Source organism: Nicotiana tabacum, chromosome 17, assembly GCF_000715075.1.
Source record: "Nicotiana tabacum cultivar K326 chromosome 17, ASM71507v2, whole genome shotgun sequence".
Taxonomy (NCBI): domain Eukaryota; kingdom Viridiplantae; phylum Streptophyta; class Magnoliopsida; order Solanales; family Solanaceae; genus Nicotiana; species Nicotiana tabacum.
In genome coordinates, this window is record NC_134096.1 from 150850390 (window position 1) to 150922478 (window position 72089).

At 38.5% G+C, this 72089-nt stretch overlaps 3 protein-coding genes and 1 long non-coding RNA gene across 4 annotated transcripts; all 4 read right to left on the bottom strand.

Moving 5' to 3' along the window:
* Positions 1 to 5677: 5677 nt before the first annotated feature.
* On the bottom strand, positions 5678 to 8652 carry LOC107771312 (protein DETOXIFICATION 9-like). Its single transcript, XM_016590662.2, has 7 exons — positions 8314 to 8652; positions 7672 to 8216; positions 7462 to 7548; positions 7017 to 7073; positions 6663 to 6901; positions 6086 to 6291; positions 5678 to 5990 (listed from the first exon to the last, which is right to left on the bottom strand). The coding sequence occupies exons 1-7, from the start codon at positions 8542 to 8544 to the stop codon at positions 5937 to 5939; spliced, it is 1419 nt and encodes a 472-aa protein (XP_016446148.1). The 5' UTR covers positions 8545 to 8652; the 3' UTR covers positions 5678 to 5936.
* Positions 8653 to 47536: 38884 nt separating this feature from the next.
* Positions 47537 to 49596, bottom strand: LOC142172171 (uncharacterized). Its single transcript, XM_075235955.1, has 5 exons — positions 49456 to 49596; positions 49125 to 49386; positions 48748 to 48830; positions 48550 to 48705; positions 47537 to 48034 (listed from the first exon to the last, which is right to left on the bottom strand). The coding sequence occupies exons 1-5, from the start codon at positions 49594 to 49596 to the stop codon at positions 47537 to 47539; spliced, it is 1140 nt and encodes a 379-aa protein (XP_075092056.1).
* A 2094-nt stretch (positions 49597 to 51690) lies between these two features.
* Positions 51691 to 52908, bottom strand: LOC107827309 (uncharacterized). Its single transcript, XR_012701015.1, has 4 exons — positions 52836 to 52908; positions 52519 to 52747; positions 52109 to 52314; positions 51691 to 52013 (listed from the first exon to the last, which is right to left on the bottom strand). It is a non-coding gene; the product is annotated as an uncharacterized LOC107827309 (long non-coding RNA).
* Positions 52909 to 53170: 262 nt separating this feature from the next.
* Positions 53171 to 53713, bottom strand: LOC107827307 (protein DETOXIFICATION 14-like). Its single transcript, XM_016654403.2, has one exon. The coding sequence runs from the start codon at positions 53711 to 53713 to the stop codon at positions 53171 to 53173; it is 543 nt and encodes a 180-aa protein (XP_016509889.2).
* Between the last annotated feature and the right edge of the window lie 18376 nt (positions 53714 to 72089).

Here is a 72089-nt window from a genome sequence, read left to right on the forward strand (position 1 = left end):
ATAGTACAAGGACAAATCCGGACCTTTTTCCTTTTAAAATTCTCGAGAACCCTGAGATAATGAGTTCAAATTTGTTTGGACTAAATGACGAAAAGATAATTTAAGTTACAACTATTATGTTTAGCCGCCTTCGTCATATCAATGAAATGGTATTTATTTTTAAATATTATTTAAATATTGGCGATCTTTTATAATGAATTTGATGTCTCTAGATATATATATTTTCTATTTTTGAGATAAAATATTTGGGTGAAGTTATATTATTCGCTTGTTATTTATAAAGTAGAACTCTTTATGAGTTGTGAAAAATTTATCTCCTTAATCTGATATTTTTGAAAATGTGGGGGTCCGTAGTGTCCAGAGTTATATAGCTTGATCCGAAGAAGGACAAAGTTAGTAAAATTATTTATTAAAATTATAATAAAGCTTTACAAAATTGAGATTCTTTGTGGAAAAAATTTATATTGGAAGATCAAAAATATATGTTGTATTTCTGGATCTGAAAATTTATTTTGCTTGGGGTTTTTTAATTGTTTGGATGAAAAAATTATTGAATTATGACTTGTTTCCTACTAATTTGAGATATTCTTGTAGAAGTGAAAGTTGCTTCTATATCTAGAAAATTTTACTTTGGTATTATTGTATAGAAGATACCAAAAGAAAAACAAAATTTGTATGTGTTGAAAGATGTTTCAAATGACGCTTGTATGGAAGTCAAGTTTATTTTCATTTGAGATAATTTTATGCCTTACTTGTAAAGTACTATGAGTTAGTATGATGTATGTGAATTTTCCACTGTATGAGAAGATATAGTGATGACATTGAATCTCTGATTCAGATGAGAAAAACTCACTACTAATTGTGAGATTACCTTTTGATGGATGTTATGATATTCGAATTGCCTGGCAATGAGGTTGATTAAGCAACCTCTTGGCGAGAATTCCACTGGGAATTAAACCGACCATATTTGTGTCGATGAATTGTGATTGCCAAGATGCAATAGCCATTGTAAGAAAATAAATCTTTCAATGGGAAGAGTAGATATATTCTCTTGAGACATAATGTGATAAAGCAATTGTTTAGAGATAAGAATTATTTTTCATACATATAATGTGAAGTCAAAAGGGGATTTAGCCTATCCTTTGACTTATAAGTGAAACATCGAGGGGTTGAGATTTTTGCTAATTTGAGATGTATCGACAATGATGGTAACCCAATCTATGTGATTGAAAATCCCATGAAGTAGGTTCATATGGGTAATAACAAGTTATTAGTTGATCAAATATGCACTATTAAATTATGTCTCTTCCTATGGTGTGTGTGTATATAGTGCAAGACTTCAAGGAATGTGAGGTTGAGTTATTATACTCTTAATCCAATAATCCATAGTCTTTTGTAGGTGGTATATTGCGCTGCAGAATACACTTGATGGATGGACCTATATGAGTGTGGAGTGGGGTCGCTCCTATGAAATTTGTGACGAAATTTCTAGAGCACTCATGAAAATCAGGCACGCGCATGGCCTATTAGCGCAAAACCGCGATAACAACAGAAATTGTGGGGGTGTAATATGATGAATAAGGTCCCTAGCTTACAACAAGAATTTTTGGTTCAAAGAAGTTATCAACTTCACCAATTATTCAGTAAGTTAAATTTTATTTTATCTATATCTGGTTCATAGTCTATAAGACACCAGGTGAATTTTATTATGCCCGAAACCCATCAAATTATACTCTTTTTTTTTTGTTTACTATTTATTTTTATATCCCTTTTGAGATATATGTGGGATTCTTGTAAAATTAGTGATATCTCAAAAGGTAATGTCCATCTTGGTTTGAAAAATCTTTTCTCTTTGAAATATTATTTACATCTACTTATTATTTAGTAAATTATTTTACATTTAATAGAGTCAAACTAGTCGTTACTAGCCGTTATCTAGCCGTTGGAGCAACACCTATATAATCATGGTCTTTGGAGAGCTAAAGACACACTTCCTAACATAACTTTCTAATACAACTTTCTGAATCATCTTTTCCTCTTATATGCTGGTTCTCTTTCTTAAATTTTTTGTTAGTTTTGTTCCCAATTTAATAACTGGAAGAGCTTGTTGAATCCTGGGGGATACGCCTATTTTTATATATCACTGTGTGGACGAAATATCTTTAAGGACAATGTCCTTGACACGCCTCAAGTTAACTCCTATTCTCCATAACAATTTTTCCAACACTTCCATGAATAGCTAGCTCTACTTGATGTCACTTCCAACGTAACAGATGAAGACCCAATGCACAATTAGTACTAACTCTATATATGTTGTTCCTAATACGTGGTTTATTATCTGTGAGCTTCAAATATTTTAAGACTAGTTAAGTTGTCCGCGCCTCGCGCGATCAAAAATAAATTAAATGTGCCATATGATCTTGTTATAAATTTAGTGTACAATTTTTATGCATTAATATACACAATATAAATATCCTCTCGTTAGCTCCAACACTCATAATATCACCAATTTTAAAATTTATTCACGCACTTTACTAACTCCGAAATAGGAGACGTTCAAAGTTAAAAACTATTTAACAAAATAAAGTTTAAAAAGGAATTAAAACTACTCCATTTACTTAAAACCATTAAAATAGAGTTTATCGTCGTCTAACTAGTCATCTAACTTACAGCTCATTGAAAAATGCTAAAAGCATGTCGGAAGACTTAAGACATGTCGTGAATCGACCGACTAAAGTTAACCTCCATTTCTTTAATATGAGAGCTCCAAAAGGCATGACAATGGTAATACATCGCTTTTTAAACTCGGTTGTTGCTTTCAAATTCTATTGCCCCTCCTCCACATCTTTCATGGCAATATAATAATACTCATAAACACTCAACACTCTCTCTCTTTTTTTTTTTAATTGTTGTCGTAATTTTTTGTCATTTTTACTAAACTTAAATTTTTAAATGAACTGAGAGCATATAATTCAACAAATATAAGAGTTACCTTGCGCGATGGGTTAAATCTTTTATAGAATACGCAATTGTTCGAAATGAAACAAACTCATATATAATGACAAATACGATATTGCTTTGGAGAAACAAAAAGTGGACAAAAAATACTATTCCGATCCAAATCTCAAATAAAAAAATATATTCAAAACGTATGAATCTTTCTGCACCTACATAATCACTTAATATAGCAGATATTTTTTCCATAGAAGGAACGTATTCTACCATGTATTCTCATCATTATAAAATGCAATTTACACCAAAGGGCTAATAAACTAAGACACTTGATCATCAATGAGTGTATAACGTTATACTTTTCCTCAAAAAGATATCTACTTTCTTTCATTCCATAAAACTCTTGCGATGTAGACTTGGCAGGCTTCCAAATTCTCTTCAGTTCCTTCGTAAACTTGCATCACTCGTAACAGAAAAAAAGGTCGTTGGAGAGTCGGGCATCACCCAAGTCGATCTGAAAATCTATGTAACAGTTCTCACAACTACTTGCAATTTACAAGGGAGAAAAAGACTGCATGTAATTACCTTACATGTCTATTCCACAAATATAAGAACTTGATGCACAATACAGTGCCCCTTTTCTAAAGATTCATGTGAGCATTATCTATATACAATTGGAAGCATGCAAAATGCTGAAAAAAGGAAAAGGAAAAGGAAAGCAAAAATAAATACTATATCAGCAAGGTTCATCGGCACAACATCACAAGTCAAAGAAGAGGTCAAAGATACTTAGACCACAACAAATGATTAATCTCTACCTAAAGTGGGCAATGCTCACACTCCCATATCGAGATGAAACAACATTAGTTCTATTCCAATGAAGTACCTCCATTTTATCTTCCATTAGCCTCTATCAAACAAACAACATGAGATTTTCCCTACAAATGAGACCATAGAGTTTTGCTCATTAATCCTAATTAGTTATTACTAAATGGTTGTTAAGTTAAGAAAAATTTTAAAAATTGAATATGAATTAAGAAAGCTGAGAAACATAAAAAATTAAAATATCTCAGAAAAATCATTAAATTCTAAATAATAAGCAAACCAAAGAGTAATAATTTTAAGCCAAGTTAGAATCTAGAATATAGACAAAAAAAAATTATAAACAGATTTTTCTAAGGCATTGTATCGATTTCTCTTACCTTAAATACCAAAATGAAAGATACCAAAGCCAAACAAATCTATGTACTATTCGTAGGGGTGAGATCATATTAAATTCAATATAAAGTTGGTGTCTCATTGCTTCCATAATCGCATTATCAGGTTTGGAATTTGATGTGCTCTCTTACCCCATTTTGAATCTATTCAAATCTCTATAAAAAGGAAATTACGGGAGTAACAAAAGATTATCTTTTTGGGTCCATTTTCTTAAAATATATAAAGCAAATAGTTTTTGAAGATTTTCCCCTTTTAATCACCAAACCCACTGTATTTCAGAAGTGTGTTTATTTCTCAAAGTACTATCCAAAAGTATTTCTCAAGGTATTTTTTAATTTAGCTAATAAATTGTGAAGAGAAGATAATAAGTTGTCAACTGTTTGGTATTTATAGACTATAGTATAGGGCAATATTGTTGGTCATTTGGGTCATTGTACAAGTCAAATTTCTTCATTTTATATCCGTTTAAAATACTATATCGTTTTCATATAACCGTTCATTTTGTATTTATAATTTGATTACAATCTTTGCAGGCATTTTTGAAAGATTATCTAAGAATTATTTTCAAATGATAAATTCATCTGATTTTACTCTAAAATTGGTCAAATTAATTCTCAAAGAATCCAAAGGAAAAAATCAATGTAGGCTAATAGTGCACCGGACACAGCGTCAAGCAAAGGCATTATCTCAAAAGTCCACATAACTGTATAATGATTTTTATGTATATTCGATGGAAATTAATTGAATATCACAAAAAGAAAAAGAAAATATGCCAAAAGATGCAAACTTCAGTGCTACAGCAAACTTAAAATCAGGAAGAAATAAAGAATACTGGATACACATATAGTTAAAATACTCACCAAATATTTAGTCGAACAAACAAATCTCAAACCTGAAAAGAGGAGATATATCTTTGGCGAGTAAGAAGAACCAAGAATTCCGATATAGAAATAAATAAAAGGCCAACGAAACATGAGAGATAAGCAAATCACTTACCTCTGAGAAAGAAGCTGAGTGAGAAACGAAAGAAGAAAAAATAATCGAAGATGAAAGGAAGAGTTTTACTGCTGGCCAGTGGGAGGAAGAAGAGTAAAAGGAAATACGTTATGAAATGATGAGATTGATGTTAGAAAGGAAGAAGAGGAAGACAATAAAGCCCTAATTAAGAGGAGGAATTATGTAGAAGCAACGTTACAATTAAAACATGACGGTTCTAAAGGATTAGAAACTGTTTTTTATTATTTAAAATAGGATGAAAAATAAGGCTAAAAGTCAAAAATTGGAGGAAAAAACAAAATGTACATCAACTTGTTAGGCCCCTCTTTTATATATTTATATAGATATAGATATAGATTGTGAAAGATGCTTGCTTACTTTGTCGGATACTTGTTATAGAAAATGGTTGCAATTCTAAGACTGTAGTAAAAAATTTATCATATTGAAAGGACTGGAGTCTCAAGTTGGGGTTTCTGCAAGAAGTATATCACTATCTCAGCATGACGATGCACTTTTGATTAAAGTAGTGAATAAAGGCATTAAACCATATGAATTATTCTAAACGGAAGAATTCCTTTGAGTATGGATTTACTTTCTTGAAGTTAAAGCGTCTTGTGCTACCTTGGTGATTTGAGTAGAAGGCGCTTCAAATACTCAGATATCTTAAGAGCAAAATGTTCGTAATGTCACTGCTCAAGTAGAGACATATGCTAGGAAAAACATCTACCCAAATTAAGCTGTGCTAGCTTTTAGATCATCATTCATTTGAGTCATTTATTCCCGCAAATCTTCCTATCAAACAATCTTTCTCTTGCTTCCTTGGCCTGTAAAGTTGAAATTAAACCAGAAATAATCAGAGTTTTTAATGCTTCAAAGTAAAAATAGAAAAAACACTATTTTCATCTTTTGTGTTAGCTACCAGTTTTTCCCAATCTGTGAGACCAGTAATAATACAGAGCAGAATAGCTTGCACTGTTGACCCCATCAATAATCCACACCAAAGGCCCTTTGCTTTCCAATTCCAAACAAATCCCATGAGTAAAGAAGCAGGAATTCCAACCAAGTAATATGATCCTAAATTCACATAGGCCCCTAATTTTTGCCATCCACTTCCTCTTGCTACTCCTGATGCAGGAAAAAGAAAGCATGTTAATAAACTACTACTAGTAATTAACTGCATTTCAACTATCTATACAACAACAATAACAATCCTAGTGTAATCTCACAAGTGGGATCTGGGGAGGGTAGTGTGTACACAAACCTTACTCCTACCTTATGAAAGTAGAGATGTTGTTTCCGAGAGACCTCCGGCTCAGAAAAAACAGTCACAACATAATTGAAAAGAAAAACATCAACGAAAAAACCATAAAAAAAGAAGCAGTAACCAAAGCAAAAGAGACAACCGGTAGCAATAGAGTATAAGAAAATACGAGATGTAACCATTTTGAATATTGTTTATTAAACTAGACGAAAAGAGTAGTGATGGAAAAAATGACCTGATAATACAGTAACTGTACTATAAACGATGATGGAGAGGCAGAGAAGAGGAGTAATTTCTGTGATAAGATCGACGACTTCTTGGTCATGTGTGAAAGCATATCCCCATACATTACGCAAGGAAAACAGAATTCCACTTGCTAGAAGAAACTCTGCAGCTGCTAGAGTGAAGACTGCATATATAGAAACTCTTGCTGCTTTTGGATTCCCAGCTCCTAACTCATTTGAAATTCGAATGCTACAAAATAGTTATGAAGTAATTTAAGAATGTCATTTAATTTGAACCATACTACGATTCTTTCTTTACACCAAACATAATCAGTGTAAGGAAATATGTTGAAGAGAAAATTAACCTTGCAGCAGCACCGAAAGAAAAGGGTAAGTTGAAGTGTATTGAAGATGTTGTAAGGCTGCATATCCAAAGAAATTCAAACAATGTACTTTGTGTGTTAGAAATTTATAAGGAAAAACATAATCAGACTGTAAGATGTAATATTAACATTGCCTAAACAGACTTTGGCGCTGCAGAAAATGCTTTCCTGGGACACAACAATCATGTTTGGAGATGTTATGAAGCGACTGATTTTGAAGTGAAACAACAATCTTATATGCAGAACGTTAACAGATAATTTCAGAATTTCAGTTGGGTTTGTAACGTTTCAGAACAGGGCTTCAACCTTATTAGAACAGACACATCATTTTGAAATTTAACTGTTAAAAAATAGGAAAAGGATGAATTAAGTATTTAAAGAATTGAAGGCATGAAATGGAATATGAAAAGGTTGTAGAGTTGCATACCAAATAGATAGAACAGAAGTCTCTAGTTGTGGATTTGGCAACAATCCACCGAGTAATGTAATTATCTCGACTGCCCACCATCTCAAACTACGAAGAAGATATAAAATTAATAATGAAGCCTTCGATAATAAGATATCAGAAGCAAGACTAAGGGAATATCAAAATTCTGGAAATACTAAACTTATATAAAGTTGACAATAAAATATGTACCCAACCATTCCAGCAGATGGAAAAGCAAATTGGAAGAACTCTGGCATAACATGGAAAACATCCTTTGAGAAAAAAGGACGTGTCTTTTTACAGGTTGACGAATACTTCAAATAAATCACAAGCAAGATGACGTTCAACCAATATGATAAACCAATTGCTATAGCTGCACCAATGGTCCCAAAATTAAATTTGAATATGAAAGCCCAACTGAGAGGTATGTTAAAACATAGAGAAACGATTGAGCTCCATAAGATTGGAAGGATCAAGCTTTGAGCCTGGAAATAGCAAAACAATGACTGAAGAATAGCATAGGGAAAGAGAGTTGGGATGAGCCAAATTGAATATTTTCCAGCTTCAACAGAGATTGATGGGTCTTGGCCAATCCATAAAAGCAAATTTTCAGTGTAGATCCATAGAAGAGATATTGGCAAACAAAAGAATAAAAGAAATATGAGTGCAGCATAAGTAATAGTGCCAACTTTCTGATACTGCCTTGCTCCATAGGCCTGTCCACATAAAGTTTCTAGTCCACTTGCCATTCCAAACTGCAGTACCCAGATTCAGATTCAACCAGCTTTAATCAGTCAACAAAAATCAGAAAATTTAAAAGAGAAAAAGGAGGTAGGTAGCTAGCTAGCTTACAAGAATAGCAAAGCCAGTAACAGTGCAATAAGATGTGGCGATAGAGGCACTAGAGAGGGAGAGTTCACTTAAGTGACCCAACATAACCATTGGTGCATAGCGTAAGAGGTATTGGCACATCGTCCCAACTATCATAGGAATTGCTAAGCGACTCACTTCTTTCACCTCTTCTTTAAACACCACCCTTTTGCTGATTATCACATCATTCAATGGCAGCAGAGCCTCTTCCATTTCAGAAAGGCACTCCTTCTCTTTCACACTGCCAATGAATTGTTCAGGCTTAAGGCACCGATTGATATTTATTGGAGTAGTTCATAATCTACCAGAATTCAGGGGCGGAATTATAGGCAAAAATCATTTATGTATATATTTTTTTAAATTCATATAATATTAACCGATGACACTCGTGTTCTAAGAATGTTGAATGATGCACGTGTTTAAAGGTACTAGAAATCTTAGATTCGCGAGACAACCTTAGATAAGATTTAAAATTTGCCAAAAAAAGATTCAGTCATAAATTTATAATTTTCTCACCGTTCGCGTGGAACATTTATTAAACTCATATATATGTGCAGGTTGACCAACTTGAAATTTAATGTGATATCGTGGAATGAGTAACGGAATACATTTTTTTATTCGATCGTATATACTAGTACTATGAAGGTCCTAAAGTTGAATGAAACATGAGATATATTATATATAGACTAGTGGTAAAAAAGATCCAGTGATAGTTTTATAATTTTCTTGTCTTTCTCATATAAATTCTTGTGGTCCGGCCATTCTCCGATCCCGCGCATAGCGGGAGTTCAGTGTACCGGGTTGCCCTTGTCGTTTTCATGGAACATTTTTTAAAACCCATATATATTTATGGGTCATTGGGTTGAGCAATTCAAAATCTTACGTGATCTAGATCGTGGAATGAATCAGGGAATACCTTTCTTTTTATCTGATCATTATTCGAAACTAGGTCCTTGTACTGTTGGATGAAACGTGACATACACGACCTATATATCCGGATATTATTTGAAGGAAATAGAGACCTCTCGATCTCTACATTTATCTTTGTAAAACTAATTTCTTCTATTTGAGAAATTAATGTACGTACTACGTACATACATTATTTTGATTTCTTTTTCTGCAATGACACTTTTTTAAATAACAAATCTTTGCTAATATTCACCCCTTTTGTGGGTTTGGTTAATGAAGAAACCATTAGAGGAAGGACCATTTCCAAAATTAAACATCAAATTAGGATCTAACATTATAATATTCTAAGGTAATTAGGCAACCCACCAGCCACATTCCCGTGTTTAAAGTCAACCCACCTTTCAATTGGATTAATCTGATGTTTGCACCATTTTTCATTTAGACACCTAAACTTAAGGGTATTCCAATTGAACACTTATAGTACCCTAAATTTTTCCAATTAGACACTTTTTTGACAATTAGCCAAACTTACAAAGTGTGTGCGATGCACTCGCTGCTGACATGGCGAATGACAAATAAAAAAATCATATATCATTTTTAGTTTAAAAAAAAAACTATTTAAAAATCTATTTAATAAACAAAATAAAATAACATTCTCAAAAAGAAAAAAAAAACTTTAATTTACACCCAATCAGAAAATGACACATTATTAACAAAAGAAAAGACAAAAGAAGGACATATTGTTGTTCTTGAAATCATTATTCTTGGTGTTCTTCACTATCTTCATGCGTATTCTTGTTCCAACCACGATTTTAATCCAAAATTTCAAGAGAAACTCCTCCAAATTTGTTATAACTTCAGCTAAAGTTTCCCCACGAAGACTCGAAGACAACCCCAATATTAATTTCTCAAATTTTCATCAAATCAAGTAACCCATTTTAAACCTTCAAGCTTTCTTAAAGATTCCATTAATGGTGTTTTGACTTCAAATGAAAAATACGGTCTCACTTCGGTTTCAATCAACTTAGACGATTGCTGGTTCAAACTTTCGGGCTAAATTAATGGTAGAGGCACAACAATGGTGAAAGTGGGGGAGACAATGGTGGAAGTGATGGTGGAGAGAAAAGAAGAAGAAGAAGAAGAAAGAAATAAGAAGAAGAAATCTGTTTTTTGGGTTTTTCACGCGCCTATTTTAGGTGAAGTTCACTCTATGTGCCAACTTAGCAAAATGTGTCTAATTGGAAAAGTTTAAGGTAAAATAATTGCTCAATTGGAACACCCTTAAGTTTAGGTGTCAAAATGAAAAGTGGTGTCAACTTTAAATGTCTCTAGATGTATTCAGCCTAATTCACATGCTTAATTTGATGATTAAAGCTCTACAGGCATGTATGGATGATGATAGCTAATTATATAGAGCTAGTTCTAAGCTTGTTGCCAATTTAAGTAAGCCTCACTTTCTTTCTTTTTCAAAGATTTTCAAGATTAGTGTGTATTTACCCTGCTTGTTGATTAAAGCTTGTTGTTATATATATATATATATATATATATATATATATATATATATATATATATATATATATATATATATATATATATATGTGTGTGTGTGTGTGTGTGTGTGTGTGTGTGTGTGTGTGTGTGTGTGTGTGTGTGTGTGTGTGTGTGTGTGTGTGTGTGTGTGTGTGTGTGTGTGTGTGTATTTGAAATGCTAGGGCATACTAGGGGTGTCAATGGGTATTCGAAAACCGACTGAACCGTACCGCGTCGAATCAATTTTTAGGTTTCTTTTAAAGAAACCGTAGATTTTATATAAATCTATAACCACACCAATATTTAGGGTAGGTTTTTTATTTTATAAAAATAAACCGAAAAAATACCGAACCGTACTGAATAAATTTTACATGTGAAAAATATTTTTATATAATAAGTTTAAAAATAATAAAGCATTAAATTTTTCTTTGGGCCTTGTAATTATGAAAACTCTTACAAGCCAACAAGTAATTAAACTCAAAATACTAATTTCTAAAAGGGATTTTTACCTTCCTATACACTATTTGAACCTTATTACCCTCCCTACTCATATTTTAATTTAATTACATGGTCATATATAATTTACCAATTATATACAAATATGTTTTAAATGAATATCTCTTTATATTAGGAATTGAATAAGGAATATTATTTATTTCCTTATCCATTTATACTTTGCCTCTCTCTCTCTCTCTCTCTCTCTCTCTCTCTCTCTCTCTCTCTCTCTCTCTCTCTCTCTCTCTCTCTCTCTTTTGCAAAGCCTGAAGATTCACTTCGCTTTAGTTGGTCATATGTCTCTTTCTCTCTCTCTCTCTCTCTCTCTCTCTCTCTCTCTCTCTCTCTCTCTCTCTCTCTCTCTTGCAAAGCCTGAAAACTCAAAGGCATATCAGTTTATGATTTGAAAAGACGAATGCTCAAGGAAGTTAAAATTGCAAATCCTGAAGATTTACTTCGCTTTAGTTGGGAGGATATAAGGACCCGTAAAATATTTTAATAAAAAACTCGGGGTTTCGTGGTGCCAAGTTAGATTCCTGCGTTATTATAGCAGAAATTCTTCGCGAAGAGCTTGCGAGCCGCGGTTCGAACTTTTTAGATTGAACAATACCCTACGGACTGAGAGAAAAATATTTCACAGAAGAACGCATTTCTGCGGCCCATTATGCGGCCGCATAATCACTCTGCGGACCGCATAATGGCCACAGAGTGAAGTAGTACGTTGGCCAGTTTGAGGTCAGCTTTGCGGTCGATTATGCGGCCGCATAACTACTATGCAGACTGCATATCGATCGCATAATCCCTCTTGGATTTTCGTGGAGGGAGTTCTGCGATGCATTATGCGACCGCAGAACGAGTATGCGGATCGCATACTGGTCGCATACCTGAGCCGTATGTTCAGACCCCCGAGGGCCATTTCTGCGGTCACTTTGCGGACCGCATAACCGTTTGTGATGACCCAAAATGTCATCTTTAAATTTAATAATTAATTATATGATCTAAGCACTATTTACCATTACTCGACTTGCATGTACAGTCCGTAAAAATTTTCCGAAAAGTTTTCACGTGAAAAATGAATTAAAATGTGAATTAAATATTTAAAACACAACTGAGTTGACTTTGGTCAATATTTTGAGCAAACGGACTCATATCAGTATTTTGACAGCTCCGGTAGGTCCGTATCGTGAATTGGGACTTGGGCGTATGCCCGAAATCAAATTCCGAGGTCCCTAGCCCGAGATATGAAATTTTGATGAAAAATTTAAAGTTTGAGTTCAAATAGTGACCGGATGTCGAATTATGTGCAAATGACTTCGGAATAGAATTTTGATGATTCCAACAGCTCCGTATGGTAATTTTGGACTTAGGAGCGTAATCGGAATTTTATTTGGAAGTGTGTAGTGAAATTAGGTTTGAAATGGCTAAAATAGGAATTTAAAGTTTGAAAGTTTGACCGGGGAGTTGACTTTTTGATATCGGGGTCGGAATCTAGTTCTGAAAATTTTTACAACTCCGTTATGTCATTTATAAATTGGATGCAAAATTTGAGGTCAATCGGACTTGATTTGATAGGTTTCGACATTGAATGTAGAAGTTGAAAATTCTAAGTTTCATTAAGCTTGAATTGGAGCATGATTCATGATTTTAGCGTTGTTTGATGTGATTTGAGGTTTCAAATAAGTTTGTGTGATGTTTTAGGGCTTGTTGGTGTTTTGGGTTGAGGTCCCGAGGGCCTCGGGTGAGTTTCGGATGGTTAACGGATCAAAAGTGGGACTTAGCTGCTCCAATTTTTCTGCTGGAAATGCTGTCAAAAATCGGGTTGGCTGCCAAAATCAGGCTGCCTGACAAAATCGAGCTCCCTGTCAAAATCGAGCTCCCTGACAAAATCGAGCTCCCTGATAAAATCGAGGTCCCTTACAATCGAGGTCCCTGACAAATCGAGGTTCCTGACAAATCGACAAATCGAGGTCCAACTGGAACAGATCGATCTCCCAAGATCGAACTGGACAGATCGAGCTCCCAAGATCGAACTGGACAGATCTGTAAGTTATAAAAAATAGTGGCATTCAACATTTGCCATTTTTGACAAACTTGAGCTTGAACAGAGGCGACTTTTGACAGATTTTCAAGGAAAGACATTTGGGGTAATTGATTCCAACTCGGATTTGGTCTATATACACAAATATATCATTATTTTCACCATTTAATTAGTGTTTTGAGATTGAAATTTGAAATTTTTTAGAAATCTCATAGAAATGAATTTTTGAGATTTCGGTGTCGATCCGGAGTCCGATTGGAGTAAAACTGGTATGGTTGGACTCGTAATTGAATGGGTTATCGGATTTTATAAGTTTCGCCGGATTCCGAGATGTGGGCCCCACGGACAAATTTTGAGCTAATTTCGGATTTTATTAAAAAAATATAGTATTTACTATGAAATTGATTCCTATAATTTTTGTTGACTGTATCGAATTACTTATGACTAGATACGAGTCGATCGGAGTCAAAAAATCGAGGAAAAAGCATAATACTTGGTTAAATTGGAGCAAGTCGAAGTAAGTGACTTGTCTAACTTTGTGTGAGAGAAATTTTCCTAGGATTGGTATTAATTATAATGTGATGAAAGTCGTGTACACGAGGTGATGAGTGTGTACACGGACTAAATGTGAAGGATTATGTGTTTAAATTATGAAGATCACTGTTACATATTAATTAAATTATTAAATTTTGTTATATTCTCCATTAATGATTTGATTTGTATACCTTAAATTTGCTTGATATTTTCCTGCTAATTGTGTTACCTGTTTGATTGAAACTTGATTTCTTTTATACTGTGCATTATTTGAAGGTTGATTTTTCTTTAAATTAAGTATTATTAATATGAAATATTTTTTTCCTGAATTATTTTATTCTTGATTATTTTCGCAAGATTTTTGGTACTCATTGTGATAGAGCCGTGAGCTCTTTATTGTGGAAAAATATTATTTTTGAATTATTTTGGCATGAGCCATGAGCTCTTTATTATTGAAAAATATTATTGTTGATTTATTTTTGGAAAATTGAAATATTGGGTACTTGAGGTGCAAATTGTGATATATTGTGATATTGATACGCATGCGGTGGTATAAGGTCTGGGGATTGAAACGCATGCTGTGAGATAAGGGTGGCTTGATACGCGTGACTAGTAGGGGTGACTACTAGAAGTCATGCGGTGTGATAAGGGAGGCTAAAATACGGGATATTATTTCGGAAAAAATATTTTTTTAAAATTAATTGTGAAGGCTCCCGCGGTGATATAAGAAAATGAGATATTGTGAAATTATTTATAATTTGGGACTACGAGGCGGTACCTCGGTAGTGCCCTTGTTGATATTGATTTATGGCCGCAGTTGCCTTTGATTAATTGTTGTGATTTTCATAAAGTTGAAGGAAATTCTGTTTTGATTCCACGAGATATTATTTGTAATTATTTAGTGTCATTAAATGTGACATACTATTTGATTCATTTCCAATGTCATTTTATTTTACTACATTGATAAATATTTTACCATGCCATTATTATATTCCAGTAGGGCCTCACCTGACCTCGTCACTACTCTACCGAGGTTAGGCTTGGCACTTACTGGGTACCGCTGTGGTGTACTCATACTACGCTTTTGCATATCTTTTTATGCAGATCCAGGTACATTTTACCAGCCTAAACGTCAGTGAGTTACCTGCGCACGGAGACTTCGAGGTATATCTGCCAGCGTCCGCAGACTCCGGAGTCCCCTTCTATCATTTTATGTTGCTTCCTTTTATTTTATTTAGACCTTGATATATAGAGACATTGAGAATAAATTCTTAGAAGCTTGTGACTTATTTCTACCGGGTTTTGGGAGTTATAATTATTTGAATTATAATTTATTTATTTCAGATATTTATGATTATTCCGCATTGATAGGCTTACCTAGTCTTAGAGACTAGGTGCCATCACGACCTCCTACAGAGGGAATTTGGGGTCGTGACAGGTTGGTATCAGAGCACTAGGTTCATAGGTGTTATGAGTCACAAGCAGGTTTAGTAGAGTCTTGCGGATCGATACGGAGACGTATGTACTTATCTTCGAGAGGCTATGGAACTGTTAGTAATTATTCACTTCTTTGATTCCTTATCGTGCGCCTTTGTTGATTTCAAGGTTCTTAACAATTGTCTTTCTATTCTCTCATAGATGGTGAGGACACGCACAACTGGATCTGATGATCAGACACTCGTGCCCCATGTTGGAGCCGCAAGAGGTCAAGGTCGGGGCAGAGGCCGAGGAAGACCACATGGTGCAGCCAGAGCATCTGCACGAACTTCTGTACCAGAGCCACCAGTAGCTCCAGTTGGAGAGCAGGCACCTGAGACGCATGTTACTACTCCTGCACTTCAAGAGACTCTTGCCCAGTTTTTGAGCATGTTTGGCACTTTAGCTCAGGCAAGATTAATTCCACTTGCTCCTGCCACATGTTAGGCTGGGGGAGGAGCACAGACTCCCGCCGCCCATACTCTAGAGCCACGTGCCCAAGTTGACCATGCCCCAGAGGTTATACCAGTGCAGCCAGTTATCCCGGTTCGGCCTGAGATTAGGACAGCAGTTTCAGAGGGAGAGCAGCTCAGGCTCGAGAGGTATAAGAAGTACCACACTCCCACTTTCAGCGGTCTAAATTCAGAGGATGCTCAGGGTTTTCTAGAGGAATGTCACCATATCCTTCGTACTATGGGTATTGTGGATTCCAGTGGAGTTTCTTTCACGGCATTCCAGTTTAGAGGAGAAGCCTACCAGTGGTGGCGGGCATATGAGTTGGATAGTCCGGCTGAGGCAACTTCACTTACTTGGACTCAATTTTTAGATATGTTCTTGAGGGAGTATGTTCCTCAGAGTCTTAGGGATGCTTGGCACATAGAGTTTGAGCAGCTGCGCCAGGGTTCTATGACCGTGTCAGAATATGCGGTCCGATTCAGTGATTTGGCTAGGCATGCACCAACCTTAGTTGCTACTATTTGAGAGCGGGTTCATAGATTTAATGAGGGTCTTCACCCTAGTATCAGATACAGTATGGCCCGAGAGCTAGAGATGGACATCACATACCAATAGGTGGTGTCAATTGCTAGAATATTGGAAGGTATGCGAACTCGGGAGAGGGAAGAGAGGGAAGCTAAGAGACCCCGATATTCTGGCACATATAATAATTCTCGTGCCCCAGCTGCAGCCCGACATGGTAGAGGTTATGTCAGCCATCCTATTCATTCAGCACTTCCAGTGGTATTCTGACTACTCCCAGACCTCAGGTTCCATATTATGCACCACCAGTGTCTTCTGTACCTCTTGTACGGAGTGCTTTCAACGGACAGTCTAGTCGATCAGGCCGAGCCAGTCCCAGCAACCACGTCCTTCGAGGGCTTGTTTTGAGTGTGGTGACACTCGCCATATTATGAGAGATTGCCCCAGATTTAGGAGGGGTGTACCTCCACAGATATCTCAGGCCATGATTTCTGCACCAGTTGCCACTCCACCTGCACAACCAGCTAGAGGTAGAGGTCGGGCAGGTAGAGGTCGCCCTAGAAGGGGGAGGCCAGACCATATATTATACCCTTCCTGCTAGGACAGATGTTGCATCCGATTCTGTTATCACAGGTATTATTCCGGTCTGTCATAGAGATGCGTCATTCTTATTTGATCCAGGCTCCACTTATTCTTATGTGTCATCTTATTTTGCCCCGTATTTGGGCATATCACGTGATTCCTTGAGTTCTTCTGTTTATGTATCTACACCCGTGGGTGAATCTATTATTGTGAATCGTATGTATCGGTTGTGTTTAATTATTATCAGTGGTTTTGAGACCAGAGCTGATTTATTATTGCTCAGTATGGTGGATTTCGATATTATTTTGGGCATGTACTAGTTGTCGCCCTATCACGCTATTCTTGATTGTTACGCCAAGACGGTGACATTGGCTATGCCAGGTCTACCGCGGCTAGAGTGGAGAGGTACCTCAGATCATGTTCCTAGCAGGGTTATTTCATTTCTTAAAGCTCAACGAATGGTTGAGAAGGGGTGTGATGCGTATCTGGCCTATGTGAGAGATGTTAGTATTGATACTCCTAATGTGGAGTCAGTTCCTGTAGTAATGGATTTTCCTGATGTATTTCCAGCGGATCTTCCGGGTATGCCACCCGACAGGGATGTTGACTTTGGCATTGATTTGTTACCGGAAACTCAGGCCATTTCTATTCCACCATATCGTATGGCCCCAGCAGAGTTGAAATAACTAAAAGAACAGTTACAAGAGTTGCTTGATAAAGGTTTCATTCGGCCCAGTGTATCACCTTGGGGTGCTCCTGTCTTATTTGTAAAGAAGAAGGATGGTTCTATGCGGATATATATTGATTACCGCCAGTTGAACAAGATTACAGTGAAGAACAGATATCCATTACCACGTATTGATGACCTATTTGATCAGCTTCAGGGTGCCAGGGTATTCTCAAAAATTGACTTGTGTTCAGGCTATCATCAGTTGAAGATTCGAGATCCAGATATCCCAAAGACTGCTTTCAGGACTCGGTACGGTCATTACGAGTTCCTTGTGATGTCTTTTGGGCTGACCAATGCCCCAACATCATTTATGCACTTAATGAATAGTGTATTTCAGCCCTATCTTGATTCCTTCGTCATTGTGTTTATTGACGACATTCTGGTGTATTCCCGGAGTTAGGAAGATCATGAACAACACCTGAGGACTGTGCTTCAAATTTTGAGAGAAAAGAAGTTATATGCAAAATTTTCAAAGTGTGAATTCTGGCTTGATTTAGTGGGATTTTTGGGTCATATAGTTTCGTGCGAGGGGATCAAGGTAGATCTAAAGAAGATTGAAGCAGTGCAGAGTTGGTCCAGACCCACTTACGGAAATTCGGAGTTTCCTTGGTTTGGCTGGGTATTATCGCCGATTTGTAAAGGGTTTCTCTTCTATTGCTACATCTATGACCAAATTAACCCAGAATGGTCCTCCATTCAGGTGGACCGAGGAATGTGAGGAAAGCTTCCAAAAGCTCAAGACAGTTTTGACTACAGCCCTAGTATTGGTATTACCTACAGGTACAGGATCTTATACTATGTATTGTGATGCATCGCGTATTGGTCTCCGTGCAGTGTTGATGCAAGACGATAGGGTGATTGCTTATGCGTCCAGACAGTTAAAGGTGCATGAGAAGAATTATCTTGTACATGACCTGGAGTTAGAAGCTATTGTTCATGCCTTAAAAATTTGGCGGCATTATTTGTACGGTGTCCATTGTGAAGTCTACACCGATCACCGAAGTCTACAACATTTATTTAAACAGAAAGATCTTAATTTGCGGCAGCGGAGATGGTTGGAGTTGCTTAAGGATTATGATATCACCATTCTCTATCATCCGGGGAAGGCTAATGTGGTGGCCGATGCCTTGAGTCGTAAGGCATAGAGTTTGGGCAGCTTAGCATATTTACCGGTAGCAGAGAGGCCTTTAGCCATGGATGTTCAGGCCTTGGCCAACCAGTTTGTTAGATTGGATGTTTCCGAGTCGAGTCGGATTTTGGCTTGCGTGGTTTCTCAGTCTTCACTTTATGATCGTATCAGGGAACGTCAGTATGATGACCCCCATCTGCTTGTCCTTAAGGATACAGTTCAACACGGTGATGCCAAGGAAGTCACTATTGGAGATGACGATGTATTACGGATGCAAGGCAGGCTATGTGTGCCTAATATGGATGACTTGCGTGAGTTGATTCTCTAGGAGGCTCACAGTTCACGGTACTCCATTCATCCGGGTGCTACAAAGATGTATCAGGACTTGAGACAACACTATTGGTGGAGGCGGATGAAGAAAGACATAGTGGGGTATGTATCTCAGTGTCTAAATTGTCAACAGGTGAAATATGAGCATCAGCGACCGGGTGGATTACTTCAGAAGTTAGAGATTCCAGAATGAAAATGGGAGCGGATCACTATGGATTTCGTTGTTGGGCTCCCACGGACTCAGCGGAAGTTTGATGCAATTTGGGTGATTGTGGATAGGCTGACCAAATCGGCTCATTTCATTCCTGTGATTCTACTCTTCAGAGCTGTTAGCTCAGGTATATATTCGCGAGATTGTCAGACTTCACGGTGTACCAGTATCTATCATCTCTTACCGGGGTACACAGTTTACCTCACAATTTTGGAGGGCAGTACAGCGTGAGTTGGGTAACTGGGTAGAGTTGAGTACATCATTTCACCCTCATACGGACGGGCAGTCCGAACGCACTATTCAGATACTGGAGGATATGCTTCGTGCGTATGTAATAGATTTTTGGGGGGTGCTTGGGATCAGTTCTTACTACTTACGGAGTTTGCTTACAACAACAGTTACCAGTCAAGCATTTAGATGGCTCCGTATGAGGCCTTGTATGGTAGGCGGTGCCGGTCTCCAGTGGGTTGGTTCGAACCAGGCGAGGCTAGACTTTTGGGTATAGACTTGGTTCAGGATGTCCTGGAAAAGGTTAAGTTGATTCAGGATCGACTTCGTACAGCCCAATCTAGACAGAAGAGTTATGCGGATCAGAAGGTTCGTGATGTTGCATTCATGGTTGGTGAGCGGGTATTGCTCCGGGTTTCGCCTATGAAGGGTGTGATGATGTTCGGGAAGAAGGGCAAGTTGAGCCCTAGGTATATTGGGCCTTTTGAGATTCTTGAGAGAGTTGGAGAGGTGGCTTACAGACTTGCACTACCACATAGTCTTTCTGCGGTTCATCCGGTATTCCATGTTTCTATGCTTCAGAAATATCACGGCGATCCGTCTCATGTGTTAGACTTCAGTTCGGTTCAGTTGGACAAGGATCTATCTTATGTTGAGGAACCAATGGCTATTTTAGATAGGCAGGTTCAAAAGCTGAGGTCAAAGAACATTGCTTCCGTAAAGGTTTAGTGGAGGGGTCATCCGGTCGAGGAGGCGACTTGGGAGGTTGAGAATGATTTACGTAGCTGTTATCCACACTTATTCACCAGCTCAGGTACTTTTTCTAACTCCGTTCGAGGACGAACGTTTGTTTTAGAGGTGGAGAATGTGATGACCCAAAATGTCATCTTTAAATTTAATGATTAATTATGTGATCTAAGCACTATTTACCATTACTCGACTTGCGTGTGCAGTCCGTAAAAATTTTCTGGAAAGTTTTCAGGTAAAAAATGGATTAAAATGTGAATTAGATGTTTAAAACACAACTAAGTTGTCTTTGGTCAATATTTTGAGCAAACAGACTCGGATCGGTGTTTTGATAGTTCCGATAGGTCCGTATCGTGTATTGGGACTTGGGCGTATGCCCGGAATCAAATTCCGAGGTCCCTAGCCCGAGATATGGAATTTTGATGAAAATCTTAAAGTTTGAGTTCAAATAGTGACCGGATGTCGAATTATGTGCAAATGACCCCGGAATAGAATTTTAATGATTCCAACAGCTCCGTATGATGATTTTGGACTTAGGAGCGTGATCAGAATTTTATTTGTAAGTCTGTAGTGAAATTAGGCTTGAAATGGCTAAAATAGGAATTTAAAGTTGGAAATTTGACCGGGGAGTTGACTTTTTGATATCGGGGTCGGAATCCAGTTCTAAAAATTTTTACAGCTCTGTTATGTCATTTATGACTTGGATGCAAAATTTGAGGTCAATCGGACTTGATTTGATAGGTTTCGACATCGAATGTAGAAGTTGAAAATTTTAAGTTTCATTAAGCTTTAATTGGAGCATGATTCGTGATTTTAGCGTTGTTTGATGTGATTTGAGGTTTCAAATAAGTTTGTGTGATGTTTTAGGACTTGTTGGTGTTTTAGGTTGAGGTCCCGAGGGCCTCGGGTGAGTTTCAGATGGTTAGCGGATCAAAAGTGGGACTTAGCTGCTGCAATTTTTCTGCTGGAAATGCTGTCAAAATCGGGCTGCCTGTCAAAATCGAGCTCCCTGGCAAAATCGAACTCCCTGACAAAATCGAGCTCCCTGTCAAAATCGAGCTTCCTGACAAAATCGAGCTCCCTGACAAAATCGAGCTCCCTCATAAAATCGAGGTCCCATACAATCGAGGTCCCTGACAAAATCGAGGTCCCTGACAAATCGAGGTCCCTCACAAAATCGAGGTCCCAAGATCGAACTGGACAGATCGAGTTCCCAAGATCGAACTGAACAGATCTGTAAGTTATAAAAAACAGTGGCATTCAACATTTGCCATTTTTGACAAACTTGAGCTTGAACAGAGGCGACTTTTGACAAATTTTCAAGGAAAGACATTTGGGGTAAGTGATTCCAACTCGGATTTGGTCTATATACACAAATATATCATTGTTTTCACCATTTAATTAGTGTTTTTAGATTGAAATTTGGAAAATTTTAGAAATCTCATAGAAATGAATTTTTGAGATTTCGGTGTCGATCCGGAGTCCGATTGGGGTGAAACTGGTATGGTTGGATTCGTAATTGAATGGGTTATCGGATTTTATAAGTTTCGCCGGATTCCGAGATGTGGGCCCCACGGGCAAATTTTGAGCTAATTTCGGATTTTATTGAAAAATATAGTATTTTCTTATGAAATTGATTCCTATAATTTTTGTTGACTGTATCGAATTACTTATGACTAGATACGAGTCGATCGGAGTCGAAAAATCGAGAAAAAAGCATAATACTTGGTTAAATTGGAGCAAGTCGTGGTAAGTGACTTGTCTAACCTTGTGTGAGAGAAATTTTTCTAGGATTGGTATTAATTATAATGTGATGAAAGTCGTGTACACGAGGTGATGAGTGTGTACACGGACTAAATGTGAAGGATTATGTGTTTAAATTATGAAGATCACTGTTACATATTAATTAAATTATTAAATTTTGTTATATTCTCCATTAATGATTTGATTTGTATACCTTAAATTTGCTTGACATTTTCCTGCTAATTGTGTTACCGGTTTGATTGAAACTTGGTTTCTTTTATACTGTGCATTATTTGAAGGTTGATTTTTCTTTAAATTAAGTATTATTAATATGATATATTTTTTTCCTGAATTATTTTATTCTTGATTATTTTTGCAAGATTTTTGGTACTCATTGTGATAGAGCCGTGAGCTCTTTATTGTGGAAAAATATTATTTTTGAATTATTTTGGCATGAGCCATGAGCTCTTTATTATTGAAAAATATTGTTGTTGATTTATTTTTGGAAAATTGAAATATTGGGTACTTGAGGTGCAAATTGTGATATATTGTGATATTGATACGCATGCGGTGGTATAAGGTCTGGGGATTGAAACGCATGCTGTGAGATAAGGGTGGCTTGATACGCGTGACTAGTAGGGGTGACTACTAGAAGTCATGCGGTGTGATAAGGGAGGCTAAAATACGGGATATTATTTCGGAAAAAATATTTTTTTAAAATTAATTGTGAAGGCTCCCGCGGTGATATAAGAAAATGAGATATTGTGAAATTATTTATAATTTGGGACTACGAGGCGGTACCTCGGTAGTGCCCTTGTTGATATTGATTTATGGCCGCAGTTGCCTTTGATTAATTGTTGTGATTTTCATAAAGTTGAAGGAAATTCTGTTTTGATTCCACGAGATATTATTTGTAATTATTTAGTGTCATTAAATGTGACATACTATTTGATTCATTTCCAATGTCATTTTATTTTACTACATTGATAAATATTTTACCATGCCATTATTATATTCCAGTAGGGCCTCACCTGACCTCGTCACTACTCTACCGAGGTTAGGCTTGGCACTTACTGGGTACCGCTGTGGTGTACTCATACTACGCTTTTGCATATCTTTTTATGCAGATCCAGGTACATTTTACCAGCCTAAACGTCAGTGAGTTACCTGCGCACGGAGACTTCGAGGTATATCTGCCAGCGTCCGCAGACTCCGGAGTCCCCTTCTATCATTTTATGTTGCTTCCTTATATTTTATTTAGACCTTGATATATAGAGACATTGAGAATAAATTCTTAGAAGCTTGTGACTTATTTCTACCAGGTTTTGGGAGTTATAATTATTTGAATTATAGTTTATTTATTTCAGATATTTATGATTATTCTGCATTGATAGGCTGACCTAGTCTTAGAGACTAGGTGCCATCACGACCTCTTACGGAGGGAATTTGGGGCCGTGACACCGTTATGCGGTCACATATGTGACCGCAGACCTGTGTCGGGTACCCATTTTCTTAATTTAAAACCCGACCCTATTCCGTTAAAACACCCCCTTTAGTCTATTTTGAGCTCATTTTCTGATATTATAGAGTGAGAGAGGGAGCCTTAGAGTGAGAAAGTAATCCCCATCAATTATTCTTCAATTCTTGCTTGAAACTTTGAAGATTATCAAGTAAAGCAATCTAGGCCTCCATCCTAGAGGTAAGAATCTATACCATAGCCCTAAGTTTTTGAAACTTATACTGAAAATGAGTAACTAATAAGATGGTCCATGGGTATGAGGGTTGTTTATCTTGCATGCATGTGTGGTAAAAAGAGTGTGGAAAAGGAAACTAGAACCATGAATGCTTTCCTAATTTTGGATTCAATTTGTATATTGCTAAAATAGATTGAGGTTGCTAAGGGTTCCGGATAATTGTAGAGTCTAAAGAAGCGCAATTGAGGTATGTATGGCTAACTCTATTCTTCCTAGAATCAAACTCCTGGTGCCCGAATATTTGGTGTAAGTTCCGACTTGATCATACTAGAATTGTTTGCCTTAGTGTGTTGGGTTGGAAGATTCATGTTCCCTAATTGTTTTAGATGTTTACCATGTCATCATGCTATTTGAGAACGTGACTATAATTTTCCAAGCTCCTTCTCTTATGTGTGAAATGCCTTATGTGATAGTACTTATCGACATGAATGATGACGTTACTTGAACGAATAAAAAGGGAAAGACTTGAATTGTAAAATGTGCCAAAGTGCCAAGAACTATTTAATAAATGAGGCTATTTGTGCCATGTAATGAAATATGGGAAAGAGATGCTAATTGAGTGAATACTTGAAAGAGGTTATGTCTCAAGTGAGATGGCTTAGCAGATCGGGCCGAGATCGGACGCCATGCCGTACACATGGTGGCATTTGTGTTGGAATTATTGATTTATATTGTGGATATAAATATGTCTCACTTGAGATGGCTTAGCCGTTCGGGCCGAGACCGGACTCCGTGTAAAAATACGGTGGCATTGTGAGTTGTAGCTTTGGCACTAAAGATTATTAATCTAAGAAGATGGAAATATTGAATTGGAAACTCTGTAATCCTTACTCGGTGTTTTCTTTGTATTTCTATGAAGTACTTATTGATTATTATGACTGCCTTCTCTTTGTTTCACTGTTCATTCTACTAAGATTGGTGTTTGCCTTACATACTAGTACTATTCGACAGTACTAACGTCCCTTTTGCTGGGGGCGCTACATCTTTGAATGAATGTAGGTGGTTTCATCGCAGATAGTGCTGATCGCAGATAATGGTGCTCTCTTTCTCTCCTCACAGCAGTCTTGGTGTGCCCCCTTTCTCCCAGGGGTCATGTAGTCCTTCTTTTGTATAAGTTTTCACATTTTGAGGTATAGCCGGGGCCTTGTTGCCGGCATTGCCATGTTGCTCTTTTATATCCTTAGAGGCTCCGTAGACGTTTTTGTGGGTCATGTATGTATGTTGGGGTGGTCATTGGACCGAGTTGTATTTTGGAAACTCAACTATGGCATAATGTATATAAGGAAAATGAACTAGCAACGTTTATATATTTATATAACTGATCTCTCCCCGGTTTTACAAATGGTGATGCAATCCCTTTTTGGGTTATGAATAAGTCGGGTAGGAAAGGTTTAATAGGCTTGCTCGACCGGGTTCACTCGGTTGAGCGCCGGTCGCTCTCCCCAAGGTTGGGGCGTGACAAACTTGGTATCAAAGCCTAAGGTTTTAAAGTGTTCTAGGATGTCTCGGAGCCGTGTCTAGTAGAGCCCTTCTTATCGGTGTGTTGTCGACCACTTCTATAATTAGGGGGCTACTTGGACATTTAAGAATGATACCCTTCATTGTTGTTCTATATCGTGCTATAGAGCGGAACATGAGGTTGTTTTCTCCTAACTCGTGCATTGTTCTAACTTTCAGTATGTGGCACCTAAGAAGAGAGCGAGAATTGGCCAAGAAGCCAATGCCACACTAGGAGTGGATGTTTATCCCTTACTTGATAATGCGGGTGAGGATAATCCCCCTACTATCACACTGCCTGATTCGTCTACTCTAGAACAGACTACCCCAGTTACTACACCCGCAGAGGGTGCCATAATCCCTCCCGCCGATATACCTGTTCCACCCCTAGCCCCAGCTCCAGGTCCCGGTATTTCTGATGGGGATCTTAGGGGAGCTATTCAGATGCTGACTTAGTTAGTAGCTTCTCAGGCCCAGAGGTTAAATGTTGCACCCACCTTATTTAGCTCGCAAGAGGATTCTTCTAGTTCCAGGGTAAACAGGTTCCTTCAGTTAGACCCTCCAGTGTTCACAGGTACTGATCCCGGGGAAGACCCTCTGGATTTCATTGATGAGATGCATAAGACTCTCCGAGTTATGCGTGCTACTGAAGTAGAGGGAGTAGAGTTGGCCTCTTATCATCTGAAAGGGGTGGCATATTCCTGGTTTGAAATGTGGGAAGATTCCCGTGAGGAGGGGAGCCCTCCAGCGAGATGGAGTGAGTTCGCGGATGCCTTCATAGACCATTTATTGCTTGCCGAGACTAAGGCAAACCGTGCTGTGGAGTTTGAGACCCTTAAACAGGGTAGTAGGAATGTGTGGGAGTATCACATGGAGTTCGTGCGCCTGTCGAAGTATGTTGTTCATATGATGCCGACTATGGAGGCAAGAGTGTGTCGATTTGTGCAGGGCCTTAGCCCTTTGGTTATTAATGAGGCTGCCACAGCTGCTCTAAATTTTGACATGAACTATGGAAGGATGGTGGCATTTGCCCAAGCTACGGAGGCTCGAATGTTAAAGCTCAGGATGGAACAAGAAAGTAGTAGTAGGGCCCGATCAGCGGGCAACCTTGGGGACTCATTCGGAGGTGGGAGATCGGCTTTTTGGGGAGGATCATCAGGGCCATCCCAGTATTATGCTCAGTCTTCAGCTAGTGCCCTGCCATCAGGGCACGGTCAGTAGCAGGGGAGTCGCTTTAGGCCCGATCAGGGCAGCAAGGGGTCCCACCATCAGGGCCGATCAAGAGGGAGATTCCAGCAGCAGCAGAGGGCCCCATGCCCTAAGTATGGGAGGATACATTCGGGAGTCTGCTACCTGTACATGCCAGTATGTTACGGATGCGGAATAAGAGGCCATATTCAGAGGGAGTGTCGTGCATCCCGTCAGGGTGCAGGCAGGGGCACAGCTCAGTCATCCAGTCCTACAACTGCCACATATTCAGCACACCCTCCAGCTCGAGACTCTTCAGCACCCGCAGGGCATGGTACAGCTAGGGTTGGTGCACATAGTTCAGGAGGACCAAGCCGATTCTATGCTATGAGTGGTCAACAGAGTACGGAGGCTTCCCCCGATGTCGTCACAGGTATATTGACTGTTTAATCTCATGATGTGCATGCCCTTATTGATCCCGCATCTTCTTTGTCCTATGTTACTCCTTATGTTGCTACGAGCTTCAGGATAGAACTGGAATAGCTTCATGAGCCATTCTCTGTATCCACTCCGGTTGGCGAGTCTATTATGGCCGCACGGGTTTATAGGGATTGTGTTGTCACGGTGCGTGGTCGGGATACCATGGTCGATCTTATTGAACTAAGGATGATTGGTTTTGACGTAATAATGGGAATGGATTGGCTTTATTCATGTTTTGCCAAACTCAATTGCCGAGCCAGAATCATGAGGCTTGAGTTTTCTAACGAGCCAGCTGTTGAGTGGGAGGGGAATAACGTTATGCCAAAAGGTAGGTTTATTTCTTACCTTAAGGCCACAAAGATGATCAGGAAGGGGTATATTTACCATTTGATCCGAGTTACGGACACCACTGCTGAGGTGCCTACCCTTGAATTTGTACCAATTGTGAATGAATTCCTTGATGTATTTTCGGATGAGCTCCCTGGAATTCCTCCACACAGGGAGATTGATTTTGGGATTGATGTGATGCCGGGCACGCAACCTATATCCATTCCACCTTATAGAATGGCGCCGGTAGAATTAAAAGAGCTAAAGGAACAACTAAGGGATTTTCTAGAGAAAGGTTTCATCCGACCGAGTGTGTCGCCTTGGAGCGCACCGGTTCTCTTTGTCAGGAAGAAAGATGGATCGCTGCGGATGTGTATTGATTATCGGCAACTCAACAAAATCACAATCAAAAACAAATATCCATTACCTAGAATGGATGATTTGTATGATCAATTATAAGGTGCTAAGTTCTTCTCCAAAATTGATTTGCGGTTCGGGTACAATCAATTGAAGGTAAGGGAGCAGGATATTCCAAAAATAGCTTTCAGAACTCGGTAGGGGCACTTTGAATTTTTGGTAATGTCTTTCGGGCTAACAAATGCCCCGGCAGCTTTCATGGATCTTATGAATCGAGTCTTCAAGTCGTTCCTCAACTCCTTTGTGATAGTATTCATTGACGACATCCTTGTGTATTCACAAAGTCGAAAGGATCACGCCGATCACCTCAGGGCAGTTCTGCAAACTCTTCATCAACACAAATTGTATGCAAAGTTCCCGAAATGTGAATTTTGGCTTGAATCTGTTACATTCCTGGGTCATGTCGTCTCCAGAGAAGGAATTAAGGTTGATCCTCAAAAGATTGCAGTGGTGAAAGATTGGCCTAGACCTACTACTCCAACAGAAATTCGCAGTTTCTTGGGTTTGGCCGGGTATTATAGGAGGTTTGTGGAGGGGTTCTCCACTCTTGCCTCTCTATTGACTAAATTGACGCAGAAGGCGGTTAAGTTCCAGTGGTCCGATTCTTGTGAAAGGAGCTTCCAGGAATTGAAATCCAGATTGACTTCGGCGCCGGTATTGACCGTGCCAGAGGGTACCGAGGGGTTTGTGGTGTATTGTGATGCTTCAAGGATCGGTCTTGGGTGTGTATTAATGCAACATGGTAAGGTTATAGCATATGCTTCAAGGCAACTTAAGAATCATGAAAAGAACTATCCAACTCATGACTTAGAGCTTGCGGCGGTGGTTTTTGTATTAAAAATTTGGCATCATTATTTGTATGGAGTCCATATAGATGTATTCACGGACCACAAGAGTCTTCAATACATCTTCAAACAGAAGGAATTGAACTTAAGGCAGAGAAGGTGGCTTGAGTTGCTCAAAGATTATGACATCGACATTTTATATCATCCGGGGAAAGCTAATGTGGTGGAGGATGCTCTTAGTCGGAAGTCTATGGGTAGTTTGGCTTACTTGGAGGCATGTTAAAGGCCCTTGGCCTGGGAGGTTCACCAGTTGGCCAGTTTGGGAGTTCGTCTTGCGGACTCTTATGAAGGGGGAGTGATTGTGCGGAATAGGGCGGAATCATCGCTTGTGACGGAGGTCAAGGAGAAGCAATACAATGATCCAGTGTTGGTGCAGCTGAAGGAGGGGATTTATAAACACAAGACTACGGCCTTTTCTCTTAGCGTGGATGACGGTAAATTACGGTACCAAGGGCGACTATGTGTTCCAAACGTAGATGGTCTTCGGGAAAGAATCATGGCAGAAGCTCATACTTCTAGATATTCCGTGCACCCAGGTTCTACAAAAATGTATCATGATCTCAAGGAAGTTTACTGGTGGAATGACATGAAGAGGGGTGTGGCGGACTTTGTGGCAAAATGTTCAAACTGTCAACAAGTGAAGGCCGAGCATCAAAGGCCCGGTGGGTTAGCTTAGAGTATAGAAATTCCAATGTGGAAATGGGAAATGATCAATATGGACTTTGTGGTAGGGTTACCATGCACGCCGCGTAGGTTTGACTCAATTTGGGTGATCGTGGATCGACTCACAAAATCATCTCACTTTTTACCAGTTAAATCCACCGACATTGCAGAACAATATGCTCAGTTGTATATCAAGTGAATAGTCAGGCTTTATGGCACTCTAGTTTCCATCATTTCCGATCGAGGGGCCCAATTCACAGCTAATTTCTGGAAGATATTTTAGCAAGGTTTGGGTACGCAGGTAAATCTTAGCACGGCTTTCCATCCACAGACTAACGGGCAAGCAGAGCGGACTATTCAGACACTTGAGGACATGTTGCGTGTGTGTGTGTGCTTGACTTCAAGGGTAGCTGGGATGATCATTTGCCACTCATAGAATTTGCTTATAACAACAGATTCTATGCCAGTATTCAGATGGCACAGTTTGAGGCCTTGTATGGTAGAAGATGTAGATCGCCGACTAAGTGGTTCAAGGTTGGAGAAGCTGAACTAATAGGACCAGACCTTGTGCATCAGGCTATAGAAAAGGTTAAGATCATAAAAGAGCGGTTGAAAACTGCTCAGAGTCGTCAAAAATCCTACTCGGATGTTCATCGCAGTGACTTAGAGTTCAAAGAAGATGATTGGGTGTTCTTGAAGGTATCTCCCATGAAGGGGATCATGCGGTTTGGGAAGAAAGGAAAATTAAGTCTGAGGTATGTCGGGCCGTATAGAATCATTCAAAGGATAGGTCAGGTGGCGTACAAGCTTGAACTACCACCTGAGATGTCATTAGTACACCCGGTATTCCATGTGTCCATGTTGAAGAAGGTAGTTGGAGATTTGTCCGCTATCGTGCCGGTTGAGACCATCGAGACTAGTGAAGAACTGTCATATGAAGAGATTCTGGTTGCTATTCTTGATAGACAGGTCCGAAAGTTGAGGAACAAAGAAATTGCATCCGTAAAAGTATTATGGCGAAACCAGCAAGTCGAATAAGCTACTTGGGAAGCCGAGAATGAAATGAAAAAAAAGTACCATCATTTGTTTGAATAGCCATGTAATAGTTTTATGAAATTGTTTCCCCTAAAGTTTGTATCGCTTGTTCGGCTAATATAAAGACACTCATTTCTAGTTATATGTCCCCCATGAGGCTTCGGTTGGTGTTAGTTTGCATTCTGTTGTGTCATTTAATTCTATTTATGTTGCTAAGTTGTGTTTCGGGGGCTCTCTGGCAGGTGGATAGGCCTAAATACAAAGAAAACTCTGGCAAAATTTTCAGAAAGTTAGAAAGTAAGGCAAATTTGGGGCTGATGGTATGCGGCATGACTGAAATTGTGTTAAGTGAACCTTGATCCTCATTCGAGGACGAATGTTCTTAAGTGGGGGAGGATGGAAGGACCCGTAAAAAACTTTTAACCAAAAACTCGGGGTTTCGTGGTGCCAAGTTAGATTCCTGCGTCGAATCGATTTTTAGGTTTCTTTTAAAGAAACCGTAGATTTTATATAAATCTATAACCACACCAATATTTAGGGTAGGTTTTTTATTTTATAAAGATAAACCAAAAAAATACCGAACCGTACCAAATAAATTTTACATGTGAAAAATATATTTATACAGTAAGTTTAAAAATAATAAAGCATTAAATTTTTCTTTGGGCCTTGTAATTATGAAAACTCTTACAAGCCAACAAGTAATTAAACTCAAAATACTAATTCCTAAAAGGGATTTTTACCTTCCTATACACTATTTAAAACCTTATTACCCTCCCTACTCAAGGTTTAATTTAATTACATGGTCATATATAAATTTACCAATTATATACAAATAAGTTTTAAATGAGTATCTCTTTATATTAGGAATTGAATAAGAAATATCATTTATTTCCTTATCCCTTTATACTTGCCCATACTCTCTCTCTGTCTCTCTCTCTGTCTTTCTCTCTCTCTCTCTCTCTCTCTCTCTCTCTCTCTCTCTATCTCTCTCTCTCTCTCTTGCAAAGCCTGAAGATTCACTTCGCTTTAGTTGGTCATATGTCTCTTTCTCTCTCTCTCTCTCTCTCTCTCTCTCTCTCTCTCTCTTGCAAAGCCTGAAAACTCATAAGGCATATCAGTTTATGATTTGAAAAGACGAATGCTCAAGGAGGTTAAAATTGCAAATCCTGAAGATTTACTTCGCTTTAGTTGGGAGGATATAAGGACCCGTAAAATATTTTAATCAAAAACTCGGGGTTTCGTGGTGCCAAGTTAGATTCCTGCGTTATTATAGTAGAAATTCTTTGCGGAGAGCTTGCGAGCCGCGGTTCGGACTTTTTGGATTGAACAGTACCCTACGGACTAATAGCAAAATATTTCGCAGAAGAACGCATTTCAGCGGCCCATTATGCGGCCGCATAATCACTCTGCGGACTGCACAATGGCCACAGAATGAAGCAGTACATTAGCCAGTTTGAGGTTAGCTTTGCGATCGATTATGCGACCGCATAACCACTATGCGGACCACATATCGATCGCATAATTCCTCTTGGGTTTTCGTGGAGGGAGTTCTGCGGTGCATTATGCGACCGCACAACGAGTATGCAGACCGCATACTGGTCGCATAACTGAGCCGTAAGTTCAGGCCCCTGAGGGCCATTTCTGCGGTCACTTTGCGGACCGCATAACCGTTATGCGGTCGCATATGCGACCGCAGACCTGTGTCGGGGCACCCATTTTCTTAATTTAAAACCCGACCCCCATTCCGTTAAAACACCCCCTTTAGTCTATTTTGAGCTCATTTTCTGATATTATAGAGTGAGAGAGGGAGCCTTAGAGTGAGAAAGTAATTCCCATCAATTATTCTTCAATTCTTGCTTGAAACTTTGAAGATTATCAAGTAAAGCAATCTAGGCCTCCATCCTAGAGGTAAGAATCTATACCATAGCCCTAAATTTTTGAAACTTATACTGAAAATGAGTAACTAATAAGATGGTCCATGGGTATGAGGGTTGTTTATCTTGCATGCATGTGTGGTAAAAAGAGTGTGGAAAAGGAAACTAGAACCATGAATGCTTTCCTAATTTTGGATTCAATTTGTATATTGCTAAAATAGATTGAGGTTGCTAAGGGTTCCGGATAATTGTAGAGTCTAAAGAAGCGCAATTGTGGTATGTATGGCTAACTCTATTCTTCCTAGAATAGAACTCCTAGTGTCCGAATATTTGGTGTAAGTTCCGACTTGATCATACTAGAATTGTTTTTCTTAGTGTGTTGGGTTGGAAGATTCATGTTCCCTAATTGTTTTAGATGTTTACCATGTCATCATGCTATTTGAGAACGTGACTATGATTTTCCAAGGTCCTTCTCTTATGTGTGAAATGCCTTATGTGATGGTATCTATCGACATGAATGATGATGTTACTTGAACGAATAAAAAGGGAAAGACTTGAATTGTAAAATGTGCCAAAGTGCCAAGAACTATTTAATAAATGAGGCTATTTGTGCCATGTAATGAAATATGGGAAAGAAATGTGAATTGAGTGAATACTTGAAAGAGGTTATGTCTCAAGTGAGATGGCTTAGCAGATCGGGCCGAGATCGGACGCCATGCCGTACACATGGTGGCATTTATGTTAGAATTATTGATTTACATTGTGGATATGGATATGTCTCACTTGAGATGGCTTAGCCGGTCAGGCCGAGACTGGACTCCATGTAAAAATACGGTGGTATTGTGAGTTGTGGCTTTGGCACTAAAGATTATTAATCTAAGAAGATGGAAATATTGAATTGGAAACTATGTAATCCTTACTCGGTGTTTTCTTTGTATTTCTATGAAGTACTTATTGATTATTATGACTGCCTTCTCTTTGTTTCACTATTCATTCTACTAAGATTGGTGTTTGCATTACATACTAGTACTATTCGACAGTACTAACGTCCCTTTTGCCGGGGGCGCTATATCTTTGAATGGATATAGGTGGTTTCATCGCAGATAGTGCCGATCGCAGATAATGGTGCTCTCTTTCTCTCCTCACAGCAGTCTTGGTGCGCCCCCTTTCTCCCAGGGGTCATGTAGTCCTTCTTTTGTATAAGTTTTCACATTTTGAGGTATAGCCGGGGCCTTGTTGCCGGCATTTTCATGTTGCTCTTTTATATCCTTAGAGGCTTCGTAGATTTTTTTGTGGGTCATGTATGTATGTTGGGGCGGTCATTGGACCGAGTTGTATTTTGGAAACTCAACTATGGCATAATGTATATAAGGAAAATGAACTAGCAACGTTTATATATTTATATAACTGATCTCTCCCCGGTTTTACAAATGGTGATGCGATCCATTTTTGGGTTATGAATAAGTCGGGTAGGAAAGGTTTACTAGGCTTGCTCGACCGGGTTCACTCGGTTGAGCGCCGGTCACGCTCCCCGAGGTTGGGGCGTGATAGTTATAACATATGCACAGACTTTAATCTCTCCTAATTCTCTGTAGGATTATAAATATTGAAGGTGTTTGACTCTCCACCATTAACAGCCATTAAAAAACTTTGAAGCTTTGAAATCGAATTTAAATTTTCAAAAATCATTATTTGTTTGGATTGAGTGTTGTTGCAAATAATTAAAAATATTATTTGGAGTTTATATCTCAATTTTGAGGGTGTTTTAGTGAAGATTAGACTTGATTTTAGCTGAATTTCAGATTAAAAGTCGAAGAAGAAGAAGAAGAAGAAGAAGAACACATGACATACAATATATTTACGAAATTGTAATAACGTTGTATTATAATAATATGTAAATTGTATTCTGTTGTAGTTATATATATATATTTTTTATTTGAATGTTGTATGAAAGTTGAAAATAGTTGTATAATATATGAATCATTGTATAAAATTTATATTTAAGTTATCAATACTATCTTTTTACATAAAGTTGTTGATATGTATCAAAATTGTATTAAGAAAGTAAGTTTTGATTGAAATTTTAGAAAGGAAGAAGCACACATAAAATATATACAAATCAGATACAAAATATATACAAAAGACATATTGTACAAAATTTGTATAAAATTTATATTTAAGTTATATGATATTGTAGTTGTATTTAACTGGGTAGAAATAATGTATGAAAGTTTTAGATAAGTTATAAATAAGTTATATAATATATAATTAGTTGTATGAAATTATTTTTACTATGTATGTTGTTGTAGATATTCAAATTTGCATTAAATTTGTACAAAATTTATTTTTAATTTTATGTTGATGTACCATATATTGTTCTTAGAGATAGAGATTTTATGTGTTTAGTTTGAATATAAATATGCAATGAAGTTTAGATTCAGTAGAAGTTCTCTTTTAGATTGTGCTGATGAATAATTGTTGATTCCTTGGAAAAATATAATTGTTGTGATTTAGTAGTGTAAGTGTTCTGTAAAATGCCAAGCTTAAAGTAATCCAACATGCCACTCCTATTGAACTACCATTGTACCTCCTCTTTTGGAATTCCTGCTAGTGTATTCTAAGTGTAGTCTTGTTCACAATAATTATTATGATGGCATAAAAGAAAAAGAAGTTATGAATAACAGAAATGATATTGTAAAAAGTACTCCTAGTAAGTGTAGAATAGAATTATTTAGCAATTGGTTTTCAACTGCAATGCATTGTAGAGCATGACTATCAGCTTCGTAGTATGTAGTTTAAGAAATGGAACTGGTGTTTTAGTTATATACGATATTCTTCGTAAAGTTGGCTTATAAATTCTCTTACATCATTTAGCCATTTTTGGCTCCATAGTTTCATCCATCTCTATATATGTAGCGTGGGCATATTGCAAGTATCATTAACATGAAGTCCTATAAATAGAACCTTGAGTATTGGGCTATCATCCATTTTAGTTGATTGTATATCTTGTTGTCACCAAAATAATGTACCACTTCCGAATCTCAAGACTTAGATTGCCGACTGTATTTTCTTAATAGCTGAACAATGTCCTAAGGTGGAAGAAATTACTGCAATTACTTGATTTGTTTTGTGAAAAATGTTGACTGTTGGGAGTATCTTTGGTCCTAATATTCTGGAGAGAAGAGGGGAGAGGGGAGAGAAAAAAAAAGTGTGTAACTAAATTCCTTGATTGAAGGCACTAATAATGGATTGGGAACCTTTTAAGGTGGAATGTATATAATTTATAAGTAATCCTTATTTAGGACGGGTAATATACAAAATTAGAACAATTTTGGTAAATAAGTTTCAAATATTGTATATGAACGAAAAAATCCCTTCCTAAAACCTATTATGCTGCTTCTACTTAAACTAAGTTATTTTAAGTATCTTCATTAGCAAGACACAAAGTATTCTAGCGATTATGAGTAGCAAACTATAATGTATTGAATATGTTTCCTTTCATATAATTTAGAATTATCTTTATGAATATTTAATCTTTTATAGACTTTATTCTTGAGTCCCAACTTGAGTAATATCTTTCCACTTGTGTGATTTATATTTTCTTTGCCTTTGCTTGGTTCTTTTACGTTGTTGTAGAATAGTTGATGGATCTATACTCTAGACATTTTTTTTTAATTCATCACCCTTTAAAAAGTAAAAATGTCTAGAGAGTTTTGCTAAGTCCTATAAAATAATGTATGTTATTATATTCTACCTCTCTTGGTGAATTTTACATGATATTTAAAAAAATACTGAAAATTAACCGAACCGCATCGATACCGAAAAGAAATCGACATGATTGGAACAAGTTTCAAAAAGTCTAATTTTGATTATAGATAATTGAATAACCAAAAAATTGATATGATACAAATTTTATAAAATAACCGCCGAACCGAACAATTGACACCCCCAATGCATACCAGTTTCTTACACAGCTTGAAGCTGAAGCTTCTTGTCTTAGGCGAAATTCATGCAAAGTGAAGGTTCTTGGTGTTATTTATGCAAACTAGCATTTGAGAGTTCAGCTGACTGTGATGACTCACCATGTCATCATGCCACATAAGCGCCATTTGGCATACATTAATGCCATGTGGAAGCTTACATAGGAGGAATGCTTGTATTTGTGAGAAGATTCTAGAGAAGTATGGACATTTTCTTTGGAAGATCCTAGATGTTTATGGATTTGCTAGGAAAGTCCTTGGAATCTTCTAGGCTTGTAGAGAATTCTAGAGAAAGCCCTTATCTTGTAAATATTAAGGACTTGTGTAACAATATTTGCACACTAGCCCCTAGGAGACTAGTATATAAAGGTGGTCATTCATTTGTAATTCATCAAGCAAACAATTCAAGTTTTCTCTAATACAAAGCTTCCTTTAACAATTCTCTTGTGTTCTTTCTACCATTCTCTTAGCGATCTTGAGTGTAGTAAGGCTGACTTGACATACCAAGAACGTGAGAAAATTGTCAAGTGCCGCACGTGTACTTAGTTAACGACTAAGGACGTGACAACGTGGTATCAGAGCAAAGGTTGCGACTAAGGGAATGGCGAACGACGGAGAAATTAACGCTGCCAACACCCAAGCCAACGTCATCCAGGATGCTGCTGGCAAGAGCGGCCGTAACAAAAAGAGAAATGCCACCAACAAGGGCCAGGAGGTGCCACGCGAGGTTGTGTCAAACGAAGGGCTTACATCCCAAGAACCATCTGCCACTGAGGCGAGCGAGGATGAAGTAGAGGTCCTGCCTGAGGACGTCTCGCTCGGTAAAGAGTGGGTGATGAAGATGAACGCGGGGATGGACGCCATGGAGATCTTTGGCCAACGCTTGAGGAAGGTGGAAGGCACCCTTAGCGTTCTTGAGGGGTACACTCTTGAAGAGATTGAGAGCATCCGAAATGACTTAGAGGGACGTACACAGACCGAGATGGAACTAAGGCAAACTATCACTACCTTAGAGTACATACTCATGGAGGCTTTGAGTACTATCGATGCTATGAAGGCAAAGATAGAGTCACTCGAGGAGCATGTTAGTGCTGGCGTGACCGAGGCAGCCAGCAATGTTGTGGTGACGAGGGAGGCCAAGATCGAGGCTCCCAAACCCCCGGTGTTCAAAGGTGTTCGTGATGCGCAAGAAGTGGAAAACTTCCTTTGGCACTTGGAGAACTACTTCAAGCACGGCAAAGTGAAGGACGACGAGGCCATGATCAACACGGCAGTGTTGTACCTCTCAGAGACTGCCATGCTATGGTGGAGAAGGAAGATGGCCGACGTGGATAAAGGTATATGTACTATTAGCACGTGGGATCAGTTCAAAGCCAAGTTCAAGCGACAGTTCTTTCCAAACAATGTCTTGTACGAGGCAAGGCGTAAACTTAGGGAGTTGAAGCAAACAGGGAGCATACATGTCTATGTCAAGGAGTTCACTACCCTTATGCTTCAAATCCCTAACCTGACCAATGATGACTTGTTGTTCCACTTCATGGACGGGTTGCAAAATTGGGCTAAGCAGGAGTTACAACGCCGGCAAGTCGCAAATATAGACCAAGCCATAGTGGAGGCCGAATCATTGATGGATTTCAGGCATGACAAACACAACAAAGGGAAAGTCAAAGAATCAAAGTTTAACAATGTCAAAGGTGGGGGGACCGTGGCAAAAGCAAGGAGATACAACAACAATACTACAAGACTCAAGATTCCAAAAAGCTGAGTGGTCGTCAGGGCTACGCCGAGAAGAAGGCACATGCCGAGAAGAAGGGATGCTACATATGCGGAGGGCCACACAGCTTCAGGAATTGTCCCGACCTAAAGAGCCTTAGCGCCATGGTCCGTGAACAGAAGGAGCAGCCGCAAGGAGAGAGTTCGGGAACCGCACAGTTAGGTATGATCGGATTATGCGGTGCTGTCACAAAGCAATCTATCCAACCTACAGAGAATGGAAACCAATACGTAAATCTCACCATCAACAACAAGCCTGCTCGTGCAATGGTGGATACTGGAGCAACTCATAATTTCGTGACTGAAGCTGCCGCAAAAAGACTAGAATTGAAGCTTGCTCCAACCAACTCCCGCGTCAAGACAGTGAATGCCGAGGTACAAAATGCTCGTGGGGTAGCTAATGGAGTTGGTGTCAAATTGGGAACTTGGAAAGGTATGACAAACTTTACCATAACCGCTATGGATATCTTTGACATCATATTGGGACAAGAGTTCTTTAGGCATTGTCATACTTTGATCGATCCCTACCTCCAATATCTCTTGGTTATGGAGCGAGAAGAAGCTTGCATGGTACCTACAGTATCTATGCCACACAGACAGAACCAAGCACAACTCTCAGCTATGCAGGTTGTCAAGGGGATCAAGAAGGGGGAGCCGACATTCGTGGCAACCATCGCAAGTTTAGAGGAAGACAAGAGTTTTCAAGAGGCACTACCACCTTGCATAGAGAAGTTGCTTGAAGAAAACAAAGATGTCATGCCCGAGGAGTTGCCTAAGCACTTGCCGCCTAGGCGAGAGGTGGATCACAAGATTGAGTTGGAACCAGGGGCTAAGCCACCCGCATTTGCCCCATATCGTATGGCACCGCCTGAGCTAGAGGAGCTTTGGAAACAATTGAAAGAGTTGCTAGATGCTGGTCACATTCGCCCATCAAATGCACCTTTTGGTGCACCGGTATTGTTCCAGAAGAAGAAGGATGGATCACTACGCTTGTGCATAGACTACCGAGCACTTAATAAGGTCACAGTGAAGAATAAGTACCCGATCCCGCTCATTTCCGACTTATTTGATAGACTTGGGCAAGCCAAGTATTTTACCAAGGTGGATCTTCGCAAGGGCTACTACCAGGTTCGCATTGCAGAGGGGGATGAGCCAAAGACAACATGTGTGACGAGATATGGAGCCTTTGAGTGGTTGGTGATGCCTTTCGGCTTAACCAATGCACCTGCCACATTTTGCACCCTTATGAATAAGATTTTCCATCCCTATCTTGATTAGTTTGTGGTAGTCTACCTAGACGACATAGTCATCTACAGCGACACCTTGGAAGAGCACATGAAGCACTTAAGGAAGGTTTTCCAAGTCTTGCGGGAGAACGGACTATACATCAAGAGGGAGAAATGCGAGTTTGCACAATCAAAGGTGCACTTCTTAGGCCATGTTATTAGCAATGGCGAGCTACGCATGGACGAGGCTAAGGTACGTGCTATCCAGGAGTGGGAGGCACCTATAAAGGTAACTGAGTTGAGATCCTTCCTTGGCCTTGTTAACTACTATCGTCGGTTCATCTGTGGCTACTCAGCAAAGGCCGCACCATTGACTGAGTTGCTAAAGAAGAACAAGCCATGGGTTTGGACGGAGCATTGTCAAAGGGCGTTTGAAGACCTCAAGGCAGCTGTAACAGAGGAGCCAGTCTTGGCATTACCTGACTTTGCCAAGACATTTGAGGTGCATACAGATGCCTCAGACTTTTCCATTGGGGGTGTCTTGATGCAGGATAAGCATCCCATAGCATTTGAGAGTCGCAAGTTAAATGAGACGGAGTGACGTTACATAGTGCAAGAGAAGGAGATGATTGCTATTGTGCATTGCCTTCGTACATGGCGACATTATTTGCTTGGGTCGAGGTTCGTGGTCAAGACCGACAATGTAGCTACTAGCTACTTTCAGACGCAGAAGAAGCTCACCCCAAAACAGGCTCGGTGGCAGGATTTCTTAGCCGAATTTGATTATGTACTAGAGTATAAGCCGGGCAGAGGTAACGTTGTAGCCGATGCCTTGAGCCGGAAAGCCGAGCTTGCTGCAATCACTTCAACAAGATGGGATATTCGTGAGGCTATAAAAGAAGGCATGCAACACGATCCAGCAGCCAAACAACTTATCGAGTTAGCCAACCAGGGCAATACGAGACGTTTTTTGGTCGAAGACGGCCTACTACTTACCACAGGTCGGCGGGTCTACGTGCCTAAGTTTGGAGACATTAGACGGCGTATTATAAGGGAGAGTCATGACACAATGTGGGCTGGTCATCCAGGCCAACGTCGCACTACGGCCTTGGTTGAGTCAGTCTACTATTGGCCATGTATGCGAGATGACATAGAATGTTATGTGCAGACTTGTCTTGTCTGTCAACAGGACAAGGTTGAGCAACAAAAACCCGGAGGACTTTTGGAGCCACTACCAGTTGCAGAGCATCCATGGGAGAGCGTGACTATGGACTTTATCACTTGCTTACCGAAGTCTGACGGTTATGGTACTATTATGGTGATCGTGGATAGATTTTCCAAATATGCCACCTTCATGCCCGCCACACCAGGTTGCACTGCCAAGGAAGCCGCCAAGCTATTCTTTAAGAATGTGGTGAAGTATTGGGGCTTACCAAGGCATATTATCAGTGATCGAGACCCCCGTTTTACTGGGAACTTTTGAAGAGAATTATTCGACATACTTGGCACGGAATTGCACTTTTTCACTAGTTTCCACCCACAGACAGATGGACAAACGGAATGGGTCAATGCCTTACTAGAATGCTACTTGAGGCATTATGTAAGCGCGCATCAGAAAGATTGGTCAAGGCTCCTAGACATCGTCCAATTCTCTTATAACTTGCAGCGGAGTGAGTCCACGGGACGGACACCATTTGAGCTAGCCACAGGCCAACAACCACAAACTCCACATTCATTACCAGCCGCGTTCGAGGGAAAGAGTTTGGGGGCTTATCATATAGCTAAAGGATGAGAGGAGCAGCTTGACACTGCTAAATCCTACTTGGATAAGGCAGCTAAGAAGATGAAGAAGTTTGCAGATCGTAAGTGGCGTCCCACGGACTATAGAGTTGGGGACATGGTCATGGTGAAGTTTAATCCAAGACAGTTTAAGGCACTACGATGCATGCATCAGAATCTGATTCGCAAGTATGAGGGGCCATTTAGGATAGTCGCCAAGGTAGGCAAGATCTCATACAAGCTTGACATGCCATCATATCTTAAGATCTACCTTGTCTTCCATGCCAGCATGTTTAAGCCCTATCATAAAGACAATGATGATCCAAGTAGGTGCCAATCAAGTCGAGCGCCTATTACTATCACCGCCTCGCACGACCGGGAGATTGAGGCTATTATTGATTACCAGGCCAGGCGAAAACAAGGGCAAAAAGCCACAGCAATGTTCCTCGTCCATTGGAAGGGGCAATCACCGGAGGAGGCCACATGGGAACGTTATGAAGATTTATGGCAATTCAAAGATAAGATCCGAGAGTTTATGCAGCAACATTGCGCCGCGGTCGTCGCAACATTAGGTGGGGGAGAGTGTGATGACTCTCCATGTCATCATGCCACATAAGCGCCATTTGGCATACATTAATGCCATGTGGAAGCTTACATAGGAGGAATACTTGCATTTGTGAGAAGATTCTAGAGAAGTATGGATATTTCCTTTGGAAGATCCTAGATATTTATGGATTTGCTAGGAAAATTCTTGGAATCTTCTAGACTTGTAGAGAATTTAGAGAAAGCCCTTATCTTGTAAATATTAAGGACTTGTTTAATAATTAATATTTGCACACTAGCCCCTAGGAGACTAGTATATAAAGGTGGTCATTCATTTGTAATTCATCAAGCAAACAATTCAAGTTTTCTCTAATACAAAGCTTCCTTTAATGATTCTCTTGTGTTCTTTCTATCATTCTCTTAGTGATCTTGAGTATAGTAAGGCTGACTTGACATACCAAGAACGTGAGAAAATTGTCAAGTGCCGCACGTGTACTTAGTTAACGACTAAGGACGTGACATGACACTCCTTAATATATACTTCTTGTTGTTGTAAAGCGAGTTGTCTATATTCACGAATCACGATAGATCATTAATTGATGGCTATCCAACTAAACAAATAGTGTGTGGTCCCATTTCTTTTAATTGAAAAGTTATACTTTTGGTACACATAATACTAGCTAGTGCTTATGAAATTCGCAAAGAGGTTGGAAAAAGAAAGGTTAACATCGGATCTTGTGCTATCTTTGTGATTTGCATCTTCGAGTAAAAGATATTTAACACACTCACAAATATTTAATTATGATTCTTCCGTTAATTTTAATTGTTCACTTTTAACTTTATATTTTCTTTAAAAAATAATAAATGAAGTATGTATTTTATAATTTTTTTTCATAATAATGATAGTATTTTCAAAAGTCTTGAAAAATTGATTTGATGAAAAAGTAGTTAATGATAAGGGTAAAATAAAAAGAAAAAAAAAGATTATTTTTCTCTTATTTAGTATAGTAGACAATGTATTTCTAGTAGACATATAAAAGTGACATGAGAGAGTAGGGGTGTTCATAAAAACCTGAAAAATCGAACCAAATTGAAAACTGAACCAAACCTACCAAAAAAAACGATACTTTTTAGGTTTGGTTTGGTTTTGGTTTTGAAATTTAAAAATCGATCAAATTTGGTTTGATTTTGGTTTTAATAAAAAAATAACCGAAAAAACCAAAAAAAAAACGACTATAGAAGTAGGTATTTAAATTTATTATTATACCTATATATATGTTTATTTTTATATAAAGTTTCTAAAATTTTATGGTACATATTAGTTGTTTATATGTTTAGTCTAGTTTTTTGCTATTATAATAATCTAATTCTTTGTCTTTACATTTTAGTTTGATGGGTAGTTTTCTTTTGCTAAGTACAAGAATTTATTTCATGTAAAAAATAATCGATTTTTAATTGAGTACTTAAATTATTCATCACTAGTTGATTCAATTATCATCAATATATCTTGGTAAATGATAGATTTCTCAAAGAGCAATTGGTTTGATAGTGTTACATTGAAATTGTAGTCTCCGGAATCTGTGTTTGGTTATGTATGTCTCATATTTAAGAAAAAAAAATCGATAAATAACCGAAAAAATCAAAAAACTGACCAAAACCGAATCGATAAAAAACGACTTAATTGGTTTGGTTTGGTTTCAATATTTGAAGAACCGACTTAGTTGATTTGGTTTCTTTTTAGGAAAAAACCGAACCATGAACCCCGGGAGGGAGTAATAACCTTAGCAAGTCACGACTAACCAGACGTGTGGCCAATTGTATGATTATAACCCCTGCTCTCTCAAGCCAAATTAAGCTATGCTCTTATAATTACTTCAGTTGGAAATATCTTTCGTATGTCGTTGGGCATCTTTGAATCTTCTATTATGGGGGGTTTTTTCCGTCAAACAACGTTTCTCTAACTTCCTTAGCCTGTAATGTTAATACAAAAAATAATCCTACAAATTAGAGTAAATTTGAAGAAGAAAATTTATTTTTGGAGAGTCTGGATCAAAATTTCCTACTGATCGGGCAATATGGAGAGAAAAAGAGATTTCCAGATCAACTGCAATATTTTTTTAACTTGAGTTTTGAAGTGAAGACGTATAATTTCTACTATTTTTTTCGTTTATTTTAAGAACCTGTTTGGACTTTCCTTTCTTTTTAGTCATAGTTGAGATTTGAGAACGCCAAACATGGTTCCCAAATCAAATTGTTTTCGTAACTTGAACTCATAAAAGAAGAGAATTATGGCTTTTCCAAATGCAAAAGTCAAATTGCGGCAAAATAAAAAGTTGGGGAATCCAATGGGCAAGTTGGACACATGTTGGCCAGTCAAAAGGGGTTGAATGCATAAATTGGTCATGACTCCGTGAGTCGGTGTGCCTAAAGTGTTTTTGTATCAAGATCTGATTGGTCAATTTAAACTAAATAATGGATCATAGCCTTCTGTAACTCATAATCCATTGTGTCTAACTATTGTTCCATATTTTATAAATTGATTAATCATTTATTAATACACAAAAAGCTTTCTAAACTGAGAGAGAGAGTGTCTTGAGAGAAAAAAAAAAATACAAATAACAAACCAGACAAAAAATATTTTTTCTATTTTTTTACAATATTTTCTTATGTATCATTTTGGGTTACCTAGGAAGCCAAATTGATCCAAGCTATTGCATAGTTCAATTTAGCACACCCCAGGTTCACCTAATCATCTCTACCGTTCCATTTTAATTGACTTTTTGGCCCCTTTTTTTGTGATCCACAATTTTTGTATTTTTAAAATATCATGGAGTTAACTTTTTTTTTCTTTGTAAAGTTGCCCTTGAAATAAAGAGCTTAGGAATATTTGTTATATTTCTAATGAACAAATTAAGGTAAATATGGTCAATTTTATTGTTCATTAATGCTAAAAAATAAATTTTTTAATATATATGAAAATAGCCAGAAAATCAATTAAAGTGAACCGGAGGGAGTAACTAAATTCGCAATTCAACCCGTCAAGATCTGGATGAGCTGGACCATATATTCTTTTTTGGGTAAAAATAGTACGGGCTAGCAAGTTTTCGGACTGGTAATTCAAAAATAACCTGCATTTGTAAAGTCATTGAAAAATAGCCACTATTTTACTGCAACACGGACCGGTCCAACATAATATATTGGAGATTGGTGCACCTGTGTATAAACTTCTATCATATTATGCTGGAACTCCAACAGGTGAAAAGTTCCAGCATAATATACTGGAGATTGGAGCACCTGTGTATGAACTTCCAGCATATTATGCTGGACCGATATATTATACTGGAACTCCAGTATATTATGCTGGAATATTTTTCGGATTTTGAACAGTATTTTCGTTCAGATTTATCTTTACATGAAAAGTGACTAAATTTCGATTACTTTTAAAATTGTGGCTATTTTTTAATTACCACTTTTAAATCTGGCTATTTTTGAATTTCTCCCCTTTTTGGGCATCGCTAGTTGAGCAAAGTCGTAGAGTATATGAAAGCAGTGATGAATGAAAGAAGAATTGTTGGACCCTATGAGTAATCCACTCCACATACATTTTGTTTTCCTCCCTAGTTCAAAGCATTAATAAAGAGGAGTCTTTTCCTATAGATACATAAATAGAATAGTTATTACCCTCTTTAATTGGATTTTTAGATTTTTAAAAAATAGTGAGAAGTTTTTTTTTAATAAAATACACACAATCCAATAAAATATACAATTTATAGCATATAACTTGCATACAAAATTTGTTATTGTATACAATTCGGTTAAAACATAAAACTTATTATAACTTATTTACGACTTGCATACAATTATGTTGTTATATGTATTTGTGCGAAAGAAATGAGTGATTTACAAAAATATGATACTTTTGCACCGTCTTTAAGTTTTATCCCTATTTTTGAAAGTTATGCGAAATTAATCCTTTTAAGTTTAATGAAAAGATTTTAGACTAAAATACCCTTCCTCCTTTTTAACAATGGTGCTCTTTTTGTTGCTTTCTCATCTGGTCACATTGCAATCTCTGCTACATTGCAAGAGATCATGTATGGTGATTGTTAGAATAAGGAACCTCCATTGAAAGTCATCGCACATTCTAAAAGATAGCAGAGAGAAGAGAAGGAAGAAGAGATGATGCAAAATGAAAATCTGATTAATTTCATTCAGTGATGAAACATTACATATATACACTCATCACTCAACTCACACGTGCACGTAACTAATTAACCAACTGGACACGCGACTCTTAATACAGCCCTTCAAGTTGGAGGGTGGTATACATTTAACACTCATAGCTTGGATAAGCGAATAAGTCAGTCACTTATTGTTTACTCCCCAAGTACTCTGGCTGTATCAGCTTATTCTTGATCTTTTCCCTAATGAAATGATAGTTAATTTCGATGTGTTTTGTTCTCTCATGGTGAATTGTGTTTGCTGCAAATTGTATGGCTGCCTTATTATCACTGAACAATTTTATTGGCTTTGATAATTCGACACTCAACTCCCCTAGCAAGCTTTCTAGCTAGACTACTTCAGCTACTACTGCTATCATGCTTCTATACTCAACTTCAGTTGAGCTTCTGCTTATAGTATGCTTCTTCTTGGATTTCCAAGATATTAAGGAGTCTCCTAACTTGATTGCATATCCTGTGACTGACCTCCTTGTATTTGGACAAGTAGCCCAATCTGAGTCACAAAAGGCCTCCAATTGTCCTATGTCTGAACTTCTTTTCAAGAGTATTCCATGTCCAGGCGACCCTTTTATATACCTGATCAACCTCAAGGTTGCATTCCAATGTGATAGTTTTGGCTGCTTCATGGACTGGCTCAGTACTTGCACTACAAAACTGATGGTTGGTCTGGTAATGGTCAAATATAGCAATTTTTTCACTAGCTTCTGATAACTAACATCCTTCAATCATCAGACCTTTCCACATGAGTATCATACTTAACAATGGTGAGTTTGAGGTTCATCTCTAAAGGTGTAGTAGCAGGTTTAGATCCACTAAGACCAATGTCAGCTAGTAACTCTAAAGCATATTTTCTTTGGTTGAGTAAGATCCCAGATTGTGATCTTAAAACCTCAATCCATAAGAAATATCTTAACTATCCCAAATCCTTCACTTTGAACCTGTTATGAAGTGTGGCTTTAGCTTCCTCAATTAATTCCTTATTGCTACCCGTGATGAGGATGCCATCTACATACACTACGACAATGACTATATCATTTCTAGCCCTTTTTGTGAACAAAGAGTGATCATAGGAACTTTGACTATAGCCTATATCTATTAAGGGATCAGTAAGTTTGATGTTCCATTGTCGTGAAGCTTGCTTCAAACCACATAGTGATTTGAGAAGTTTACATACCTTGTACTACTAATATCTATGAAAATCCTGTGGTAGATCCATGTACACTTCTTCAAATAGATCTCCTTGTAGAAAGGCATTATTGACATCCATTTGTGATAATTCCCAATTTTTTGAGGCTGCAAGTGCTAACACTATCCTCACAGTTATCATTTTGGTAACTAGGAGAATGTTTTATGATAGTCCAAGCCCTCTTGTTGTGTGTATCCCTTTGCCACCAACATGGCCTTGTATTTATCTACCTCTCCATTGGCTTTGTACTTAATCTTATACACCCACTTAGAACCCACTGTTTGTCTGCCCAACTGGGAGATCAACAACCTCCCAAGTATGGTTGTCTTCCAATGCGTTGATTTCCTGCTTCATGGCTTCTATCCACTTCTCATCTTGAGCTACTTCTTTGAAGCTTCTTGGTTTGGTGGAGGTTGTAACAAGTCCAACATATGTCTGGTAAGTTGTATAAAGGTGGTTATAGGACACATAGTTGGTGATAGGATATTTGCAAAATACGGAAGATGTTTTTCCAGTGACATAATGTTTTAGCCATGTTAGAGGTTTTGTCTCCCTACTAGGTTTGGTTCAATCCATCTTTTGACCATCAGGATGTTCCCCTGCAGTTTGGGCATCTGTGAAGGTTCCATGTTAAGTATGATCATATGAGTATTCAGGCTCTGAGTTGACATCACTTGTGTTGGAATTCTGTTCATTAGGCATTTCAGGCTCTGACTCTGAGATGATATCGTCTTCCTCTAAATGTGTTGCTTTTGAGGGAATCTCAATAGTTGTCTCTTGCTCAGCAACTGGGTTAACAGTTGTCTCCTGCTAAGTAACTGGCTATGTCGAAACTCCTTTTCTGGATTGGCTAATTGCATATCTTTATGTGCTATAGGATCTACCAGGAACATGCCATCTTCTCCAATAACTTCATGTCTCTTTTCTATCAAAGAAAAAATATCCTCACTAAAAGACACATCTCTGCTTACAAAAAAGATCTGTGACTCCAAATTATACAGCCTATACCCCTTTTGTGTTTGTGAGTATCCTATGAACACTGTCTTCTTTGTTCGTGTATCAAACTTATCTTCCCTTGGTAAGACACTAGCATAATACAAACAACCAAATATTCTTAGGTGCTCTATTTTAGGTGCCTTCCCATGAAGCATTTCATAGGGTGATTTTCCATTTAGTACTACAGTAGTAAGTTTGTTAATCAAATGGACTGCAGTTCTAATGCATTCACCTAGAATCTAATTGGGACAACACTTTGAAGTTTTAGAGCCCTTGCAACTTCCAGAATATGCATGTATTTTCTCTCTACAATCCTATTTTGTTGTGGCGTATATGGACAATTACTTTGATGAGTTACTCCAAGAGCAGAAAGTAAATCATTGCATTTAGAATTAAAAAACTCTGTGCCATTGTTTTTTTATCTCAACACCTTAACTGTCATAGCAAACTGATTTTTTATCATTGAGAAGAAATTTGCCAATACAACCAATACCTCACACTTAGACTGTATTAGGCAAACTTGAGTGTATCTACTAAAGTAATCAACAATTGCGACAAAGTAATGCTTCGTATCATGTGTATGCCTCTTATAGGGATCCCAAATATCTAAATGTATAAGCTGAAAAATACAACCTGATTTACTGCTACTAACAGGGAAGATTGATCTATGTTGTGTTGCCATTGGACATACTTGACACTTCTGTTGGACACACTCATTTGCTAAATTTCTCAAAACAGATATGTGTTGCATTACCTTTACGGAATGATGTCCTAGTCTTGAGTGCCACAATTTTGTGTCATGTCTCCCTTTTATTACTGCTGCTCCTACTATTGGTTTTATATCTTCTTGGAGAATGTAGAGACCATCATATTCTCCATCAATCCGTATCACCTTACCACTGTAAAGACCCTGAAGAAGACAAAAACCAGGAAAGAATTTAACAGTACAAACAAGGTCCCTGGTTAGCTTGGCTACTAAAAGTAGATTAAACTTGAAATCTGGTACATGTAGGACATTTCTGATCCTTTGACCTCCTAAAATTGTTACATCTCTTATATCAGTTATCTGTGTCTTGTTCCCATTTGGTACCTGTATTTTTCTACCTTCTTAATTCCTTAGTTTCCTAATGTTAACTAGTTCTGCTTTACAGGAAGTAATATGATGAGATGCTCCTGAATTTATAATCCATTCAATACCATATATTTTGGATAGCAGGGAGACAATACCTGCTATATTGGTTCTGCAGTCATCAGATGATGCTGATTTGTTTAACAAATTCACCAGCTGCTTATACTCCTCTTATGTAAAGAAATGTCCTTGTGATTGACCTTCAGCAGAGTTAGTTCCCTCAAATGTTGTGTTGTTCACATAGGTTTTGAAACCAGTACCCTGCATTGGCTTCTTTTTGCTTTTAAAATCAGGTGGATACCCCACAATTTTGTAACAGTTTTCCTTTTGATGTCCCTTATACCAACTGGGTTCGCAAATCACATCAGGCTTCTTTCCTTTCATCATTTGTCCTCTTCCAGCTAGCATGGTTAATGGTTCCTTGTTCAAGTCTATTACACCAAGAGCTCGTTGAGTCTCTTCCTATATTATTAAGGCATATGCTTGGTTTACTGTTAGTACAGGAGTTTTCAACAGAATCTGACTACGAACATGAGCATAAGTCTCATTTAATCCAACTAGAAATTGCACTAGTCGTTGTTGATAGAATATTTCAAAGAATGGTTCTGATTCTTTGCAATTATACCCACGACCTGGTATCAAGGTGTCATGTTCATCCCAAAGGTCCTTCATTCTTGTGAAATATGTAGTAAAATAATCCGTACCTTAAGTTAGGGTTCCAATTTGAGTCCAAAGATTATAGAATCTAGTCAAATTCTATTTTCCAAACCTTTACTTGAACTCAACCCACATCTTTGAAGCATTTGATGCATACACTATGCTCGACAGTAATTCCTGCAAAACACTCCTTCTAATCCACGAAAGTACCACATCATTACATTGCTCCGACTGATCTTCTAATTCATCTTTATACAAGCTCTTCACACACGTTCCTTCTATGAAACCTAACTTGTTCTTCCCAATAAAGCCAAACGCATCGACCTACTCTACAATCCGTAATTCTCTGGACCTGTGAGTTTGATATCTATCAAAATTGCTCCAGGTATATCATAAGGTAGAGAAGATGACGATGGTCAATTTGAGGTGTCGAGGTATCTCCTATGGCGGATTTTTCTAGAACTTGTAACTGTGAATCAGCTGAGTGAAGAAGAAGCAGTATCAATTTAGTATCAATTTCCCTAATCGTTGCTATGATACCATGTTAGAATAAGAAACCTCCATTGGAGGTCATCACACATTCTAGAAGATAGTAGAGAGAAGAGATAAGAGAGAAGGAAGAAGAGATGATGCGAAATGAAGATCTAATTCATTTCATTCAGTGATGAAACAATACATATATACACTCATCACTCAACTCACACGTGCACGTAACTAATTAACCAACTGGACATGTGACTCCTAACAGGGAGAACCCTAATTGATGAGGGAAAGCCCCTAAAATCTAAATTAACATCATTTTATTCCCATAAGAAATAATACACGTTGATCTACACTTCTTAATTATTAGTAATGTATTTTTGTATCATTGATTTCTAATTTAGCTGAAGATTTAATTTGTCTGAGGGGTTTGTTGGAGTGATTATGATATGATTAATTACTTTTACGCTTACGTACTATGTACTAAACTTTAATGACTTTATTTGAATTTTTTATTCGTTAACACAGAGATTCTCGTGAAAAAGTCTTTTATCATATCATGCCATCTATGTCTAAAAAAGGTTAAATGACGAGAAAAATATGGTGAAATATAATCCGTTTGTTAGATACTCCTCCCATCCCATTTTAACGGTCTCTTTAGCTCAAAAAGATTGTTCCAAAATAAGTTTCGCTTTAGGAATTCAAGACTAAATTTACAAATAGTTTCCAGCTATACCTTTAATACTAAAGAAATAGTATTTCTTTTTAATACTAGCTCAATGCTCAAAAGTATTTACTAGGGAAAACTAAGTAAATTATGCCTTGTATTTATTATTTTTCTTAATATGCGTAAAAAGAGCTAAAACGACAATTAGAGGGAGTACACTGGTAATTGAAGTGTTCATTAAATCTTAATGGATTGACATGATTTTGTGTTATATTTATTTTATCTATCTTATTAAGTATTCACAAAATTTTGCCGGATTAACATGAATTTAATTATTTACAAAATCCCTTGAGATTGGCATGACTTCAATTATTTATACAATCTCACAAGATTGGTATGCCTTTGTGTTATATACGTTCTACCTATCCTGTTCAATTATTCACAAATTCTACCATATTGGTATGACTTTGTACTTATTTAATTGTTCACCAAACCCTATCAAATTGGCAATGATTTTGTGTTATATGCATTCGACCTATTTGTTAAATTATTTACAAACTCTACCCGATTGACATAATTTTGTGAATGTTTAATTGTTCATCAAACTCTACCATATTGACATGACTTTTGTGTTAACTGCATTCGACCTATTTGTTAAATTGTTCACAAGTTATATCTGATTGGCATGACTTTGTATTATACCAAACGCTATCATATTAGTATGACTTTATGTTTTCTGCATTCGACCTATTTGTTAAATTGGCATGACTTTTATGTTATCATATTGGCATGACTTTGTGATTATTCAATTGTTCATCAAACTCTACCATATTGACATGACTTTGCTCTATCAACATTTGACTTATTTGTTAAATTGTTCACAAGTTCTACCTGATTATCATGATTGCTCAAGGAAGTTGTGAACTTTAAGGAACGTAAATGGAAACATGATTCACAAAAAAATGATACAATAGTATTCTTAAATATTCGAACGAGCTGCAGAATGCAATCAAGCCTAATCCTACGAATAAACATACATTTTATAACAAAATTAGATCCTAAAAATAGAATCAAACATTCGAAAACAAGAAACTGGGTATATTAAACATTCGCTTCCAGATTGCTACTCGTTGTATTTGTGTGTTTATAATTTGTGAAGTGACTATAACTGATCAGTCAAGCCAAAACTAAGTATACGCTTATGGTTCCCGACGGAGAGATCGATTTCAGTCATTTATTCTGGGGGAATTTTCTTATCAAGTAACCTTTCTCTTGCTTCCTTGGCCTGCAAGTGTTAAGAAATTTTTAATATATAGATTTTTCCTAAAAGACAAGTCAAACTGCAAGTATCCATCAACTAAAGAAAGTTTGTATAGCTACCTGTTTTTCCCAATCAGAGAGACAAGTGACAATAGAAAGCAGAATTGTTTGCACAATTGACCCCATGATTATTCCACTCCACATGCCCTTTGCTCTCCAATTCAAAACGAATCCCATAAGTAAAGAGGCAGGAATTCCAACCAAGTAATATGCTCCTGAATTTACATACACCCCAATATGTTGCCAACCACTTCCTCTAGCAACTCCTGATGTAGGGAGAGGAACGCGTATTAATAACTCTTGATTTCTTAAAAGCAACCCTTATTTTGGACGGGAGGGAGTAACTAGTTAGGCAAACATTTATCTTCATACAGATGAAAAATTGAACGTTTGACATCGTTCATCTTTGGCGTTTAAAATGAGAGCTGTTTATTACCCTATCGATGAAAAGAGTGGTGAAGAACAATGACCTGATACTATGCTATTTAGGATGATGGAGAGGCAGAGAAGAGGAGTAAGTTCTTCGATAAGATTGACCACTTCTTCTTCATGTGTGAAGCCAATCCCCATACATTACGCAACCAAAAAATAATCGCACTTGCCAGAAGGAACTCTACAGTTGCTAGAGCGAAGACTACATAAGTAGAAATTCTAACTGCTTTTGGATTCCCAGCTCCCAACTCGTTTGAAATCCGAGTGCTACAAAATGGTAATTACGAGGTAATTATTATATATAAGAATGTCATTCGTACAATACTAATACAAAATCCGTTGTTAGGAAGTAAACCTTGCAGCAGCACCAAAAGAATAGGATAGCTGGAAGTGTATTTGAGAGGTTGTAAGGCTGCATAATTAAACAATCTTATTCAAGGGTTCTGAATTTTTCTACAAATAATCAAAATGGGAAGTTTAAAGATTGTAGAGTTGCACAGCAAATAGATAGAACAGAAGTCCCTAGTTGTGGATTTGGTAGCAATCCACACGTCAACGTAATTAGCTCAACTGCCCACCATCTCAAACTACAAAGAAGATATGAAAGTAGTAATATAATTTAGGCCTTACATAAAGTTTCAAACAACAGAAAGACAAGATTTCTACGGAGTAAGAAAGTTAATAATTAAATTACCAAACCATTCCTGCAGATGGGATGGCAAATTGGAAGAACTGCGGCATAATAATAAAAACATCCTTTGAGAAAAAGGGACGCGTCTTTTGACAGGTTAATGAAGACTTCAGATAAAGCACAAGCAAGATCACGTTCAACGAATATGACAAACCAATTGCCATAGCTACACCACTGGTCCCTAACTTAAATTTGAATATCAAAGCCCAACTGAGAGGTAAATTAAGGCATAGCGACACTACTGAGCTCCATAGCATCGGAAGGATTAAACTTTGGGTCTGGAAATAGCAATTAAGCGACTGCAGAATTGCATAGGGAAAAAGAGATGAAATGAGCCAAATCGAGTATTTCCCAGCCTCAACAGAGATCGAAGGATCTTGTCCAATCCATATAAGCAATTTGTCAGTGAAGATCCATAGAAGAGAGACTGGTAAACAAAAGAATAAAAGAAATATGACTGCGGCATAAGTAATAGTGCCAACTTTTTGAAATTGCCTTGCTCCATAGGCCTGCCCACATAAAGTTTCTAATCCACTTGCCATTCCGTACTGTATTCAAAATCAAACAATTTTAGTTTAGGCATTGGTAAATTAAAAGAAAAAGACATTCACATTTGGGTAAGTAAACATTACAATTTCAAACAAAAAAGAGCTTACAAGAAGAGAGAAGCCAGTGACATTGCAAAAAGGTGAGGCAATGGAGGCACTGGAAAGGGAGAGTTCACTTAATTGACCCAACATAACCATAGGTGCATAGCGCAACAGGAATTGCAAAAGCATCACTACTATCATTGGAAACGCTATGCGACTAACCTCTTTCACTTCTTTTATAAAGATCGCCCTTTTGCTTAAGTCTTTGTTCAATGGCAATTGGCAGCAAAGCCTCTTCCATTTTCTTGAACTTCGATCTTCTCGTAGATTGTTCAGGCCTCATCGACCAATCCTTAATGGTTGATAGACATGATGGTTATCACGAAAATTATTATAAGCTTGCGGAAAAGACACATAATTAATGAAAGGGAGGACTGAATAGGCTAAAAATCTGCCTTTGGAATATTTAGCATAAAATGGCATTAAAGAACGTCATCGGCCGTGCTCACCCAACACAGCGAGATTAATGGCCGAGGTGTCGATAAGAGCCGTGGTCGCTACATCGATAGAGATCGTGGTCAAGATGTCAACAAGGGTCGAGGCCGAGATCGATTACTAGTGATAAAACTTGTAATGGCTAATTTGTCGGAACAGGGTATTAAAAGGGGAATATTCTAGTGAATATTACTAATGTTTGTACTATTATGGCTTCCTAAGAAAAAAACCTCATATATATAGAAAGAAGAGACAATGTAATATTGATTCTGATAAGATTACTTTTGAAACGAAGACTTTCTCTCTTGCAAAAAAAAATAAACAAAGACTAAATTTTGATAAAGATTCTGGGCCATATCATTCTCACCTTTATAATTTCCACCGGATCCGAAGATTGTTCATACAAATCTTGAACTTATCTGTCATTCATCATTGCGAAGAGAAATATTCGTTCAACCCACTCATTATTGGGTCAATCTTTTTCCTTATTTACTTAACTGCCATTTATTATTAGTTATACCTCCATTAATGTTCAGGCTTAGGATATTTTGCATTCATCGTCATCAATCATTTATGGGATATGTCCTCTCTACTATACGTTTTCAAGATTAATATCTAGAGTTATTATCCTTAACTAGATTTAACCCCCTTGTTACATAAATTTAATAGTTTAACCGGAAGTTATATTTTTCGGTCAAACAAGGTCAGCTGGAAAGATTTAAAATTTGCGAAAAGATTTAGCCACGGTTGCAGAGTATTTCATGGAATTTTATATAGTTCTGCTAATTTTTAAACACATGCAGATTCTAGCTGACTTCTGGAAAATTTAATGTGATCTCGTGGAATGAATCACAGGATACAATATTTTACTTTCACTTGAAATATATTAATTAAGCCTCATAACCTATCGCAATACACATCATGAACAAAACTACGCTTCACCAGTTTCACACTCGCTTCTATACACAACCACGTTTCAAATTAACTATCCCATTAATGTTCCACGAAGAAGAAGAATATTGATACTTCTATTAAATAATTTTGTGGACCTTCCAAGTTTCTCTACAACATTGAAATTTGGACAGAGGAAAATAATGTATATCCGACGTAGAATAGTTTCCTTAATCCTTGATACAATAAATTTTTGGTATTTAGTTACATGGAATTGTTGAAAATATATTCTAAGTGAAGGGTGATTAAAGAATCCTTTAATTATCTATCATCTTTGAGACTACTAGCTTAGACAGACTGCCAACGCTAGTATTACTGCAATATTAATTAACGTCACATGCAAATAATGTTTCACTACTTACTGCTGCTATATTACGAAGTATATATAAATAGAGGTTTACTAACTGTCAGGTAAGGGTTACATAGATCGGGTTGGTTAAAATTTTTCAATTACCAAACCAAATCGACGGTGTCGCGTTTTTAAATCTATAAACCAAATTAAAACCAATAAAGTCGGATTTTTCAATCTCGGGTTTTCTTGTAGTTTTAGGTTTTTTCAGGTTTTTTCCGGTAAAGTCTTCATAGCACAAAATATGTAACTTGTGCTCCAAATATTTCTTTAATCCTAGTAAGATACAACTATATAATGTATTTTCCAAAAAAAATAACATAATAATATGAGATAAGTCATAACATTATACCAAAATATTCAATAACAAAAATAATAAAATTACATCAAGCTAATATTGCTAATTAATAAGCCATAATAAAAATTAAATTAATCTAAAAATACTATATAGGTCATGCTAAAATAAGTATAGCTAATAAGTACTATTTAATTACATAACTAAGCACTATAAAAAAGATAAACTAAGTTATGCATTTTCATTATAAACTAATGTAAAACTAAAAAATAGATATCCAACACTATCGTCATTCCTAGTGTTGAATTGAATTTATGTTGTTAGCATTAGTATTGGTTTGAACTTTGTTTGAGTTACTACATTTATGGATTATAAAATTTATTTACAATTCAAAAATGCTATGTCCAAATTTAAAATAATATGCTAAAAGATAAAACTATAAAAAAAATTAAGAAATATTTATAAATTACAATACAATAAATATTTATATGTTTCAACTATAAACGACCTACCCGATCATTATTTGAAGGAAGATTCTAGAAACCTCTTTACAGATTTATTTTTGTTAAACTAACCACCTCTCTTATGGTTTGAAATACTCTTTACATCCTTTCTTTTGATGGCTATCCTTCTGCAAGTCCATTTCTATTTAATTAAAAAGTTCATTCTCTTGGTCTTTATGAACGTCAAATTCTCAAGAACACAAAATACTACGCTTCACTCAAGCCAAATTAAGCTACATCTTATTGTTCCGTTGGAAATATCATGCGTGTGTTCTCGTGCATTGTTTGAGTCATTCAATATTCTGCTGGAAGTTTTCCATCAAACAACCTTTCTCTTACTTCCTTAGCCTGTAATGTTAACACGCACACAAATTCAGAACTGTCGTAAATTCTTGATAAAAAAGACTACATCTCCAGAACAACATCAAATAATTTGTTCAATCACTAAAGCCAAAAAGGGTTCTTTTCTTTTTAACTACAGGGATAAACATAGATGATAGACATAACAAACCAAACGAATAACATTTTTTTATTTTTTATTTTATTTTTTGACAGTTTTCATACATGTATTTTGGGTTACATAGGTTTGCCAAATTGATCCAAGCTATTGCATAGTTCAATTTAGCCACAATCCAGGTTGACCTGTATCCATTAAATAAATTCTTAACACAACCCGTCCAGATCTGGACCATATACTTTTTTTGGGCATCGCCAATAAAACGAAGTTGTAATAGCTACCTGTTTCTCCCAATCTGTGAAAGCAGTGATAAATGAAAGCAGAATTGTTTGCACTGTGGAACCTATGAGTAATATGATCCTAAATTCACATAGGCTCCTATATGTTACCATCCACCTCCTGTTGCTACTCCTGCAGGGAATTTAAAGCATACTGTATAGGGGTAAAACTGAGCTCAATGTTCGATCTAGCTTCCGAAACGGTAGGCCAGGATCAATAAATCTGTAATTGGGTAAAAGTCGATGTTCGAAGCTCGATCTGACGTTCTACACGGTCAGCCAAGATCGGAATATGATATTTAAGATCGGACCCAAAGCATTATCAAAACTAGTCATCGAAACCATCAGATTGACCCTCGAGTTTATCGAAGGCATAACTGGTCCTATTTCTAACGATCTCGAAGAAACCTTTGCCAACTCATCCGACAGAGATCCTTAATTCTCGCAATTAACCGGTCATTATGGAAGAAATCACGGAACAAGTCAAAAAAGGAACTAACGGTCACCAAAATCAAGGACTTTTGCCTTTATGGAACAATAAAATAATGCCTTAAAAGGTAGGCCTCTCTTAATATATAAAGGGGACTTGACAATTCATAAAACAGATTGTAGCATATACTGATAAGCAATACATTCTCTAAGTTCTTACTCTTTGATATTTTGGTGTCAAATAAAGTGCATTCATTTCAAGGGTGGCCTACTTTCCTAAGCCGAAATCATCCAACTCACGTGGTTTACGGTTAATCTATCATTATTTATTTCAATTGCAATCTAATTTATCGCTTTGTATCAAGTTAATCCACATGTCCTTATAACCACTAACAAATTCAATTGTTATCCGATTTTGAGGGTAAACAGTTTGACGCTCACCGTGGAGCTAAGGATAATAGTGGTTATTTGATACAAATCTTCATAACATACACTATTTTACACTTGCTCTTTGAAGTATCTTTGATTTCAGGCTAAAAATGTCAAACTCTCAATTAGCACCCTTACATATTGACAACGAATCCGGTCATCATGGTGAGAATAACAACATAGCGCCCGGTAACATAGGGCCACTCGCTGGTCCTATAGGAATTTCGTTCGCAGATTCGATTGATGTTAATTCACATATGGCTAACAACGCCAACTTTCCTACCGACCCCGAAAATAACATTCGTGGTGGGGGCCGATCGGTAGCTCGAAACACACAAAACAATGAAGAATACGGGATCAACCTACTGATGATCTTCGAAATACTGCAAGCTCAACAGGTGGCGATAACTCAGTTGCAGAGCCAAAGCCATATGCCGAGAAGGGTTGAACTTGATCCGCCCCGTGATGTCACCCGCAGAAATGAACCGGTCGTAGTAAGGTCAAATGAACAAGAATCGAGTATTAACCCCGAGATTATAAAGATGCTCTAGGAGCTGACAAAGCGGATAGAATCAGGGAAAAACAAAATTGAAGTGAATGACAAAAAGGTGGAAACCTACAATTACAGGGTAGATCAAATCCGAGGAGCACCTCCGATATTGAAAGGACTAGATTCCAGGAAGTTCATGCAAAAACCTTTTCCTTCAAGCGCGGCTCCAAAGCAAATCCCCAAGAAATTCCGTATGCCCGAAATACCTAAGTATAACAGAACGACCGATCCAAACGACCATGTAACCTCTTACACGTGTGCCATCAAAGGGAACGACTTGGAAGACGACGAGATCGAGTCTGTTCTACTGAAAATATTTGGGGAGACCCTGTCAAAGGGAGCTATGACATGGTATCACAACTTACCTCCTAATTCTATTGATTCATTTTCTATGCTTGCAGACTCCTTCGTGAAAGCACATGCTGGTGCCATCAAGGTCGAAACTAGGAAATCGGACCTTTTCAAAGTTAAACGGAAGGACAACGAGATGCTCAGAGAATTCGTGTCCCGTTTCCAAATGGAACGAATGGATCTACCGCCAGTCGCTGATGATTGGGTTGTTCAAGATTTCACTCAGGGACTCAATATTTGGAGCTCAGTGGCTTCACACCAACTGAAGCAGAATCTGATAGAATACCCTGCCGTTACCCGGGAAAATATACATAACCGGTATCAATCAAAAATCAGAGTCGAAGATGACCAACTCGGCCCCCCCTCGGAGTCTGTTTATCCTGTCAGAACCCTCGACATAGTCAAGAGAGACATCAATGGTGAACCACGATCAAACAGGGATCGATATCTACCATATAATAGAGATCAGAGGAGCAGTGAGTACAGGCGGAACCCCGTAAGAAACGAAAGGAGAAATGATCAAGGTCGAAGCAACCGGGGGCTCATGACCAAACAGCTTCGACAGGTCTATCGGGCCTAAAGAAGCGCCGAGGCTATCAGAATACAACTTTAATGTTGATGTTGCCGCCATCGTATCAGCTATCGGGCACATCAATGATACCAAATGGCCTCGACCTCTACAATCCGACCCATCTCAAAGGGACCCTAACCAGATGTGCAAATATCATGTCACTCACGGTCATAGAACGGAAGATTGTCGACAGCTGAGAGAAGAAGTAGCCCGTTTATTCAACAATGGGCACTTTCGAGAATTCTTGAGCGATCAAGCCAAGAACCACTTTAGGAACAGGGATTCTAACAAACAGACATAACAAGAAGATATCGAACCTCAACATGTCATAAATATGATCATTGGTGGAGTCGATATCCCACAAGGGCCGATGTTGAAAAGCACCAAAGTATCCATCACTAGGGAGAAACGAACTCGAGACTACGTACCGGAAGGAATTTTATCTTTTAGCGATGAGGATGCGGAAGGGATCATACGGCCTCACAATGATAGCACTAGTAATATCTGTACTCATAAATAAAACTCGAATTAAACATGTGTTGATTGATCCAGGTAGCTCAGCCAATGTCATTCGGTCGAGGGTCGTGGAACAGCTCGGTCTACGAGACAAAATCATGCCTACAACCCGAATTCTAAACGGGTTTAACATGGCATGTGAAACAACTAAGGGGGAGATAATGTTACCGGTTAATATCACCAGAACCGTACGAGAGGACAAGTTTTATGTGATCGAAGGAGACATGAGGTACAACGCCTTTCTCGGAAGGCCATGGATCCACAACATGAGGGCAGTGCCCTCAACTCTTCACCAAGTGTTAAAATTCCCCACTCCGGAGGGGATTAAGACAATCTACAGGGAACAACCGACCGCAAACGAGATGTTTGCAGTCGAAGAAGTGGTTCCAATATCAATACTCGCAACATCAAAGGAACTGAATTCGGCCACAAACCAAGGGGCCAAATAGCAGTAACCGACACCGGCCACGACCCAATCGGATAAGCAGGGGACTTATGAAGATGATGATTACGGGGTTCCGCGATCTTTTGTAATCCCTGATGACTTCGACGCAACCAAATCAACGGTCGAAGAGCTGGAACAAGTTATATTGGTCGAGCATCTGCCCGATCGAAAGGTATACTTGGGCACGTGGTTAACTCCCGAGCACAGGAAAAAACTAGTTCAATTTTTTGTAGCTAACATAGATTATTTCTCTTGGTCCCATCTCGATATGACAGGGGTCCCACCGGGGATAACCACTCACAAGCTAAGCCTGGACCCAAAAATCAATCCGGTCAAGCAGAGGAGGAGGCCCCAGTCCGAGGTTAAACATGCTTTCATCAAGGACGAGGTATCTAAACTCCTTAAAATAGGGTCCATTCGGGAGGTTAAATACCCGGATTGGTTAGCAAACGTAGTGGTATTCCCTAAAAAGGGAATAAACTAAGAATGTGTGTAGATTACAAAAATTTGAATAAGGCATGCCCCAAAGACTCTTTTTCTTTGCCCGACATCGACCGTATGATCGATGCCACGGCTGGCCACAAGATCCTCAATTTTCTCGACGCCTATTTCGGGTACATCCAAATACGGATGGATCCGAGTGATCAGGAAAAAACCTCCTTCATCACTAAATACGCCACATACTATTATAATGTGATTCCATTCGGATTAAAAATGCCGGTGCCACCTATCAATGCCTAGTAAACCAGATGTTTAAGGAAAAAATAGGAAAATCGATGGAGGTTTACATTGACGATATGTTGGTGAAGTCCCTGCGAGCAGAAGACCATTTAAAACATTTGCAGGAAACCTTCAGCATATTGAAGAAGTATAATATGAAGCTGAACCCGGAAAAGTGCGCGTTCGGAGTTGGATCAAGTAAATTTCTCGGGTTCATGGTATCCAACCGAGGAATCGAGATCAACCCCGATAAGATCAAAACCATCGAAGATATTACGGTCGTGGACAATGTAAAGGACGTGCAAAAGCTAACCGGGCACATAGCCACCCTCAGGTGATTTATTTCGAGATCATCTCATAAAAGCCACTGATTCTGCACACTATTGAAAAAGATGAATAACTTTTCATGGACTCCGGAATGCCAACGAGCTTTGGAGGAGCTAAAAAGGTACGTATCGAGCCCGCCACTGCTTCACACACCAAAGACAGACGAACAATTGTACTTGTACTTGGAGGTATCGAAGATAGAGGTAAGTGGAGTACTAGTTCGGGAGGGACGAGGTATGCAATTTCCGATTTATTATGATAATAGGACCTTAGGTGAGGCCGAAACTAGGTACCCTCACCTAGAAAAACTGGCGCTCGCCGTGCTAAGTGCCTCCAGGAAACTAAAACCATACTTCTAATGTCACCCCATATGTATTGTAACAACTTACCCATTAAGGAACGTGATACATAAGCCCGAACTCTCGGGCCGATTGGCCAAATGGGTCGTGGAAGTAAGTGGTTACGATATTGAGTACCGACCCCAGACCGCCATTAAGTTCTAAATTTTGGCAGACTTCGTGGCCGACTTTACGCCGAACTTAATACCCGAGGCCGAAAGAGAGTTATTGATTAACTCGGGGACTTCCTCGGGAATCTGGACCCTCTTTACGGACAACACTTTAAATGCAAAAGGGTCCGGTCTTGGCATCGTACTAAAGCCACCAACAGGTAAAATAATTAGGCAATCTATTAAGACTGTGAAATTGATTAACAATGAGGCCGAATATGAGGCCTTTATTACAGGCTTTGAATTAGCCAAAAGCTTGGGGGCAGATGTGATCGAAGCCAAGTGCGACTCACTTCTAGTGGTAAACGTAGTTAATGGGACATTCGAGGTCAGGGAAGAACGAATGCATAGATACTTGGACAAGTTACAGGTGACATTACATCGGTTCAAAGAATGGACTTTGAACCATGTACCTCGGGATCAAAACCGCGAAGTTGATGCCCTCGCTAACTTGAGATCGTCGATCGAAGACAACGAGATCAACTCGAAAGACATTGTACAACATATAACATCGGTGGTGGAACAAGGCCACGCCGAGATCAACTCAAAGAGCCTAACTTGGGACTGGAGGAATAAGTACGTGGAATATCTCAAGACCGGAAAACTGTCCTTGGACCCAAAAGAATCGAGGGCCCCACGAACGAAGGCATCACGGTTTAATTTCTCTGAGGATGGAACCTTAGTCAGAAGAACGTTCGATGGCCCGATCGCGATATGTTTGGGACCGGGAGATACCGAATACGTTTAGAGGGATATCCACGAAGGTACCTGTGGAAATCATTCGGGCGTCGAACCACTAGTTCAAAAAATAATCAGAGTCGGTTACTACTGGATCGATATGGAAAAATATGCAAAGGCGTTCATTCGAAAATGCGATGGATTCCAAAGGCATGCTCCGATGATTCATCGAGAAGGAGAGTCGTTACATTCGGTCTTGTCACCATGGCCGTTTATGAAATGGGAGATGGACATCGTTGGCCCCCTTCCACGGGCACCCGGTAAGGCTCAATTTATTTTATTTATGACTGACTATTTTTCTAAATTGGTGGAAGCACAAGCATATGAAAAGTTCAGAGAAAAAGAAGTCATTGATTTTATCTGGGACAATATTATATGTCGATCCGGAATACCGGCCGAGATTGTGAGCGACAATAGAAAACAGTTTATTGGTAGCAAAGTAAGCAAGTTTCTCGAAGATCATAAGATCAAAAGGATCTTATCCACTCCTTACCACCCTAGTGGGAACGGATAAGCAGAATCCACCAATAAAACCATAATCTAAAACCTCAGAAAGAGGTTGATGGATGCCAAAGGAAAATGGGAAAAAATGCTACCTGAGGTCCTAAGGGCGTACCGTACAACCTCGTAGTCCAGTACTGGGTCCACACCATTTTCTTTGGTTTATGGCACCGAAGATTTAATATCGGTCGAGGTCAGAGAATCGAGCATCAGATTTCGACATGCAACAAAGGAATCGAACGATGAGGCTATGAGTACGAACCTGGAACAATAAGATAAAAGGCGCGAATCCGCCCTTGTCCGATTGGCCGCCCAAAAATAGCGGATCGAGAAATATTATAATCGAAGGGCCAACCTTTGATATTTCAATATTGGGGACTTAGCACTAAGAAAAGTTACACTGAACACCCGAAACCCGAATGAAGGTGATTTCATTTAAGGGTCCACCAAACTATGGAGAACCAAGTTCTCTATAAGTTCTCACAGAAACCACGCACACTGCAGTAAGTAAATAACAGAAGGAATTTTACGTGGAAAATTCCCAGCTCAACGGGATTAAAAACCACGACCTACCCTTGTAGGATTTCAACTTCACTACTGAGCAACTTTCAGATTACAACCTAAGTAACCTAGGAATTAACCTCTTAATCCCTCACTAACTTGTAACACTCTATTACAAGCCACTTTGTAATAACTCTATTACAAAGCCTTTACAACTCGACTAACTCAAGCCAAGACACAATCACAAGGGTTTATGATTTACAAAGGGTTTCCTACACAATGCTTCTAAACAAGCTAAGTAGGAATTACAATTGAGAACTTTAACAAAGTTACAACTCAACTAAGGACATACAATCACTTGATATAGGAACTGGTCTGTAGCCATGTTATTCTTTTTTCTTGATGCACTTGAGATTTGTTGACTGGAGACTTGATCACAGTTGAAGTGCTTGAGTGAATTCTCTAAGTGTTCAAGTAATGTTTTGTCTTTGGTTTAATATTGATATAACATTGATGACATCACTTGAATGATGTAAGCAACTTTGGTGCAAGGTCCTTCCCAATGGAGGTGAATGCTGCACTGCGTTGTACTGTTGCGTGTGCAGTGAGTTACTTTCCAGCTGTGGAGAGTTGACTTGGTACAATCACCAGGGGAACTGAAGACCATATGTTCCCCTTGTTGATTCTTTAACTTCTGAGGTACTGGCGAACATCTCCAGCTTAAGTCCGGTTGTTTTCATGCGCTTGGGAATGTGGACCACTGTGGATCAGGTTCCTTATCTGGTTCTTGACATTAAGTTTGTTAGATAATCAAAACATAAAATAAAGGTACTTATAACCTATCAATTTTCCCCTTTTTGATGATGACAAACTTATAATTGAAAATCCTACGAAGAGCCACAAAAACCAGAAACAGGATGGCCATTTAGTTCCCCATGAATCTGTATTCCCCCTTAATCAGAAAACACATCATTATTCAATTATGCAAAAATCTTCCCCCTTTTGGCATCATAAAAAGAAGAACACTAAGTAAGTAGCAAAAATAAGTCTAGTGTAATTAACTCATGCCACTTGTGAGCATACAAACATGATAGAAAACAGAGACAAAGAAACAATATCATGCATGGAAAAAGGGGAAAAGTTTCCATAAAACAATTTGGATTTTACAAACAGGAGCAGATTCAATGTTACCATCCACAATTCCAAAACAAAAACAAAAACAAGTACCAACAACAAAAAGGCATCATCAGAGACATTCATAAGAGACGGACACTGGAAACTAGACACTGAAGGTGACACTGCTTAGAGAGCACTGGAGGAAGAGGGCTTCGAGGAAGGGGAAAGGGTTTTAAGGACAAGATCCATGCGAGCATTCGCGGACATTTGCTTATTGAGCAGTCTTTCTTTTAGGTTCTCCACCTGTTTTCTGAGCTCAGCATTCTCCTGCGTCAGGCGGGCAACTTGTGAGTTGGGAGAACTACCGGAACCTGGTGCCTTTTGTAGTTAACTGAGCTAAATCTCAAGAATCGTGTTCCTTGCCTTCAACTTTCGGATCTCCTCTGTGGCACTATTCTGAGCAGTTATCAGTTGAGAGATGTTAGAGGTACTTCCAACTCCTTCGTCCTTGTCAATACACTCACACTCCTCAAGAGTGGTCTTGTAGAAAGTTTGCTTTTTAGTGCCCACTTTGGCCTGTCCCAGAGGCACTTTGAAGAACTCGAAGACCTTTGTGAGAAGAAACCCATAATGTAGCCCATGGTTGCTATCCTTAAAGTCTGCCACTTTTTGCATATGCTCAATCATTATCCCAGGCAGATTGATAGTGGTAAAACCATCCAAGGCTTCCATAAGGACCAGGTCAGCTTTGGACGTAATAGATCTCCTCTCAGCGTGGGAAAGCAGCACTTTGTTAACCATATAAAAAAGCAACTGATATACTAGAAGAAGTGTCTTCTTATGCACATGTTCCCCCTGCTGGATTGCCTTGTCCTTGACAATGGCATTTCTGAAATTGGACGAGCAGGCACCCTGAACACACGACAACCCCTCAACGGGAACACCCAAAATTGACCCTAACACGGCAGATTCCATCACTATATCCACCCCATTTACCAACACACAGATGTGATCATCTTCAACTGTGAAGAGGTCGGCATAAAAACTCCGCACCTCCTCCTCATATACTTTTGGAACATCATTTGTAAACAGATGAGTCAACTGTTAGAAATCACAAATCTCTACTAACTGTCTCATCCCAGCAAGCTCCACAATGTCAGGGGCAAATGTGCGGCCCCACAACACCTTCTGATTTCTCAATTTCTCTTTCCCAAAACTCAGACACTTACCAACTTTTGGTTTCTTAGAGGAACCGGGTTCCTCATCATCATCCACTTTTCTTTTCACTGACTTGCGAATAGACTTTCCCTTCTCCATTGACTTTTCATGCATATTTTCACTAGAATTTTCCACCTCTTCACCATCAAACTTTCCACCACTCTCTTTCACTGTCTTATTACTAGATTTCTCCACAAAATTTTCACTAAGAACATCATCAACACTCTTGACTGGACTCTCAACACTTGTAGAAGTGTTTCTTTTGGATTGAGAGAGAGAGAGAGAGTGCTTCTGCCTCGAGGGCTTGAGGCTCAAGGAACTAGGTTCCTCTTCTGCTTCCTCATCTACATTAACAACAGGAACGGCCTTTTCATGTACAGCTTTTCTATGCTTTACCAACTTTCTCCTTTTTTGACTCCTTTGACTTTTCTTGAGAGTAGACTCTAGAGCCTCCTTTTTCTTCAACCGTGTAGTGGGTCGCTTAGGAGTTGGATATGGAGTTACAACTGTCTTACTCCTAGCCCTAAAAAAACTAGCAATCACCATATCATGCAAATCTTCTTCACTATCAGACCACATCTCAGGCACCACCATAGACAGGGGTTCAGCATAGAAATGGGGAGAAGGAGCAAGATCAATACTGACCTGGGGAGATGACCCCTGACCTCAATCCTCCATGGAGGGATCAGGTCCATCATTAGGGACCCCAGTAGTACCATCCTGTGCCAAAGTTTAAAACGGCACAAGCTCTCTCCCATCTATTTTGGCCTGAGGCTCTTCCCTCTGAGGCTCAGACCCCTCTACATCTTCCTCAACAAAAACCCCTTCACCAGCTATGGAGAGCATATTTTCTATTGCCTCATTTTCTTGTGGTTCCATGGAAATCTCAACAGAAGGAGGAGTGTTACTTGTAGACTCACGACCTGTCATGGTTGAGTCAGCATTGTCATGACTAGCCTCTTGGTTTGCACTTGAGTTTTCTTCCATAGTGAGATTCGATGTTTCCTGATTTTCTTCTTGGACTAGGTTACCGTGTTCACCCTGTTCACTCTGTTTTACCGATGAGATTGGAGGAGAGCTGGTAGCCACAAATATTTTTCAGAGTCGAAGTTTTGCGACTCCGATGAGAACTAGAACCTGAGTGTGTAGGTGAGGAGACTAAGTATGGGGGAGACTCCACTCTAGGGTTTGGACTGGTGGTGGTGTTTGTTGAGGAGTCTACTATTAGAGTTTCAACTGGTGTGGACTCGATGGGGTATTGTTGAGAGCATCAGAGTTTTCTTGATTCTCAGTCATCATGGAGTTTACTGGAGAGATTAGTGGTTTGAGAAGAGAGAAGGGGAAGTGAAGAGTTTGTAGTTTGATGTGAGGAGTTGTGACCTTGATAGATGCATTTATGAGAGATGAGGGACCGGTTAAGAAAAGGCGGCAGTTTTATTTGGGGAGTCGGCTCGTTCAATAACAGGTGAGGCATTTTGGTTCAAAAGATGCAAAGTAAAGGGACTGACACACTGATGATGTGGCATTATTTTTATTCGTTCTAAATTGTGTATGAGAAAATAAAGAAGCTACTAACCTGTTGTCAGGTGAACCAGGTTCCCTGACAGGTCTTGCAAATGGAAGCTTAACCCCTTTTACCAGCATGCACTGCATCAGTTGCTCTGTAATCATCATGCGTGTCTACCTGTAACGGTATAGAAATGAGTTAGACTTTTCTAGAAAACACTTTTAGCTAATTTTACATGTACATTTCTTTCATAACCAGTCATTGGGGAACCAGGTTCATCAGTTAGGTTTATCAACCACAGTGCCAGGCGATTTCTTTCAAAATATTCTCTGCTCAAGGCTTTGGTGAAGATGTCTGCAATCTGATCCTAAGTGCTGCAAAGCTTCATACAGATGAGCCCTTTTTCAACATTGTCTCTGAGGAAGTGATGTCGTACATCAATGTGCTTGGTCCTCTTATGTTGGGCTGGATTTTTGGCCATGTTGAGTGCACTTGTATTGTCACACAAGAGAGGTACACAATCTGAGTACACTCCAAAGTCCTCCAACTGCTGCTTGATCCACAGCAATTGAGCACAGCAAGAAGCAGCTGCTACATATTCTGCTTCAGCAGTTGAGATTGCCACTGAGTTTTGCTTCCTCGTACCCCATGAGATGAGACATGAACCTAGAAAATGTGCCATTCCAGGCGTGTTTTTCCTGTCCACCATATATCCTGCATAATCAGCATTAGCATACCCAATGAGATCAAAATTGTCACCTGAGGGATAGTAGAGAACCAGGTCCTGTGTTCCTTTAAGATATCTCAATATTCTTTTAGCAGCCTTCAGGTGAGACTCCTTTGGATTTGATTGGAACCTTGCACAGAGACCCACGCTGAACACAATGTCTGGTCTGCTTGCAGTGAGATACAAGAGTGATCCTATGATGCCTCTATACATGGTCTGATTTACAGGGGAACCAGGTTTATCCATGTCTAGACGCATAGCTATGGCAATGGGAGTGTCAATAACTTTAGATGCTTCCATGTCAAACCTTTTCAGCAGCTCCATGATGTACTTTTGCTGACTTATTAATGTTCCCCTTTCAGATTACTTCACTTGAAGTCCCAGGAAGAAATTTAATTCTCCCATCATACTCATCTCGAACTCGCTCCCTATGAGTTTTGCAAACTCTTCACAAAGAGAGTCAGTTGTGGCTCCAAAAATGATATCATCAATATATACTTGAACAATGAGGAGGCTCCTCCCTCGTTTCTTCAGAAAAAGAGTGTTGTCAATTTTCCCTCTTGTGAAGCCATTTTCTAGAAGGAACTTTGATAACCTTTCATACCAAGTACGGGGATCCTACTTTAGTCCATACAATGCCTTGTCCAGCTTATACACATGCTCAGGATGCTCATGACACTCAAATCCAGGAGGCTGCTTGACATAAACTTCTTCTTTCGAAAAACCATTCAAAAATGCACTTTTGACATCCATTTGGAACAATGTGAATTCCATATGAGATGCAAAGGCAATAAGAATTCTAATAGTTTCCATTCGAACAACTAGAGTAAATGTTTCATCATAATCAAACCCTTCTTCCTGATTGTAGCTTTGAACTACAACCCTTGCCTTGTTTCTTGTTGTATTTCCAAACTCATCAAGTTTGTTCCTAAATACCCATCTGGTCCCTATGATAGTTCGATTTGCGGGCCGAGGAACAAGGTGTCATATCTTGTTTCTTTCAAATTGATGAAGCTCCTCTTGGATGGTTGTGATCCAGTACGCATCCTTCAATGCTTCCTTGATGTTTTTGGGCTCTATTTGGGAAATAAAGGCTGGAAAGGCAAGTGAATTTCTAGCTTTTGATCTGGTTTGAACAACTGAGTCAAGAGGGGTAATTATTTTGTCAAGAGGATGTGAGCTTTTGTGTTTCCAATTTGGTACTTGAATCTCATTTGTAGAGGACCCAAATATATTTGACTGAGGTTCTTGGCCGCTTCTTACTTCAGCAAGTGGAGTACCTTGGACTGAAACAGCAACTCTATTTTCAGCTTCAGTTGTTGTGATCGTGGGACCAGATTCCTCTCCAATGGATGGAGATGTATTTGCATCATCTTCACTAGATTCCTTGACATGACTCATCATGTCTGCCTTTCCATTTTCCATGTCAATAACTTCACCTGGAACAGATAAAGGTTCTCCATCTTGGTCAACATGTTTGTCCTTCTCACAGGAGAGGTGAGATTCATCAAAGATCACATGTATACTCTTTTCAACACATTGAGTCTTTTTGTTGTATACTTTGTAAGCTTTGCTTTGGGATGAGTATCCCAGAAAGATTCCTTCATCACTTTTGGCATCGAATTTTCCAAAAGTCCTTAAATGGTAAGCTTGGGCTTCCTTCATTCAGCAGTTCATATGGAGTCTTGTTCAGAAGGGACCTGATCATGCACCTGTTCACCAAGTAGCAAGCAATATTGATAGCTTCTGCCCAGAAATTCTTTGTGATCCCACTGTCAATCAACATTGTCCTTTCCATGTCTTCAAGAGTTCTATTCTTCCTCTCCACAACACCATTTTGTTGAGGTGTTCTTGGAGCTAAAAAATTGTGAGTGATGCCATTTTCAGTACAGAACTCATCAAATTTGGCATTGTCGAACTCTGTCCCATGATCAGACCTAATGCAAGCTACATTATTACCCATATTCACTTAAATCCTTTTGACGAAGGCAACAAACACTTCAAAGGTTTCATCCTTGGTTCTGAGAAACAGAGTCCAGGTGAATCTGGAGTAATCGCCAACAACAACGAAGATATATTTCTTTCCTCCCCTGCTTGCCACCCTCATGGGTTTGCATAGATCCATGTGAAGAAGATCAAGTGGCCTTGAGGTACTGACTTCCTTTTTGGGCTTGAATGAGGATCTGACTTGATTGCCTTTTACATATGCATCACACACTTTGTTATCCTTGAAACTTGACTTGGGCAGACCATGAACCAGGTCCTTCCTGACCAATTTATTCAGCAACGTGAAGCTTGCATGACCCAGCCTCCTATGCCGTAATTCAGCATCATCATCAATAGCACTTAGACAGTTGAGATCACCATTATGCAGAGACTCAAAATCAGCAACATAGATATTTTTGTATCTTTTTGCTACTAGCACCACCTCACCAGTCACTAGATTTGTGACTGTACATATTTTTGACACAAATTCCACCTTGTTTCCCTTGTCACAGATCTTGGAAACACTTAGCAAGTTGTACTTCAACTCGTTCATGTAGTACATATTTTTTATTGAGTGTGAGAGAGACTTCCCAATCCTTCCAACTCCCAGAATGTATCCTTTCTTGCCATTTCCAAATGATACACTCCCTCCTTGTAGGGATTTAAGTGAGAGGAAATCATTTGTACTTCCAGTCATATGCTTTGCGTAGCCACTATCCATGTACCATTTTAGGTTGCTTCCTTTCACTGTTCCTTGCACAAGAAAATCAGGAGTTAGACTTAGGAACCCAAACGAGTTTGGGTCCCTTGTAATGAGGAAATGGGTGAATGAGGGATCTTCTGGTCCAAGAAGGCATCATGCATTTTTTATATGAGGGACCAGGTTCTCTACTAGTAGTTACTTTTTCAGCAAAAATTTTGTTTTTCTGTTGTGACTGAAATCTGGCCTTACAGTTTTGTTTAAAGTACCAGTGTTTCCACAGTGAGTGCAAAGCCAATTATCAGGTACAGTAACGTACTTGCTATGAGGGTTGTAGGGAATCTTTTCCCTTTGGAACCCAATCCCCTGCATGTTTCCCCCATTGTTGGTGTACATGGCAATGATAGCATCAGAGGACCAGGTTCACTCGAGTGATTTTTCAAGGTCACTCTTCACTCTTCCTAGTTCTTCATGAAGTTGTTTGTTTTTCTCATGCTCAGCACACAGACTAGACTTCACTGAATTTAACTCACTTTCAAGCTTAATATGTGCCTCACTTGCAACTTCCTTTCCCTTTTGAGAATTTTCAAGCCTACTCTCTATTTTAGGTTCCCCAATTATTTCCTTCAAGTCTACTACTACCACTAATATGTCATCTCTCTCATGCTCAATGTTAGCAACTCTCTCAGCTAAGACTTCTTTTTCCTTTCTTACATACTCAAAGGTCTCTTTTAGATCTACCACATCGACCATTAGATCATCTCTTTCATGTTCTATATCTGTAATTTTTTCATCTAAGGCATTCTTCTCTTCCTTCAGGTTCTCAATTGTTTCCTTTAAATCAACAACAATGATTACTAAGTCATCTCTGGTTTGTTCTGCTTCTCCTAACTCCACAGTTAAAGCTTCTTTATCATTTATACGACTGTGATAAGCATCAATCAACACATTTGCCAAAGATATGAGTTTATTTAGGAGAATAAGATTTTAGATTTCTCCGAACATCCAAAAAATTTACCTCATCATCGTCGTCATCTTTATCATCATCAGACTGAGCCATCAAGGCAAAAGATTGAGTCATACTCAGTTGCTTCACTTTCCACTGCCATCATTGAACTATCACCATGATCATTTTCTTCTTCAGATTCGCTGGAGGAGTC

Bases quoted from the DNA above. Each gene is read 5' to 3' on its own strand.
- LOC107771312 (XM_016590662.2), bottom strand. From the start codon at position 8,544: ATGGAAGAGGCTCTGCTGCCATTGAATGATGTGATAATCAGCAAAAGG. The intron at 7,074-7,461 runs GTATGCAACTCT...TTGGATATGCAG, and splicing joins ACTTCTGTTCTATCTATTTG to CCTTACAACATCTTCAATAC. The intron at 5,991-6,085 runs GTAGCTAACACA...TCAACTTTACAG, and splicing joins TCACAGATTGGGAAAAACTG to GCCAAGGAAGCAAGAGAAAG.
- LOC107827307 (XM_016654403.2), bottom strand. From the start codon at position 53,713: ATGGCAAGTGGATTAGAAACTTTATGTGGGCAGGCCTATGGAGCAAGG.
- LOC142172171 (XM_075235955.1), bottom strand. From the start codon at position 49,596: ATGAAGGACCTTTGGGATGAACATGACACCTTGATACCAGGTCGTGGG. The intron at 48,831-49,124 runs GTCAATCACAAG...TAACAATTTTAG, and splicing joins GGGAACTAACTCTGCTGAAG to GAGGTCAAAGGATCAGAAAT. The intron at 48,706-48,747 runs GTTTGTACTGTT...TGTCTTCTTCAG, and splicing joins CCAAGCTAACCAGGGACCTT to GGTCTTTACAGTGGTAAGGT.